This window comes from Gossypium arboreum, chromosome 1, assembly GCF_025698485.1.
Source record: "Gossypium arboreum isolate Shixiya-1 chromosome 1, ASM2569848v2, whole genome shotgun sequence".
NCBI classification, from domain to species: Eukaryota; Viridiplantae; Streptophyta; class Magnoliopsida; order Malvales; family Malvaceae; genus Gossypium; species Gossypium arboreum.
This window is the reverse complement of record NC_069070.1, coordinates 8,960,187-9,028,363: the sequence shown is the minus strand read 5'-3', so window position 1 is coordinate 9,028,363 and position 68,177 is coordinate 8,960,187. Positions and strand designations below refer to the sequence as shown.

Sequence of the window (68,177 nt, the reverse complement as noted above, 5' to 3'; positions counted from 1 at the left end):
AAGCGAATGAAGCAGGACATAGCCGTGCGACACTGCCGTGTACACCAACATGCCCAAAGAACACGAGCGTGGGTCGAATTCTAGACGCACCCAAATTTGAAAAACCACGAAACACACAGGCTTAAATAAGGGCACACGAGCGTGCCCCTCGGCCGTGTGCCCCAATATCTATATAAACCCTTACTATTCATCATCCCTTTACCCAATACCCTAACCCTAGTCGCCGTCGTTACCTAAGCTCCGACCATCACCCCAAAATCCACCATTTCTCCTTTTTTTTTTCCTCCATAAGCATCAAAATATTCTCTCTTATCCTCCATTCCCTACACATTCTTTCCTTCTTCTCTCTTTCTCCACACTACAAACCCCCACCGCCGCACCAGTACCATCGCTGTCGTAATCTGCCGCACACCAACGCTACACTCCTCATCCGTCAAGCACCACCATTGTTCATTAGTCGCACACCATGACAAACACTTATAAGAAAAAGACTTCCGTCCCCGCCTCGAAGGAGCGAAAAGGAGTAGCATCCTCCTTGGTTCCTACTAACAAGATACGACACCCATTACTCAAATTTCCACCGGGACCCTGAGAGGAACTATTCTAGATACTACGGGCCCAACCCCTAGGTGTGGGCCGTTGCATTGATTAGACCGTCCTAGAGCAGATCCAACTCACTGACACAGTCTGGTCTCTCCTGACTACTGACCCATAGGGGCTCTTCTTTGAGATCGTCGAGCTGACATATCTCGAGCTCACATTAGAACTCTGTTCGACCTTCCACTTTCAAACCGTTATGACAGAGTTCGATGATCTCGGAACGGTCCAGTTCCGTCTTGGCGGTTTAGTTTGCCAGTTAAGCGTGCCTAAGTTCGGTGTTGCATTAGGAATATATACGGAGGAGTTCATGAACGACGATGACTTCGATAGTCTCTATCGCCACATCCACTATCCTCCTTCAAATTACTGGAAGACCCTAGTCCCTGCTTCGACCACTTATGACCCTAGCGCTCCAAGGCATTGGCTTTTGTCCCATCACTGAGATACTTCCAAGCTATCCTAGCCCACACCCTGACAGGATGGCGAGATAGTACCGGAGTCGTCAACATTAACGGTGCTTATTTTTTATGGAGCATGGTGCATGGGCACGTATTCGACCTCGCTTATTTCATCGCCCTCGCTATTCGCTATCAAACAGAGCGGCATAGGAAGGGAGTCCTTTCCATCGACCCTTATGTGACTCGCCTGGTGCGGTACTTCGGTCTCCTCAACACGGTGGCACAATCATCCTTCCTTACCCTCATCGGTCAGGTGTCCTTACAGGGCATCTTAAGTATGCTCCATATGAGGATGATCGAGCGACGACGTGGATTTGATCCTCCTCAGTACTGCCTCGTCCAGTCAGTTGAGCAGGAGGACCCAGAGGACATTACTGATGATGTCCACCTCACGAGGATCCACCATCTCAGCCACCACCTATTCATCGTCCAGTTTATACAGTTGCTTCACTCTTTGTCATCTTTGAGCCTCTCACTTGATTCGAGTAGAAATGTTTTTAGCGCTTTGATCACATTGATACAACCTTACATCAGATTTGTCAGCATATTCACATTTTATTGCCACCCATACCTCGCGAACCATCTGGCGATGAGTATTTTTGAAGACTTTTATTTATTATTTATTATTTATTTACTTTTATCTTTATTTATCTTTTTTTTAAATTACTTTTTATTTTATTTCTCTTTAATACTATTTTTACTTCATCTTTAGGTTTTACAATTTATATTAAGCAATTTATGTTTTCGGCCATTTCTTTACGAGTAATCATGCTACTTTATATTTCCTAAAGAGTTATTGATTCTATCGCAATTATGAAGAGTTCTAAAGTTCACTATTACTTAGGAATTTGCAATTCTACTAGAAAAGGTCCTCCATGACTGCCATGTCCTGCTCGACCACGACCTTAGCTACCACCGGTTATAATATTCTTTTGGCACAGCACTTGTGGACTAACAACCTCTATCACCACCGGAGTATCCTCTTCCAATCTCACCCTTGCTTTAGCCGATTACTTTCCATGACTCCAATTCAAGGATTCCATTTAACATTCAGGAAGTTTCACTTCTCTCCCTATCTTATGATCTTATATCTATATTTTTCAGTAAATCTATCTTTGTACATTGAGGACAATGTACATCTTAAGTGTGGAGGGTTATTTATATCATTATTAGAAAAATCCCTGAATTTTGTCTTATTCTTACGTGACTCACTCACATCACTATTAGAATGAATTTTGATTAATTTATGGTTTTTATTGATATGTCTTGAATTAAAACATAGGCATTTATGTATTGATTGTTTAAACTTTAAGTAATTAGAGAATCAAGCATGATAGGTTTATTTTTGAGAATTAAAAATTTTTAGGTTATTTCCCCAAGTTTAGTTATTACCTTGAAGTTGAAATTCACAAGATTAACATCAAAAAGCCATAATTTTTGTGAGATCTTGAGCCTTCAGAGCATATATTATTTCTTTCATGCTCACTTTTATTGTTGCTATGAGTGCGTCAATATTGATTTGTTATTCTAGAACTTGCTTCGATTATGCATGTCAAGACCACACCATTGATTTGATATGTCGAGATGATAAAGGCACTTAGGTTTAACCCATTCACTCCATAAAAGTCTACCTCCATAATTAACCCTTAGTGAACCCCTTTGAGCCTAATAAGCCATTTATTGATTTACCCTCAATATTAACCCATAACCCATTTTTGTTGAAATCCCCTCAATTAATTTGATCCCTATTTTTGTCGAGATTTGATTTGAATAAATTGCTTAGCTATGTTTTATTTTTGATAGTGAGCAAAGTTCTATGTTACTTGATTTATGCTTATTCTTAAAAAAAATAAAATGAAGCTGCTGCAATTGAGATTTGTTGTCTAGCATATTATGAAATTATGTAATGCTTGGATTAAAACGATGTTATCCATGAAGAAAAGCTCAATTTTAAGATCATCTAATTAGGAATGTAATTTGTCAGTTTTAGTATTTTTCTAGTTAGGTAATTTTTCAATTTAATCTTGATTCTAACCTTCTCTTTCAGCTTGTGACACCACCCCCTAGCCAAAGCCACGTTACAACCCTCTAAAGACCTTTTGATTGATGTATCATCTCAATATATAGTGGTGGAGATTTGATTTTCACACAAACCTATGGTAATAACTTTTCATATTGACTGTTGAGTGATAAATTTGCTGTCCTTAAACACCTCGAGTGATTTGAGTGAATCCTTAGTGAGGATGTTAAACTCTGTAATATTTTGAATCAAAGGTGATTACTTAGATGAGGGGAGACACCTACATTTTCGTGATAAAATGCTCAACTTGAAACTTGAAACTTTGATATTCTTCTAGTTGAATTCTCAATGTATGATTACTTATGGATTATTTTGAGATATTATTGATAGGAATTATAAGTTGAGAAAAATAAATTCTTAATTGTGAATTGAGGATTTTGCTTGAGGACAAGCAAACGCTTAAGTGTGGGGGTATTTGATAAGTCGTAATTTATACATATTTTTATCCCATGCTTAGCACATTTTTGGATGAATTATCATTAGATTTGTGGAATTTGATGCTCCTAATCCTAAAATTTCATGTTTTATATTTAGGTGAGCATAGGAGAGTAAAAAGAGCGAGAAACGGGCTAAAAACAGAGAAAATAGGTCAACATGGGAAATCAATACGGCCTGGACTTCCTCACACGGGTAGACCATACGCTCGTGTCTATTTAGCAGACTTTAACATGGCCTAAGCCACCTCACACGGGAGTGGTACACAACCGTGTCCCTGTCGAGCCTAAGTCTAGTTCTACTCGGAAAATGCCACTTTTAAGGGTTTTGAAGCATTCTAAAGCCTATATAAACACCTTAGAAGAGGCAGCTAGAGGCAACACACGGAGTGGGAGGTAAGAAATTACTTGAAGAAAGCCGATTGATCCATTTCAGAAGCTGGATTCTCCTTCAAGGCTAAAGATCTCCCTTCAATTTCCTTCAGGGGTTTTTGGGTTTCTTTATGTTTTGTTATTATTATTCTTCTGAGATGTTTTCTTTTACACATATGAACTAAATCCCCTAAATACCTAAAGGGGATGAAACCTAAGACGAATCTTGTTACTATTTTCTGAATTATATGATAAATACTTGATTTGTTCTTAATTATGTGTTCTTAATTATTGCTTTAATATTCCAGGATATTGATTCAAGTATTGATGTGCTTATTCAGAGGAGCAAAAGTCCCTGTTTAAGAGTAGATCTAGCATAATTAAGTGGAGTTGATTGTACCTCTAGACATAGGGCGACATAAATCTGCCGAATTAGGGTGAAACCTAATAAGGGAATCCATAGATCGAGTTAATGCAACACTAGGGCTTTTAATTAGAAAGAGATTTCAATTAATCAACCTAGGGTTAGACGTTGTTAGTCTCGAGAGAGATAATAATATAAATTAGAGAAATCTACGGATCGAGTCAAGTGAATAAATCGTCTAGTTCAAAGTCAAATAACAAGTGAAGTCTAGGTGGATTCTTCATTGGGTATTGTCTAAATCAATCAGTTTTCCCAACAGTATTTCCCAAATTTACTTCCTGTGCATTCTTAGTTTAGTTAATTAGTTTAGATAAAGCAAATCCCCTTATTTTTAGGTTAGATAATAAAAAGAGAGTAACTACTAGTACTCTTAGTCCTCGTGGATACGATATTCCGGTCTCACCATAGCTATACTATTGTTTGATAGGTGCACTTGCCTTAAGTCGAATTATTAGTTAGTTTCAACCATCATTGTAATGACTTTTTCAAATACCTTCTTGTCACTAAATTCGTCTCCAAGCAGTCTTATATTGTTGACTGTGGCCATAATCCTGTCAACATAATGCTTGATGGTTTCTAATATTTCATTTTTAGATTCTCAAAGTCCCTTCTCAAATTTATCAACTGCTGCTGCTTGGTCTTTTCTGACCGCTGAAACTCCTCATTGAGTTTGTCCCAGGCCTATTTTGGAGTGTCACAAGCCATTATCCTTGTGAAGATGACATCTGAAACACCATTCTGGGGGCATATCATGGCCTTGTACTTCATGGCATAGTCTTTATTATGTTGCTTAATCTGAGCTATGGTTGGATTTAATCTCAAGGAAGGTGACTCTGTGTCATTCAGAACAACATTCTATAAGTCATGTGCCGTAGGCATGTCTTTATTTTCACAGCCCAAATGTTGTAGTTTTCACTAGAAAAAACAGGTGGAGGAGGTGGTGAAAAGCTCATTTTTGCAGCAACCAAACAAACCAACAAAAACAGCTTCTGCTTCTTTTCTTTCAAACACGAGTCACTCAAAAATAAAGCACAACTAAGGCATTCAAAGACAACAAGCTCTTGATACCATTTGTTGAGTTTTTAATCACAAAACAAGAACAAAAGAACTAAAATATGTGTTGAAAGATGAAAACAGAAGCAAAACAGATGTTGAAGGAGAAACAAAAGTTGACTTCTTTCATTCATCACTTTTTTGTTAAAGAAAAATGTACATATATTATACTATTACATTGAAAGAGCAATAAATTTGCTTAAAAAGAACATGCTAAAAAAACGGCTTAATGATAACCTAGGATTTGTCTAAATATGCTAAGTACTGATTAACTTTATCCTTCAAAAAGTAGCTGTCAACTCAAATACAGGTCGCTTGTTACAAAAAAGGTACTTCATCCCGATAACATCAGGTACATTTGTATGCTGCTGTATTTCATCCGGGTAACATACATACTGCTGTTTGTTGCCATCTTTTAACAAATTGGTTGATATTTTTTTGTGTGTGTTTTTATCCTATACAAGTTCAAAATAATAATACCATGCAATGGATTTATTAAAAGATGCATTATAAATTATTTATTCTCCACTTTGTTTTCAGATTCTTAGAAATTTTAAAAAAAATTTAATGCACCAAAATTTTCAATGTCAAATTTCATGAAATTTTGGTAAAATAACACGAGGTATATCGAAAATTAATTTTTATAAAGAAAATTTAATATAAAAAAATTATTTTCAGAGTAAATATTATTCTTGGACGTTAGAAATTATCAAGTGCTATTTTGGCTATGGATTGGCTTGGAGTGAATGAGAAATTTCAAAATTTAAAACTTGAGAACTTAATTGAACAATGGACGAATCAATAGGATTTTATATGGATATTACACCAAAACATTTAAACACGCAAAAACCTCAGAAGTTTTCGTTCGTGAGTCGGTTATTGGTTCTTCAAAAAAAATTCTAGGCTAAGAGTTTATTTGATTTTCGGGTGTTGATCCAAGGGTTCAATAAGGTAAACTGATCTCCAATTTTTCTCTTTGAATTTCTTTTCAAGATTCAAGCATCATTCGATTGGAAAGCTTGAACCCCTTAATATGGCCGTTGGTTGTCGATTTCATATTCTTTTAAACACTTTCTGATCAGCTCTTCAATTCCATTCTTTAGTATTGTTTGTTTGTCTCTAATGTAGCTTTGATGTTCGTTATTGTAGCACCCCAAACCCGGCCCAGACGTTATGGCTGGATCCGACATGCCACATCGAAGCGTTAAAAACATTTTATATTGTTGATCCAGAAAAACCTACTTAGTGTTTTAAAAGATAATTTCATTATAGGTTAAAGTGAATGGAAGCTGTGCACCAGGTAGGAAACCGAAAAAGAGGTGATGAGTCCATCGGACTGCTTAAGTACCAAGCTCCGTTCGGATCCAATTCTAGACATGCATACCGCCATTGCCACGACTTAACGTCATGGATATTTCTAGAAACCAATTTGATTAAGTCATTTTTAGGAAAAGTGATTAATTTTGGAAAATACTTTCATTCGGAAGCTTTGCTTGTTGTCGTGTTATTTTGAAATCAACTGTTGTTTTTGAAAACGCGCCTAAAGCTATCCAATTTCAACAGTTAAAATAAGTAATACCTATCTTAGTAATACATATTAAAACCATTAAAAATAATTAAGCGGTCTTATTACATTTAAAACCCAAAACTTCAAACGTAAATAAAAGGATGTCCAGTTCACGTAAGAAAATCAAACTTTCGAAGCGGGTGGCCACTCGAATTCCTCACGACTCCAAGCCCACTATGGTTGGGGATTTCTGCGTGGATGAAAATAAAAGGGGTGAGTTTGGGAAACTCGGTGTGTAAGGAAAACCCATTCAAAGCCCAAGTCACTCAAGCCTATTGGGCCTAAGCCCATTCAGTAATGATGGTCTTGGGCGAGCCCTTTTCAGATTACAATAAACCGGGCCTTAGCCCCTAATTGAGATAAAAGATGGCCCATAGGCCCATTTCAAAATACATGCAATAGCAATAAACATATGCAAGCCCATTTGGGAGACTACTCAACCCACCAACCACTACACTCCACCCGTACCAGCCATACACTCCATGTGGGAATAGCTCAACCCACCCATTAACACTCCACATTCTTGACCTTGCTTGCTCGATTAACAATAAATTGAGGCAAAGCCCAAAGACGTGGACAAGCCACTTTCAGTACTTCCTCCGTCAATATCCCAATCCCATGCATCAGATAATAACAACATGGTATGCAGTAAATAACAACAGTCAAACATGCATTTAAGTCAATTTAACCCTAGGGGTATTTCGGTAATTTATCTCCTAGGGGTAAAACTGTAAAGTTTCCACTTTTAAAGGTATTTTAGTAATTTATCTATTTTAGGGTTTTTCATGCAAATTCCTACTTTTCACGTACTAACAGAATCACGTACCGAGGGTTCTTACCGAATTGGGCCCGTTGGCCCATCATTCCAATTTTGGCCCATTAAGTCCAAAAATATCGAGGGCACAGAAATCATGCACTTTGCAGTCCAAATTTTGCAGCTTACCAAAAACATTAATCGATTTACCTCACGAGCATTCGGACACTCGCCAATCTACAAAGTGCCGGTTTTTGGCATTTCGGATTTTTGACTTTTGCCGATCTAGACTAAGAAAGAGGGTGTTAGTTACACACCTGTTTGCGACGATATGCTGACGAGATCCACACACGAACCGCCTACAATTGGAGTATTAACACGTTAATCTAACTATTCAAATACGAACTACGTATTAACCCCTTACAATATTCGGCCAACCACACCTACAGATCATAGTAAGCTTATAAGAAATCAATAAGCAACTCATTAACAAATTTTTGTCAATGTTTACCACATAATCATAATTTCACTGCAAGCTGTCTTCCTGAGCAACAGTCACTAAATCATTTATAACTGGAGCTACGAAACTCCAAATCAAGTGCCGTTAATTTTCCCTGAAAATAGACTCATATATCTTATATCCATAAAATTTTCAGAATTTTTGGTTTGGCCAATCAATACCAGATTTTTCTCAAAATTTTGCATGTTTCACTGTTTGACTAATCTGACCACTTTTCATTACGAATCAAATTTCTCATTGTACAGAATTCAAAATATGTTCTCGTTTATTCCATTTGAAACTAGACTCATTAAGATTTAATTACATAATTTATTCAGCTTCTAATTCTTCTCCCACAATTTATGGTGATTTTCTAAAGTCACGTTACTGCTGCTGTCTCAAGTAGATTTATTACCAAATCACTCTTTCACACATACCTTGCATGCATGTTATTTAAACATGTATATCACCAATCAATCATCACATATCTATGATTTTACTTAAGTATAATCTCCATTTCATCATTTTAAAGCACAACATGTTAGCTGATTTTTCCCTTTAACATCTAAGGCACATGCATGCTCATTTGTTTGGCTCAACTTCACCTATCTTCCATTTTTCATCAAAAGAACATGAAACAACAACCATTTCCTTCATTTTAATTCATGACTAAATGCTCACAACACAACTAAAAACCAAAATATGCTTCAAGAGTTAAGGTAGAATCAAGATGAACTCATGAACCTCAAAATAAGAAGCAAGGTACCAAGAACTTACCTTCAATTTTCCTCCTCCTAATGACCGAATACTCAAGAGCTTTCTCCTCTCCTTTCTCTTCTCTAACTTTCAGCTATGATGAACAAAGATGGACAAAACTTTGTTCTTTTCACCCCTTTTTCTTTTAATAAAACTTCATATTTCATCCATTTAATTCTTTAATACAAAAGACATGAAATTCTTATCATGAAACATTTACCTAACCCATTATCATGAAACATTTACCTAACCCATTATCATGGAACATTTACCTAACCTATTATCATGGAACATTTACCTAACCTATTATCAATTTGTATCAATTTGTACCATAAATTATGGATATCAAGTGTACATTTTGTCTACAACAACATGATGGCTGGCCACTTCATGTAAAATGGGAGGTTTGTCATGCAAATCCTCCTATTTTGCACTCCTATTTATTTGGCCACTTCAATTTAGCCTATAGCATTTTCAAACATTTTCACATAGGTCCTATTTCATAATTTCACTCCCTTTTTCTTATGGAACAAAAATTAACTAAAATTACCGAGTTCTATCTTAAGCTTGGGCTTTCTAGAGGCCCACTAACATAATTAAACCTATGCCAACATTCACAGGATTCCTGAAAATTGGGGCGTTACAGTTATATTGTCATACTCTTAGTTTTGATTTTTGATAACCATTGCATTGCTGTTGGGGTTTTGAAACAATTAATCAGGAGGAAGTATGAAGCTCAGTCAAAAACTTGAGCAACAACGTAACAAATTCAGATAAAGAATGACAAAAGCTTGATATTCAAGTCTGGAGGTTTTTTGAGCAAACGAACAGAATCTGGCTTGAACTATGAAAGCAAAAATTGAGAGAGTATTTTTTTTTGAATGATTTCTATTGAAATTTATTAATTCAAAAGATGGCATAATGCCAATACATATACCAGTCATAAGCTGGTCAACATTAACAAGTTCTACGTACTACCTTTAAGTCTCATTGCAACTTGTACAACTTGCACATTGCAACTTGCAAAACACAACTTGCACAATTAAGTAAGCTGATCTATCAATCTTATCAACACCCAATTACATTAAATATATTACCTACTTAGTTCTAATTAAACTAAGTTACAAAATATTACTTAAAGTAACAAAAAAAATCTGAAATTGAACAGTAACATCAACTTCAGTAGCTGCATGTACTTCATTCGAAAATACTATGGCAGCTTGATATTCATATTTCATCCACATAACTTGGACTGCATGGTCTGCTCCTTGGCTGTTCATGTGCTGCATGCATGCCAACTTCAACACTCCTCCTTGGTTTGCATACTACAAACTCTCATTCTGGCTCTTAAATCTTCAAATCTTAACAGACTAAGGGGCTTAGTCAAAATATCAACAAGTTGTTCTTCGGAACTGCAATGAATCAGTCTCACTTCTTATGCTTGTTCCATTTTTCTAACAAAATGAAGCTTAATGTTGAAGTGCTTTGTCCTTCCATGGAGTTCTGGATTCTTTGCAATTGCAACAGCAGATTGGTTGTCACACATAATTTCTGTTGCTTCCCTTTGGTGAAGATTCAAATCAGCCAAGATCTTTCTTAGACAAATGGCTTGGTTGTCAGCTCCTGCAGCTGCCACATACTTTACTTCAGCAGTTGATTGAGCAACAACAGTTTGCTTATTTGAACTCTAGCAAAAAATAGATGAACCAATGGTGAATTGATACCCTGTGGTACTCTTCATATCATTTATCGATACAGCCTAATCACTATCAGCATAGCTAATTAATTTCATGTTTTCAACTTTGCTAAACAACATTCCATAACTCTGTGTACCTTTGATGTATCTGAGCATTCTTTTGGTAGCTTGAAAGTGCTTTTCATTGCAGCAATACATGAATCTTGAAAGCAAACTCACAGAAAACATAATGTCTGGTCTAGTGGCAGTTAAATAGAGCAAACATCCAGCTAGACTTCTGTAGGTTGATTCACTAACCTTCTCAAAATCGCCTTGGCTCGATAGTTTCTTTCTAATGGCAACTGGTGTACTTGTTGCATTGCAATTTTGCATGGAGAATTTACTCAAATTTTGGAGACAAAAGCTCTCTGGCTTAGGAAGATTCCATGTTGTGTTTGAGATACTTCTATACCAAGATAGTAAGACATTTGACTCAAATCAGACATCTCAAACACTTTTTGCATTTTTCATTTGAAGTCTGTCAGCATTGCTTGGTTTCCTCCTATTACTAGAAGATCATCAACATATAGAGACACTATCAGTTGAGTTTCACTATCTTGCTTCACATACAAAGTAGGTTCACTAATGCTTCTTTCAAATCTAAGGCTAGCTAGATAGCCATCGATCCTGCTATACTAGGCTCTTAGAGCCTGTTTCAAGCCATACAAAGCTTTCTTCAGTTTGTACACCTTGTCCTCTTCACCAACAATTTTAAAGCCTTCAGGCTGCTCAACATATATCTCTTATTCAAGAAAACCATTGAGAAAGGCAGACTTCACATTGAGCTGATGGATTTTCCATTGCAATTGTGCTGTTAAGGCAACTAGCAGTCTTATGGTGTTAAGTCTGGCCACTGGTGTAAAGGTTTCGAAGTAGTCAATGCCATACTTTTGGCTGAACCCTTTTACAACCACCCTTTCTTTTAGTTTATTCAAGCTTCCATCAGTATTGTGCTTGGCTCGAAACACCCACTTCACTCCAATGACTTTTCTGTTGAGGGGTCTTTCAACTAGCTGCTAGGTCTGATTCTTCTTAATCATACCGATTTCATCAACCATTGCCCGTTTCTAGACTTGTTGAGCTTCAACCTCTTCAAAGTAGCTTGGTTCAACTGCAGCCACATGAGTTCTTTTATAAATCTCAGCCAATGGTCTAGTGCCCTTGACTGGTTCATAATCAATGTCCATTTTAGGACCATTTTGATCAGCTTCAGTCTGATCTATCATCAAAACTTCAGCAATGATTTCTGGTTCATTTTTATCCCAGTTCTAGCTTGACTTCTTATCGAATACAAGATCTATGCTTATATAGACCTTGTTTGTTGAAGGATCAAGTATCCTATAACCCTTCTTAACATTGCTATAGCCCACCAATATGGCAAGTTGAGCCTTCTTGGTCAACTTGTCCCTTCTCAAGTGAGCCAATGATGGTTTGAACCCGAACAAGGCCTCGAATGGAGTTTTTTAAGTTAAAGCCTTGGTTGGGAGTCTATTTTGGAGGTAAATAGCAGTGTTAACTGCTTCTGCCCAAAATGTCTTAGGTAAATTTCTTTCAAGCATTAGGCACCTAACTATATCCATCAAGCTTCTGTTTTTTCTTTCACTTACACCATTTTGTTGGGGTGTATAAGTGTTGGTGAGCTAGTTTTTTATGCTCGCTTCATCACAAAAGGTATAAAACCCGGATGAAGTATACTCAGTCCCATTATCAGGCCTCAATGTCTTCAACTTGTAACTTGTTTCAGTCTCTGCTGCAGCTTTAAACTTCAAAAATACTGAGGCCACTTATGATTTCTGTTTTCAAAAAATAAATCCAGCAATATCTCGAGTAATCATCAATGAATAAGATGAAATACCTTTTGCCATTCAGAGATTGAGTCTTCATTGGACCACACACATCAGTGTGTACAAGTTGCAGTCTTTCAGAAGCTCTCCAGGCTTTGTTTGTAGGAAATGGTAGTCTAGCTTTTTTTCCTAGCTAACATACTTCACAAACTTCTTCTTTTTCAACTGAGTTAGTGAAGTTTTTAGCCAAATCTTCTTTGGTTAGCTGAGTCATTGAGTTGTAGTTGATATGGCCAAGTCTTTTGTGCTACAGCTTAGATTTATCTTGAACAGCTGTGTAGGCACTGTTTGAGCCCTTGCTCCAATCCACAATAAAGCTTTTGTCAGCCATGGTTACTGACATGAGCTTGGATCCACTTGGGTCACTAATTAGACACTCATTGCCTTTGAACACTACAGAGTAGCCCTTTTCTAGCAACTGAGCTATAATGAGCAGGTTTCTATCTATTTCAAGCACCAAAAGTACACTAGAGACAAGTTTGGTACCTGTAGGAGTGTTAATTTGCACATCTCCTTTGCCTTTAGCTTTGATGAATTGTCCATTTCCAACCTTCACCCTTGTTTTGAAGCTTCTGTCAATTTTCTTGAAGATGGCAGTATTTGGAGTCATGTGGTTAGTACATCCATTGTCAATCAGCCATTTTTTGCGGCCTTTCCTTTTGCAGCTAAGTAAAAGACTGCAAAGACTTGCTCTTCTTGGTTAATGTCATCTTCTGCTACTTGAGCTTCAGCTCTAGGTTGCTGAGTTTGATTTGGCCTCTGTTTGTCTTTGTTTCTGTAAACTTTTTCAGCATGGCCACTCTTTTTGCAGATTTTGGATTGCACATCTGGTCTAAACCAACATACTTCACCCAGATGACTTAGCCTTCTGCAGTGTGGGTAGGGTGGATATCTTCTTGCACCATCTGCTCTAGGTTTGTCTTTCCTGGTTTTCTTTCCCTTGTAGGCAGAGGAGTTTGAAGCTGGTCTGCTTTTGGCTTAGAAGGCACCTTCTTGATGCTCCTCCAATCTACTTGCTTTCCTTTGCTCTTGAGCATAAAGAGCATTGATTAACTTAGTCAAGGAGATGCTTGACAGGTCTCTTAAGTCTTCAAGAGATGAGATCTTTGCCTCATACCTTTTAGGTAAGGTTGAGATCACCTTCTCTACAATTCTTGCTTCACTAAACTGTTCTCCAAGTAGCCTTATGCTATTTACTACATCCATGATTCTGTCTGAGTATTGCTTCACTGTTTCTTCCTCTTTCATCTTCAAGTTTTCAAAATCCCTTTTCAAATTCAGTAGCTGTTGCTGCCTTATTCTCTCAGTCCCTTGGAACTCCTCATTCAGCTTATCCCAGGCTTGCTTTGGTGGCTCGCAAGCCATGATTCTTGTGAAAATCACATCAGACACACTGTTTTGGATGCAAGACATGGCTTTTTGCCTTTTGGTTCTTTCATCTGCATGTTGTCTGATTTGAGCCATTGTTGGATTGGCTCTTAGAGGTGCTGGTTTAACATCTGAGTTGAAAACCTCCCACAAATCAAATGCCTGCAGGTAGGTCTTCATTTTTACTACCCAGATGTGGTAGTCTTCAATATTAAAGACTGGTGGTGGTGCTGGTGAGAATCCTGATGACGACATGGTTTTAAGAATTGAAAATGGCAGGTCCACTAAGAATAGGGCTCTAGATACCAATTGTTGAGGTTTTGGAACAATTATTCCGGAGGAAGTATGAAGCTCAGTCAAAAACTTGAGCAACAATATAATAAATCCGGATAAAGAATGACAAAAGCTTGATATTCAAGTTTGGAGGTTTTTTGAGCAAATGAACAAAATCTGGCTTGAATTATGAAACCAAAAATTGAGAGAGTATTTTTCTTGAATGATTTCTATTGAAATTCATTAATTCAAAAGATGACATAATGTCAATACATATACCAGTCATAAGTTGGTCAACATTAACAAGTTCTACCTACTACCTTTAAGTCTCATTGAAACTTGCACAACTTGCACATTGCAACTTGCAAAACACAACTTGCACAATTAGGTAAGCTGATCTATCAATCTTATCACCACTCAATTACATTAAATACATTACCTACTTAGTTCTAATTGAACTAAGTTACAAAATATTACTTAAAGTAGCAAAATAAAACCGAAATTGAACAGTAGCATCAACTTCAGTAGCTGCATGTACTTCATCCAGAAATACTACAGCAGCTTGATCTTCATATTTCATCCACATAACTTGGGCTGCATGGTCTGCTCCTTGGCTGTTCATGTGCTGCATGCATGTCAACTTCAACAACTACATATCCACTCCATCCATCATCGATTATTTTCCTTAATTGTTACTTCAGTTACCGCTCAAATGACCTCAAAATTTCCCACGCCATTCATCAATTATTTGCTTCATCAGCTAGCTGCTGTTTGCTTTCAAGAAAACACTAAAGTTTGTCACGCTTTCGCTGTTTTTGCTGCTGCTATTAGTGATTAATAACCAGCTGTTCCACAGTCCATTACTTTGCTATTGTTGCTGGTTTTAATGGAATTCCTTTTGTTACTTCATTTCCCTCCATTGCACCAATTGTTCCCATTTAAATTGCTGCTGTATGCTTACCGTTTAGCGCCAAAATAGCTGCTCGATTATGGTTGTTTTGCACCAGATAATCACCGTATTTTCTTCCCTTCAATGCACCGATTATTTCTTCTAACTGCAGCTCATATCAATCAGCTTAATTTTGTTTTCTTTTGCTGACTTTATTGACTCGTATAAGCTACTGTTGCTGCGAATTGTTGCCGATTTCTTCTTCAATTTGCTTGCTGATTTATCGTGTAATTGGTGCAAAATACCATTAAAGTTTAGCTGCTAATGTCTAAAAAAGGTAAACTATACAAACGGTCACCCAACTTTGCCCGTGTTCCTGTTTTGGTCACCCAAATTTAAAAATTTTTCATTTAGGTACTAATGTTTGAATTTGTTCTTTTTTGGTCACCTACAATTGAATTAATAATGGAAAGCCTTTTTTTTAATTGGTATAATAACACATTTGGTCCTCCATATTTACATGTTCTATCAATTTGATCTTACTTCTAAATAATTCAATAAATTTAACCATTCACATTTACAAATTCTATCAATTTGATCCTTAAACTTCCTAACCAAAGCTTTCAACTTTTAAAATAGAGTTGTTCCACGTCTATGAATTGTTTTATGGTTGAAATTATCCAATTTAGTACACAACCCTTTTTGTTTATATTTTTAAGAAGTTAGTGTTAGAAATTAATAAAACACCATTTGGATCTAGAATGTGACAATGTGATGGTAGTTGAATCGATTTTGGCTGGAGGGATTTCTGTTTATATAATGACAGAGCTGCGATTAATTGATTAGATCCTAAAATGCAAGTGGAGTGTGCGAATTCGACATATTCCTAGAGACCACAAGAAAGTTACTGACCACATGGCTAAACTAGTTGATCATAACCTTAATAGTTTACAAAGATTTGAAGAACCCCCAGACTCAGCTCTGCCGCTGCTACGTGGAGACTTGGATGCATTATCCCTTTTGCTACTTAAGAATTTCTCTGAATTGTAATCGCCATTAATTGACTGTCATTTGTCTTGAAAAAATAAAACACCGTTAAATAAAAATATTAAAAATATAATATATATAATAAAATTATATAAATAATTTAATATTTGTAAAAGATAATTTTCACTTCAACTAGCATAATTTTAGTTATTAATTAATTTGATAGATGATTTGGCACTAAATCAGGTTATTAGTGATACATATTGCTTATTGTGGACTTAAAAGTTAAAAACAAATAATCAAAATAAATAGAACACATAATAATATCTTAATCAGTTTATAAAATTAAAAAAATATTATCAATATAACAAAAGGAAATTCAATTAATTCTTTCACATTTTTTTATGGTTCATAATTTTTCTTATATAATTATTGATTCAACAATTGAATTTTTCAAAGTCATATTTTTTAACTTTGGATTTAATTTTCAATTTCAAGGAGCAACTTCGAGGACTATTTTTATGTATCTTCGAGGAAATATAATATGGTTAACAACAAGAGTAAATTTAAAGTGTTCATTTTAAAGGTTTTTCCATTTTTTTAGCCAAAATTTTATCAATCAAGGAGTTAATAAAATATTATATTTAGAAGAAAACGAATAAAAAAAGAAAAGAAAATTAAAGTTTCAAGATAAACTCATTGATATCAAGAATTGACTCGAGAAATGGCTCGTTAGTTGAGAGAATTTTTTTTTCTTTTTTGGATTTTATAAATTTATAGATGTGGAATGCCTTTGTTTTAAAAGTTAAAAGCTTTGGTTAGGAAGTTTGAGGATCAAATTGATAGAATTTGTAAATATGAATGGTTAAATTTATTGAATTATTTAGAATTAGGATAAAATTGATAGAATATATAAGTATTGAGGACTAAATATGTTATTATACCAGTTAGAAAAAAATTTCGCGTTATCAATTTAACAGTGGATGACCCAAATAGCAATGAATTCAATCATTAGTGCCTAAATTGAAAAATTCTAAAGTTGGTTTACTAAAACAAAACACAAGTATAGTTGGTTGACCATTTGTATAGTTTACTCTTTAAAAAAAATCAGCTGTTTTGCCGTCCTTTAATATGCTATTTGTTGCAAGAATTTAATTTGGATTTTTGCTTCTTTCTTTTCCTCTCCATTGATCTGATTGTTTCTATTTAATTTTGTGCAACTTGCATGACCGATTGTGCATCAATTTGCTGCAATTTTGTTTACTGACTGTCGTGGTTCTTATCGCTTCCCCTACAACCTGCCGTTTGCCTCATAGATTAGTTGTCAACCAAGTGAAAATTTTTGCTACTATTATTCGTTCTAAGTATTATACCCTCCTTGCCTTCAATTGCTTTTGTTTTTGCTGCCAATTAAATGTTGAAACCCTCAAACTCTCATTCGGTGGACACCAAATTGTGGAAAACTATTTGGAAGATGGAAGTCCCAAGCAAGTTAGAAAGTTTTCTACCGGACGTTATGCTCTAATGCTGTTCCATCGAGGCTCAATCTTTGGAAGAGGAATTGTTCTCCAACGTCTTTATGTTTGCTGTGCGGGATGGAGGAGGAGTCTACTGAACACATCTTTTTTGGATGTAGCTGGGTAAGGGGTATTTGGTTTGAATGTCGTTTTGGTTTGCGAATTTATAAAGAGTATATACATTCATTTGATGCATGGTTTACTGAAATTCTATCAAATGTTTTGGGGGGTTGAGGGTCTTACCATTAGGATCGTTTCTACATGCTGGTTTATCTGGAAAATGAGGTGTGAGGTCATTCTTGATAGTAAGTAGGCGACATGAATGCGGATGCTCCTTTATTCTATGAGTTCTAGCAAGTTGATGTATGTTTTCCGTGAAGGGAACAAATGTGTGGACGTTTTATCGCGTCTGAGAAACTCTTACTCTTTTTCAAATGAAACTTCGTTTACTAATTTATTTTGTATGTGTGTTTTAATCCATCTAATTGTTTAAATCGTTTACTTTTGGACTATGCCTATGGACTTTTGTGCATCATACTTTAATTTAGTAGTTTAATAAAATTGACATCTTTTAAAAAAAACGTAATCTATTAAGAATAATAGTGTGAAAAAGTTATTGGTAAATATTTGGTAATTTAATTCCATTTTGAAATTTAAATTTTCTTTTTGTTTAAAATTAATTAATAAAATAAATAATTAATCATATTAAATTTTTAATCAATATTTATGTTGAGACAAATTTTGAAGTGACTGTTATGTACTTTTGGAAGTGTCCACTTTCATTATAAGTGCGAAAGAGAGCAACTTGCTATATTTGAAAGTTGGCAATATATTGAAAAATATTTTTTGGTTATATTGATATTGTAGAATTAATCAAGTCTATAAATAAATATCAATTCACTTAGAGTAATATATCTTAAAGATTGGATAGAATCGAATATAAAATTTTATTAGAACAAAGATGTTTGACTAGAACAAACCTTGAAAACTTATATTCCAACAATCCATTTTACTTTGGTTATTATTATTATATTATTTTTGCAACAATAAAAATCATAAAAAAAAAAAAACTAGGAGTTAATCTTGCATCCCATAATCACTTACTATCAGGAAATAAGCTTCAGCTTGCTTCGCAAGAAAATCACTTATAGAGTTCCGCCATTAATCAATTTTGATAAGTGTTACTTTCTTGCAACGGTTAATACAATAGTGAATGATTTTTCTACATCGCCCAAGGCTTGTAGTTGATGTTGGAGCTCCACTTCATCATAGCACCCGAGTCCGACTCAATCTATAAATTAAACTACAATGGTAACCGGTGGCAATAAAAGTTACAAGTGCAGAAAGACAACAAACAACCATATATTATGGGAAAAAATTATATAAGCTACATACACTAATTCAACATCTTAAGCAATCACTTATTTATAATGGTGAATAAAGAGTTTAAGATATGTAACCATAAAAAGAGAAAAAAGATGTTTTATACAAATTTTTCAAAACTATTTTATTAACCATTAATTGTGAAACTTTTATATATATTTGATTATTGATTTAAATAAGAATATATATAAGCTTGGGCAAACATTTTATAAATTTGGGTTTCAACTTTTAATAATAAAAAGAAGGGAATGAGCAATCCTAAAGTTGGATAAAAATGTTTGCGGGAATAATTCAAGGAAATTATACTAGTGCAATTTAAAATTAGGGTAAACTATTAAAATAATTATTTTTATTTGTTTTAGGTTACATTTTAGTCATTTATGTTTGAAATGTTGTGTTTTAGTTACGTTATCGTGTTATAACATTTTAGTCACTGATATATTAATTGCCGTTAACGGTGTAACAGAAAGCTGATGTGGCGTGGTAAATCATCATTTCAAACGAAAGTTTTAAGTTAAATTTTACAATTGGTCCTTATTTTTTTCATTGAGCAATTTAATTTTTTCTTTTATGTTATTTTAACTTTTTTTTTTCCATTCTCTTCTGCTTTTCTTTCTGTTTTCCGTCATTCTTCATTTCTTTTAATGTAGTTTTTCTATATTTTCCATTTCTTAAAACTAGTCTACTAGCTTGCCTCACTCGAAAAAATTAAGTTGTTCAAAAAAATAAAAGTATAGGGACTAGTTTTAACAAATAGAAAACATAGAAAAACTACGTTAAAAGAAATGGAAAAGGGAGGAAACCCGAGGGAGAAGAAGAGGATAGAAAATAAAGAAAAAAAAGAAAAGTTAAAAAACATAAAAGAAAAAAATTAAATTACTCAAAAAGAAAAAATATGAGGACCAATTGTATAAATTAACCTTTTTTTTTGAAATGATGATTTAACGTGCCACGTCAGCTTACCGTTACACCGTTAATAACAATTAACGGCTCAATGACTAAAACTGTTACGACACGATAACGTAAGTATCTAAAACGTAACATTTCAAACATAAGTGATTAAAGTGTAACCTAAACTAAACAAAAGTTATTATTTTAGTCGTTTACCGTTAAAATTAACGAAATAATGATAATTTAATATGATAAATTAAAAATGTTATTGGAGTAAAGGTATTATATTATGAGAATAAATTTAACTAATTGTTCTGCACAGCAAAGAAATAATATGTTTTAAAGAAATTTCGAATCCAACCGAATTTTTATATAAAAATATTTACATTTGACACATAATTGAATAGATTTGTGATCCTCTAAATTTATTTTATATATTCATATCTAATACACATCTAAATTAATGTAATAATTAAAAAGTTGTAACTCCATGCCAAAGTCTAAATGGTAAACTAATTTTTCACAAAAGCCTTTTGGAAGTAGACACTTGCTAATTCTAGTTTATCCCTTAGCTTGATCTTTTGAGTGATTTAGTTTGGTTATTAATAGTATTAAGAAGTAGCTAAGCACATAAACCCTAATCATGCATAGAGTTGCGTAAAAGGAAGGTGGGTCAACAGTCGTCTTCCCTTGGCTTTGCGACTCACCCATGGCTTCTCTTTGGTTGGGGAGAGCTGTTGTCACCAACCAATTTTGCATGTCCCAGTGAGCTTTCCATGGAAATAATCATCACCATCAATGTCAATCTTAATTCAATTGGTTGATTGACAAGCCGTGGGAAGATGGTAAACTTTTTCATCAGATATAGTTTAGCTGTATATATTATATCGAATATCCTTTTGATTAATCAAAATTTATATTTGTTGAATTTGAATTCATGATAGAGTTAAAAATTATTCAAATTTATAATTATTCGAATTTAAAATTATCTAAACTCTAAAGTTGAGCTCGGATGACAAAGTTCGAAATAACACAACTTTAATTTTAAAAAGAATAAAAAAATTTAAAATGACACAAATCCAAAATTAGAAATTACTTAAATAGTTGAAACCTAAAATGGTTTGTGTCCAAAATAAGCAACCCAAATCCAAATTAATTTCATCATGAAAATTTAAAAATTATATGTATTAAATTTAGATCTCGATTCAAAATTAAATTAAACCCATCCAATTCACAAATATATATATATATATATAAATTAGATAAAACAGTTAGATTAAGAAAACACCAAATACCATTAATTAATATAGAAGAATTCAAGACATATGCAGTTTCTCAATTCCAGTTAGGAAACTAAAAAAAAGCTCCGCTAACAATTCATCAAATAATAATCCCAGGATATTTTGGATCGAGGACATCAATAGAAATGCACAGTGGTTGGGATGTTTATTTCACTGTTTACTTCAATGGAAATAAAGCATTTGAAACCACATAATTATCTTAGAATACATCTTTCAAAGGCACCATTAATCTTAAAAAGAATTTCCTTTTATTATCACCAACCAAATAGGATTCTCTCCTGTAGTTTCAATTGGTTTTCCTTGTAATCATGTAAGTATATGCTGGTTTTTTAACAAATGGTTCTCGTGGAATTGTTACTCATCATCGATAATCTGTATTAAGTTTGGGGATGGTGAAATTTTGTGTATAAAGATAAAGTTGACAGGCATAACAAGGACAAAACGTTTATTCACAGACTTTAATGACACTCCACAGTGAACACTTGGGGCCATAGCATAGAAATTCCCTCCTTTCTCAGACCTGTAACATCTTATTACCTAATCAACCAAACATGGACTTAAAGATAGTTCAATCTTGCCTCTATATAAACATGAGTATCTCCACAGGTATTTTTCATGAATCACCCCAAATTAAGAGCCAAAACTTCAAAGACTTCACCTATATTTTCTTTCCAGCTTAAAACATGGGTACTTCACCAGAAATTATCATGATACTCTTTGTTGCTGTTGGCTGTTTCATGGCCTATCCTGAGGCTGTGTCTTCAAAACACACAGGCATTACCAGGCACTATACCTTCAATGTATGTATATTGCATTGTTTACTTTGGGTAACTTGAGGTGAAAGTAATTGATATAATCCTCAAGAACTTATCCAATTTTCCCTTTGCAGATAAAGCTGAAAAACATCACTCGCTTGTGCCACACTAAGAGCATTGTCACAGTTAATGGGAAGTTCCCTGGACCTCGTGTTATTATCAGAGAAGGCGACCGCTTAGTCGTTAAAGTAGTTAACCATGTTCCAAACAATATCAGCATTCACTGGTATATATAAGTTGTTTACGTTTCTAAGGCTAAGCTCTTTGGGAATATGGTAAATTAATGCTGTTTACAGGCATGGAGTTCGACAGCTTCGGAGCGGATGGGCGGACGGGCCATCATACATCACGCAATGTCCCATTCAAACCGGCCACTCTTATGTGTACAACTTCACCATTACCGGCCAAAGAGGAACTCTCTTCTGGCATGCTCACATTTCATGGCTTAGAGCAACTGTGTACGGACCGCTTATCATCCTCCCAAGGCGAAACGAATCTTACCCTTTTGTGAAGCCCTACAAAGAAGTCCCGATCTTGTTCGGTAATGTTACGGAATCACCTATATCTTCTTCATGCAATGCAGCAAATATATGATGTTCTTTGATGGCAATTTAACTCAATCATTGTTAACTACAGGAGAGTGGTTTAATGCTGATCCTGAGGCAGTTATCAATCAATCTCTTCAGACAGGAGGTGGCCCTAATGTTTCAGATGCCTACACCTTCAATGGCCTCCCAGGTCCATTGTACAATTGTTCTGCCAAAGGTATATAAATATTTGCACATATATATGTATCTATGTATTTATAAATCCCTTTGGATATTAATGCATGTGATTTGCGATTAACAGATACATATAAGCTGAAGGTAAAGCCAGGGAAAACATATCTTCTGAGGTTGACCAATGCTGCACTCAATGATGAGCTTTTCTTCAGCATTGCGGACCACAGTTTAACTGTGGTGGAAGCTGATGCAGTGTATGTGAAGCCCTTTGAGACCAATGTGTTGATGATAACACCAGGACAAACCACCAATGTTCTTCTAACAGCCAAATCTACAGCACCCAATGCCACTTTCTTGATGTTAGCCAGACCATATGCCACTGGCATGGGCACGTTTGATAACACTACTGTAGCTGGTATTCTTGAATATGAAACACCTTCCAGTAGCTTAAAAAACAGGCCACTTCTTAAACCAGGCTTGCCTGCTATCAATGCTACAAATTTTGTTGCCAATTTTACAAGCAAATTCAGAAGTTTAGCCACCGCCAAGTTCCCTGCCAATGTCCCACAAAAAGTAGACAAGAAGTTTTTCTTCACAGTTGGTCTTGGAACCAAGCCTTGCCCCAAAAACCAGACCTGCCAAGGACCAACAAATACCACAAAATTTGCAGCTTCAATGAACAACATCTCCTTTTCACTCCCAAGAACTGCACTCCTCCAATCCCACTTTTTCTCCCATTATTCTAAAAGGGTTTACGCCATTGATTTCCCAGCTTTCCCTCAGATTCCATTCAACTACACAGGCACTCCACCTAACAACACACTTGTAAACAATGGCACTAAACTTGTGGCGATACCATTCAATACAAGTGTGGAAGTAGTGTTGCAGGACACAAGCATCCTTGGTGCTGAGAGCCATCCTCTCCATCTCCATGGCTATAACTTCTATGTTGTTGGTCAGGGTTTTGGAAACTTTGACCCTGAAAACGACCCTCCAAAGTTCAACCTGGTTGATCCAGTTGAAAGAAACACAGTCGGGGTACCGTCTGGTGGTTGGGTTGCAATCCGTTTTCAAGCAGACAATCCTGGTAACAATTGAGATCGTACAAGTTTTATCTTCAAAACATAAGATGAGAATGCATTTAGTGATATTATATGTTAATGATGCAGGAGTTTGGCTGATGCACTGTCACTTTGATGTTCATCAGAGCTGGGGGTTAGGAATGGCATGGATAGTGTTGGATGGAGAACTCCCAAACCAGAAGCTGCCTCCTCCACCCTCTGATCTTCCCAAGTGTTGAGTTTTTTATTATCCCTTTTTGGGACTTGAAGCATCAAGCTTTACATGCGTCCATAATTAACCATAATTTTTGGTTCCCTTTTAAATCCTTGTTGGGAGAGTTTTGTTGTTAACTTATGTAATGGTTTTGCTGCGTGTTATTTTGCCTAAGCCAACCTTGGCATTGAACAAATGAGTGCTTTAAATTTTTTTATTTAAATCTGCCTAACAAAAATGGTGGAGCTGGTCTTGTACTTGTACCAACCCAGAGTTTCATTATAATTGTTGGGAATATAATAATTCCAAATTTCATCAAATCCCTCTCTTTTAAGATAAACAATCCCACTTTTTATCTATTGATATTTATTGTTTTCATTTCCATTATATTTATAAACAAAAACTGTTGATTTGATTAAAAAAAAAATCAAATGATGGGTTGCGGATGCTTTAGTAATAGATACACTGTGTAAACCTGTTAGTGATGTTATCCAATATTTATTGTGTTTCAATTATATTAGATCATTCAAAAGGTTTTTTTTTTAGAAATCCAATAAAATTATGTTATTTCATATTTAAAAAATATAATTAATATCATGCTAAATCAATTCTCTCTAAGAATATTTTCACCCTAATTAATATTGATTAATTAAATAAATTTAAATTCTTAAAAATAAAATTAACAAATAATAATAGTTTTTAGTACTTATGGTCTAAAGGGTTCAAAATTTTTCCGAAAGTGATTAGATATAAGCGCTTTTTAAATATTATATATCATGTTTTAAATCGTGTTTTGTTATTTTCTTTTCTTTTCAAGTAATATCTGAATTCAATTGTCATATATTTTACTTAAGATATGTTAGCATTCTTCTAATTTTTACTACAAATTGGGTTGAAGTGTATGAAAACTCTTATTTAAGTATTTTTTTAAATGTTAGACTCTTATATGACCATTTAAATATATTTGACTCTTATGTAAGCAACTAATAAAATTTTCAATTAATTTAAACATTTAACCTTAATTAATCAATTCAGGTAATATAATTAAAATTATTAACACAGAAGCAACTTAAGTAAATAAACTTATTCCACCTCTGACTTTCATCATTCAATTTACATTACCTTAAGAGGAAATGGAAGAGGCTTTTCCATGGCCAAGTTGAAGTACACCGGAAGTTACAACCCATAGGGAGTGATATTTTAACTCTACAACAAAGATTCCACATCTACATGGCCGCTTCTTGGCATGCATTACATCAGAAACTCTATTGCATGGCTCGCAATTCGGCACGTACAGGAAATTCCCCGAGGATGGTTCTAAGATCAAATGTATTAACTACTAGATACCATTATGCTTTTGCTCTTTTACCAAAAAAAAAAAAAAAAAAATTCTTGATGTATTTAGGGTTTAAAAGAGTTTTTTTTTTTTTTTTTAATTCCTTAATGATTATGTGGGCTTTGAAAATATAACATGGAAACATTGAACTACACAAAGCATGGGCAGAAGAAAACCTGATATATTTCTCTCTTTTTTTTAAAAAAAAATTCATTTATTTTTCTTGATCATTAAATTTCTTTTATTTTAACAAAATACGAAATATAATTGTCAAAAAAAATTCTTGTCAAACATCACATAATATTGAGAGAGAGTCTTGCCCTCATTTCCTAGTGTGAGTCTTTAAGGGGTTGTTTTTTATGGTTCTCGAGATGCCATTGTTAGGATTTTGTGCTTTTAGTGTTGTGATTTTGTCATTCTACATGTAATTTTTAAATTGATTGAATAAATAAAATTTCATAATTAGTTTATTATATCTTTTATGATTGTCCTTAATGATTTTTGCATGAAAAACAAAATGAAATAAGCAAATATTAGATCATTAATTACAAGGTTTAACTAATATTAAGTTGCATTCTATGAAAAGATTATGATGGAAGAAAATAACTTATATTAATAGGTAATATAAATTGTTTGTAGACAATGGGAACCAAAATGAGCAATTGATTCATGAAGGCTCTGATGTTGTTTATATGTTCAATTAGGGCGAGACCTTATCTTGGGTATCGCGGCAATTAACTCCAAGAAATAAAGACATAAGTGTAATTGTTTGGATTGGCAATACATCAAACTGAACCAAATAGAATTTATCCTAGACTCCTTTATGAATTTGTTCACTTGTGACATTCATGGTGTGACTCACCCAAATCCTAAGCAAGTGTCTAACCATGTGTACCTAACTCATGTACTTTGATATATTGAAAGTTTGTGCTCCTTTTGTATTAGATCCAAAAGTTGGTATATGGGGTGCATGACTTATGTATAACATGGCTTCACTTACAATAATGGAAATCATAGCACAATTAAGGAGTCAATGGTATCCCCTCACTAGCATTACATGAATTATGAAAAATGAACGTGGATATGGGTCATTTGTTTGGGATCATCAACTCAGTCAGATCTTCTTGTTGGCCTGCTTTGATTAGGCTTCCTTTAACGGGTTTGATCGGCATTTCGTGCCTCTAGCCCTATTGAATTAGACCTTTTATCAGTTGGTTAGGTAGCATAGTAAGGTTAGAGGCGCAACTAGAAGAGTTGGCTCTATATTTGTATATATTTTTTATTTGATTGCAGTCTCCGAAGTCCTTCTTGATCGATGGTCCACATTAGCATTAGTGTCAATTAGTAGTCTTTTTTTTTTTGGAAGGCGAGGTATTCATGTGTGATCGTGAATTCCACGGTAGCAGTAGTTATAGCTCTACTTTAGGAGCACAAGGCTTTATTTATCTAAAGGAGGTGTGGACCCCTCCAGGTATGATGCAGTTGAAAAACGTAAGCCCTTGTATAGGTTCGACTTATGTTTTGTTGATTATCATTACTGTTTGTTAGCAATGGTCTTTTTCATCATAGAAGATGCAATGGTAACCATGAGATAAAATAGGATCGAGTTGGGTGAATGAGATTTAACCTAAAAGGATCAATGATATCTTATGAGGGTAACACAAAAATGACAAGGTAATTTTAGTGGATTAACTCCATGACCAAATAATTTGGGATTAATAGAGGAGTAATCAAAACTTACTTACAAATTAGTTGAGCACTAATTATATATGACTGATCAGTCCCTATGTTAGATAAACATAACTCTGTATGGTTTGCATAATAAGAATCACTTTGATGAATGAATGTGAAATGAATTGCATGAATTACTATCTGTAGTAAATGCATTTTCTCAAAGCAACATGGGATAACTTAGAAATTAATTTAATTTCTTTGAATTATTTAATTAAATTTAACTAAATAATTAAGTCCAATTTCAAAAATTAAATTAATTAGTTATCGTAGTTTTACTAAATAGGACACTTAAATTAATTTACTCATAGATTCTAATATATTAAAATCATCATTAATTTGATGTAATTAGAATTGGGTTGAGAAAATAATTTAACAGATTAATTAATTTTAATTAATTAATTAATCTTTTGGGAATAAAATATTGATTATTGGGTTGGACAATTATATAGGCTTATTTTAATTTACAACTATATTATACGTATAATTTTACCCTATACATAAAAGGCTTGGAAAGTCCAATTATTACACAAGTCGGCAACACATTGTGAGGGTGCCCACCCCTATAAAGTTCTAGCATAACTCTAGTTTTCTATTAAAATATTATTTTCTCAATTTTCCTATTCTAACAGAGCTTTTGTGATTTTTCTCTATATATAAGGACTATAGGGTGCCAAAAATTATATGGAAAATATACGAGCATACTATGTAACACCCCTTAACCCGTCTACACTACCGGATTAGTATTATGGGCATTACAGTACAATTCAGAACTTTTACATTTTCAAACAATAACAATTATCACTATTAATCCCCTCTTGAAAGCTAAAAGTTGGAAACATAACAAGACTATTCCAATTATAAACATCTAAGAATTAAACCATTTTATGATATCTACCTTTGATGATATTAGCAGAATGACCTACTTCAATCAGATTAAGGTTACGGAACATCAATCACATGTAAACTAATATATATATATATATATATATATATATATAATTTGATTTTATAACTCCAAGAGGATCTATTTGTAAACTTCAATAAGATAAAAGAATTTAATCTCAAAACAATAAGTGTTAAAGCTAAAAATGAAAGTTTTGTAGTTGGTATCAATTCTTAATCGATACCATTTAGAAAAATCAATACCAAAATTCAGTTTTGTTTTATTTGAAAAGAAATGGTATCGATAATTAGTTAGTGGTATCGATATTTTATGAAAAGTATCAAAACCACCATTTTGGAATTTTGTTTTATTTAGATATTATTCATTTGGTCAAGTATCGATACCAAATGCCAAAGTGGTAAGCTATAAAAGTAACATATTTTAATCCCATTCTTGATGCATTTTTGGATGATTAATCAGTGAATTTGATGCTCCTAATCCTTTAAATTCATGTTTCTATACTTAGGTGAGCATAGGGGAGTGAAAGGAGCAAAAAACGAGCCAAAATCCGACAACAAGAGTTGTTTTCATGATCCACACAGCTTGGGCATTTCCACATGGGCTGGGCACATGCCCGTGTGAGCCATACGGTCTAGGCACATGCTCATGTGCTAGCCCGTGTCGATTTCGTATTCTGCTTCCCAAAGACGCGGAAAAACCAAATTTCAAGGCTTTCTGAGCATTTTAGAGTCTATAAATACATATTAGAATAAGACCTAAATGGGCAATCAGAGAAGATCGAAGAAAACACTCAATGTAACACTCCTAACCCTTATCCATCACTGGAATAGGGTTACGAGGCATTACCGGACTTATACACTAACATTTATACAAAACCAAGTCAAAAATTTTGTATTCCACATTAATTCTTTTCAAATTTCACCATAAAGTCCCTAATATGGGCCTACAGGGCCCAATACATGCTTTGGAAATGGTTCGAGACTAAACTGGCAACATTGGAAATTTTACCTTGAAGATAGGGGCACATGCCCGTGTGGCCTGGGACATGGCCGTATGGCCAGCTCATGGGGATCACATGGCCGTGTGGCCAGCCCGTGTGGAATTCTGACTTGCATTTTCTTAAGTATCAAAAGGGCATATGGCCTGGGCACACGCTCATGTGACTAGGCCGTGTGGTAAACTGATTTTTTTACCATTTTTAAGCCATTTTCACATAATTTTGACACACGACTGTGCTTGAAACCCGTGTTCTTCATACGACCAAGACACACGGCCGTTTCTTTGGCCCGTGTACTATCTCAAATTCATATTTAAGGATACAGGGGATACACGGTCATATCACACCCCTGTGGGATTACCGTGTGTCACATACGGCCTAGACACACGCCCGTGTGTCTACTCGTGTGGACTAAAGTAGGTCGTTTTAGGCTACTTTTCTCACCCTTTCATCCATTGCCTGCATTTAAACACAATTATACTAATTCCAACCAACCAATCAATCATTTTATGCCCAAAACATGCATTATGTATTAACATACTACTACTTAACCATTAAACTAGTTTCATACACATATGCCATCCCTTTTGTATACTTTAACCATTTATACCTTTATCCAACTAAATACTTATACATGCCATATAAATCAAAAGATAATAATCCAAAAAAAACTACCGGAGAACGTCTGGATAGTGTGATTCTTGGTGATGATCCGATCCTCCAACTCCATGTTAATCTACAAGACATGTCAAACACATTCAAGTAAGCTTGTGAAAGCTTAGTAAGTTCATAGGCTTAGAATGTAAACTTACCAAATATGGAAAAAGCATTTGTATATTTTACAATTTACTAATTTCTCCTGTCATTTACAAACCAAGTTAATTTCATTTAATATTATTCACACTTAAGTTTCATTCTTAGAGGCCCATTTATTGCTTACCATCTCTTTTCAAATTAAGAAACTATGCGGAATTGAGCATTTCGTCTTCACTTTGCCATAGTAAAACTATGGACTTGCATATGATCACGTTTCATTTTTCGAAGCCATGGCCCAGCCATGGTCTTACACGAGTCATATATCATACCGATGCCATATCCCGGATATGATCTTACACGGGAGCACTTATCATTATTCTCCGATACCATAGCCCAGCTATGGTCTTATACGGATCACTTGTATCACATTAATCCGAAGCCATAGCCCAGCTATGGTCTTATACGGAAATCACTTATCTTTTGTTTTCAGATGCCATAGCCCAGTTATAGTCTTATATGGATATCGCTTATCACTTGTTGCCATGGTCCAACCATGGTCTTTTTCCATCAATTCATCGTCTGTCACTTGGAAGAAGTACTCAATCCGATTGTTCATTCAATTTGATCATTTCTTCAATTTCATATTTTTACATTGTTCATGGTTTTATCATAATCATATAGTATAACTCATTATAAAATTCATAAGAATAACAATGATCACTAAAATTTAACCACATGAACTTACCTAGGTTGATTCGCAATAGTTGTAGAAGTTCGAGAAAATTATTCGACTATTTTCTCCTTTCCACGATTCACTTCAATTTCTTGATCTATAATTGCAAAATCATTCATTAATTAGCTTTCATTTAAATTTTATTTTTATCTCACAATTTATACCCTTAAATTCACGAAATTACACTTTTACCCCAAATTTCACAATTTTCACAATTTCGTCCCTGACCAATTAACTCATCAATAGAACCTTTTCTTCTTAATTAAAACTTTCCTTAAACATTTTAAGTTACTTCAAAACCATTGAAATTTATAATTTTCACATAAAACTCTAATTTCAAGCTCTTTTATAATTAGGTCCCCAAATATTCACTTTCTATATAATTCTTTTAATAAAATCAACATATAAACAAATTAAAGCTTTTATTCTATGCTAAATCATCACAAACTTCCAACACGTATTTATGGAAAATTTCAAAATCAATCATGAAATCAAAAACTAATGAATTAGATAATAGGACCTAGTTGTAAAAGTCTCAAAAACATAAAAATTTCAAGAATTAATCAAGATCTGAACTTACTTGCAGTAAAAATATGAAAAACCAGCTCTAAGGTTTCTTAAATGGCTATTTTTAGCTGAAGAGGATGAAGAAAATTGAAGAAATCTCTAGATTTCAAATTACATCCCATTTTTTAACTATTCAATTTTACTTCTTTTCCAATTTTACCCCTTGTTCACACCTAATTTCAACATTTCCTGCACACACATGCCATCCAGCCCAATAATAGGTGTTTAATTGCCTATTTAGTCCTCTTTTAATTATTACTAGAGCTATTTAATCACATTTCACAATTTTACACTTAATTCAATTTAGTCTTTTTTACCCAATTGACTACCGAAACCTTAAAATTTCTTGATGAAACATTAATACTAACTTTCTAACACTCTATAAATATTTATAAAAATATTTATGACTCGGTTTAATATTTTGAGGTCTCGATACCTCGTTTTTTACTTCTAAATTATTTAGTATTTATTATAAAATACTACTCACTATTTTCATTATTTTCTTAACTTCACATCTAACTTATTTTCATTAAATTATAAATATTTATACTCATATGTCGGATTTAGTAATCTCGAATTACTATTCCGACACCACTGGAATTTGGGCCGTTACAACTCTCCCCCTTTTAAGAAATTTCGTCTTTGAAATTTCGTACATGAAAACAAATGCAGATATTGTGATCTCATTGATTCCCCCATTTCCCAGGTTGCCTCTTCCAATCCATGTCGATGCCATAACACTTTTACTAACGGTACTTGTTTATTCCGTAGCTTTTTAACTTCTCGAGCTAGAATTTTCACTGGTTCCTCCGAATAAGTCATATCTGTTTGTAGCTCTATCTCAGTATGAGGAATCACATGTGAAGGGTCTGATCTATACCGTCTCAACATAGATACATGAAATACATTATGAATTTTCTTAAGTTCCGGAAGCAAGGCCAATCTATAAGGTTCTGGATCAATTCTCTCAATGACCTCATACGGCCCGATAAACCGTGGACTAAGTTTTCCCTTTCTACCAAACCATAGAACTTTCTTCCACGGGGAAACTATCAAGAACACACAATCACCCACATTGAACTCTATATCTCTTCTTTCAAATTTGCATACGACTTCTGACGATCAAAAGTTGCTTTCAAACTTTCTCGAATAATTCGAACTTTCTCCTCAGTTTCCCGTATTAAATCCACTCCTAGTAATTTCGATTCACTTAATTCTGACCAATATAACGAGGTTTTACATTTTCTTCCATACAGAGCTTCAAACGGTGCGATTTTGATACTAGCTTGATAGCTATTATTATAAGCAAATTCAGCTAAAGGTAAATACCTTTCCCAGCTACCACAGAACTCGAGTATACAACACCTTAACATATCTTCCAAAATTTGAATCACTTGCTCTGATTGCCCATCGGTCTGAGGATGAAAAGCTGTACTAAAATTTAACTTAGTACCTAAAGCATCTTGTAGTTTACTCTAAAATCTCGAAGTAAACCTCGGATCTCGATCAGAAATAATTGATGTCCGCACTCCATGTAATCTCACAATTTCTGACACATATAATTCCGCTAATTTTTCAAGCGAAAAATCTATTCTGACTGGAATAAAATGCGCTGACTTAGTCAATCTGTCCACTATCACCCAAATCGAATCTTTTTTCTTCGGAGTCACAGGCAATCCAGATACAAAATCCATCGTCACATGTTCCCACTTCTATTCCAGAATCATTACAGGTTGTAAGAAACCCGTAGGGGCTTGATGTTCGATTTTTACCTGTTGGCAGATCTGACATTTTGCTACAAATTTGTAAATTTCTCGTTTTATACTAGGCCACCAATACATTTTCTTCAAATCACAATACATCTTCGTGCTACCCAGATGAATCGAGTACATACTACTATGAGTCTCTAATAAGATATCATTTTTCAATTCTAGGTTATTCGGGACACAAATTCTATTGCGATAGTATAACATACCACTATCATCAATAAAGTACTCTAAGTTCAAATTGTCTTGAACCATCTGTCGTTTCAACACCAACTTCAGATCTTCATCTTGCAACTCCCGAATTTGTTGAAAGAATACTGGTTTTGCCTTTAATTCGGCTAACACAGAACCATCTTCAATAACAGTCAAATGAGCATTTAACACTCGAAGAGAAAATAATGACGATTTCTGACTAAGTGCATCTGCTACTATATTTGCCTTCACTGGATGATAATCAATGAAAAGGTTGAATCTTTCAGTAGCTCTAACCATCGCCTCTGTCTCAAATTCAGTTCTTTCTGCGACATTAAATACTTCAAACTTTTATGATCTGTGTACACATAACATTTCTCCCCATATAGGTAGTAGTGTCTCCAAATTTTTAAAGTAAATACTATGGCAGCTAGCTCAAGATCATGTGTAGGGTAGTTTCTCTCATGTGGTTTCAACTGCCGGGAAGCATATGCTACAACTTTTCCTGATTGCATCAGTACAGATCCTAAACCATTCAGAGATGCATCATTATATACTACATATGGCACACCTGATTCGGGCTGAGTTAACACTAGAGCCTCTGTCAACATTTTCTTTAACTGATCAAAACTTTGCTGACATTTATCTGACCATACAAATTCAGTATTTTTCTGTAACAACCAGGTTAATGGTAAAGCAATCATTGAAAAATCTCTGATAAATCGACGATAATATCCTGCTAATCCCAAGAAACTTCGTACTTCAGTGACATTCTTTGGAACTTTCCAATTCACCACCGCCGCTATTTTACTAGGAATTCCATTAGTTGACACAACATGACCCAAAAATGATCATGAAGCCAGAACTCACATTTACTAAACTTTGCATATAACTGTTTCTCCCGCAAAGTTTGTAACACTGTTCTCAAATGCTGAGCATGCTCAGATTCTGTCTTTGAATAAATCAATATATCATCAATAAACACAACAACAAATTTATCCAAATAAGGTTGGAAAATCCAATTCATTAAGTCCATAAATGCAGCAGGGGCATTGGTTAATCCAAATGGCATTACAAAAATTCATAATGTCCATACCGGGTTCAGAAAGCAGTCTTCGGCACATTGCACTTTTTTACTTTCAATTGATAATACCCAGATCGGAGATCTATCATTGAAAATATTGCTGCACCTTTCAACTAATCAAATAAATCATCAATACGAGGCATGAGATACTTATTCTTTACCGTTACTTTATTCAACTACCTGTAATCAATATACAGCCTCAAAGAACCATCTTTCTTCTTCACAAATAAAACAGGTGCTCCCTAAGGCGACATACTTGGCCTGATGAATCATTTATCTAAAAACTATTGTAATTGTGTCTTCAGCTCTTTTAATTCAACTGGAGCCATTCTACACAGTGTCATTGTTGTTCCCGAGATTACATCTATCATAAATTCTACTTCTCTATCGGGTGGTAAACCTGGCAACTCCTCAGGAAACACATCGGGGAATTCATTAACTATCGACATTTGTTCTAACTTTGAATTGGAACCCCGAGTATCAAGAATATAGGCCAAGAATGCCTTGTTTCCTTTACGTAACAATCTCTGAGCAGAGAAGGTTGAAATAATACTAACAGTATTACCCAAATTTTCAGACCCAATTGAAATCATATCCCCTATTTGGCCTTTCAAACTGATCTATTTTTCACGACAGTTCACTATTGCATTATGCTTCATTAAGCAATCCATTCCCAAAATAATATCAAATTCCCGAAAGGGTAGCAACATCAAATCAGCAGGAAACTCACAACCCTTTATTCTCAGTGGACAATTACGACATATTAAATTAACTATCACACACTGGCTTAAAAAATTAGTAACTTGAACATCGAAATCAGTAGGCTAAACAGATAAATTCTTTTCAGATACTAACATGGTGCAAATCTATGAATGTGTAGACCCAGGGTCTACTAATGCATACGCAGTATCATCATAGAGATAGAAAGTACCAACAATTACGTCTGGAGCTGTCGCCTATTCTCTCGCTCGAATAGCGTAGGTACGTGCAGGTGTTCTAACATTTGATTGACTTGCTATTTCTCTCATACTCGAATGGGTAACCCTTGTAGCACTACCCTACCCCGAATGTTTACTTCGTTGAGAAGTAACTTTCTGTTTCCCTTTCTACTCTACTTCATCTCTTTGTAGTTGGGGACAATCTCGAATAAAATGATTAGTAGATCCACAACTATAACAAGCTCCTGTCTTGCTCCGGCACTCACCAATGTGATTTCTTCCACAATACTGACACTTAGGTCGAGGGGCATTTTGAACACTGCTCATACTAGCTGCAGGTCTGTCAAATGTCCTGGAATCTGATTGTCTTGATCTGCTCTTTCTCGATTTTTCCGGCACTGAAGTGGTCCTACTAAATTCTTCTCTAGATTTCTTCACCGACAAAGCCGAAAATGTCTTGGGTGCACCTCTTTTAAATGATTCTTCACTCTTTTTATCTCGTTGCATCTTTCGATTATACATTTATTCAAGTTTTTGAGCACAATTTGATAGAACAACAAGTTCTCGAATCTCAGTGCCCCTTGTCATCATTCTAATCTCATCATTTTAGTCATTCTTAGAATCTTTTACCAACATATTTCTTCCTAAATTCATTTTTGAAAAATTCCCAAATGATTTTCTTAGCCGGTACCACAGCTTCTATTGTTTCCCTTTAGTTATAAGCTTCTTCTTTCAATAATGACACAAGACATACTAAGTAATCATCTGGTGAGCAAGCCATTTGCTTAAAAACCCTCATTATACTTTGCAACCAATACTCAGCTTTGACTGGGTCATTATCTGTTCTTCCCATAAATTCTTCAGTCCTATGTTTTCTGAGCTTTTCAAACGGAGAACGTTTACTGGATTCAGTTGTCGGAGGAGGTGGAGGAGCAACCGCGGGTACTACTGATGTTAAAATAGGGGGAGGAGGTTGCTGAGTCTGATTTCTTTCTCGCACATTCTCATTATACCACTGATTCATAAATCCATAAATCATATTTTTGAGTTTTTGTTCTCTCATCAATGAAATTGGAACTTCACTACTTGTTCTTGTTTAGTGGATTGTACTCTACTGTTGACTTCTTCTTGCTCAATTTGTTCTGGTCTATCTGACATCTTTTCAAATCGAAGATAATCTTTAATAAAAAAAACAAGGATTAGATCGGATCATACACATCACACTATCACGATTTATATGGCATGTATTTTTAGACACTTTACACATCATACATATTCCGAGAATCGGCTAAATCGAAGCTCTGATACCACTAAATGTAACACCGCTAACCCGTATCCGTCACCAGAATAGGGTTACGAGGCATTACCGGACTTATACACTAACATTTATACAAAACTGAGTCATAAATTTTGCATTCCACATTAATTCTTTTCAAATTTCACCATAAAGTCCCTAATATGGGCCTACGGGGCCCAATACATGCTTTGGAAATGGTTCGGGACTAAACCGACAACATTAGAAATTTTACCTTGAAGATAGGGGCATATGCCCGTGTGGCCTGGGACATGGCCGTATGGCCAGCCCGTGGGGATCCCATGGCCGTGTGACCAACCCGTGTGGAATTCTGACTTATATTTTCTTAAGTATCAAAGAGGCACACGGTCTGGGCACACGGCCTGGGCACTCGCCCATGTGACTAGACCGTGTGGTAAACTGATTTATTTACCATTTTTAATATATTTTCACACAATGTTGACACACGATCGTGCTTAAAACCCGTGTTCTTCACACGACCAAGACACACAGCCGTGTCTTTGGCCGTATACTGTCCTGACTTCATATTTAAGGATACAGGGGACACACGGTCATATCACACCCCCGTGGGCTTACCGTGTGTCACATACGGCCCGTCTGGAGGAAAATACGCTGTTTTAGGCCACTTTTCTCACCCTTTCATCCATTGCCTGCATTTAAACACAATTATACTAATTCCAACCAACCAATCAATCATTTTATGCCCAAAACATACATTATGTATTAACACACTACCATTTAACCATTAAACTAGTTTCATACACATATGCCATCCCTTTTGTATACTTTAACCATTTATAACTTTATCCAACTAAATACTTATACATGCCATATAAATCAAAAGATAATAATCCAAAAAAAACTACTGGAGAACATCTAGATAGTGTGATTCTTGTGATGATTCGATCCTCCGACTCCATGTTAATCTACAAGACATGTCAAACACATTCAAGTAAGCTTGTGAAAGCTTAGTAAGTTCTTAGGCTTAGAATGTAAACTTACCAAATATGGAAAAAGCATTTGTATATTTTACAATTTACTAATTTCTCCTGTCATTTACAAACCAAGTTAATTTCATTTAATATTATTCACACTTAAGCTTCATTCTTAGAGGCCCATTTATTGCTTACCATCTCTTTTCAAATTAAGAAACTATGCGGAATTGAGCATTTCGTCTTCACTTTGCCATAGTAAAACTATGGACTTGCATATGATCACGTTTCATTTTTAGAAGCCATGGCCAAGCCATGGTCTTACACGAGTCATATATCATACCGATGCTATATCTCGGATATGGCCTTACACGGGAGCACTTATCATTATTCTCCGATACCATAGCCCACCTATGGTCTTATACGGATCACTTGTATCACACTAATCCGAAGCCATAGCCCAGCTATGGTCTTATACGGAAATCACTTATATTTTGTTTTCAGATGCCATAGCCCAGTTATGGTCTTATACGGATATCGCTTATCACTTGTTGCCATGGTCCAACCATGGTTTTTTTCCGTCAATTCATCGTTTGTCACTTAGAAGAAGTACTCAATCCGATGTTTCATTCAATTTGATCATTTCTTCAATTTCATATTTTTACATTGTTCATGGTTTTATCATAATCATATAGTATAAATCATTATAAAATTCATAAGAATAACAATGATCACTAAAATTTAGCCACATGAACTTACCTAGGCTGAATCGCAATAGTTGTAGAAGTTTGAGAAAATTATTCGACTATTTTCTCCTTTCCACGATTCACTTCAATTTCTTGATCTATAATTGCAAAATCATTCATTAATTAGCATTCATTTAAATTTTATTTTAATCTCACAATTTATACCCTTAAATTCACGAAATTACACTTTTACCCCAAATTTCACAATTTTCACAATTTTCTCCCTGACCAATTAACTCATCAGTAGGACCATTTCTTCTCAATTAACACTTTCCTTAGGCATTTTTAGTTACCTAAAAACCATTAAAATTTAGAATTTCCACATAAAACCCTAATTTCAAGCTCTTTTATAATTAGGTCCCCAAATATTCACTTTCTATATAATTCTTTCAATAAAATCAACATATACACAAATTAAAGTTTTAATTCCATGCTAAATCATCATAAAATTCCAGCACTTATTTATGGAAACTTTCAAAATCAACCATGAAATCAAAAACTAATGAATTAGATAATAGGACCTAGTTGTAAAAGTTTTAAAAACATAAAAATTTCTAGAATTAATCAAGATTTGAACTTACTTGCAGTAAAAATATGAAAAACCAGCTCTAAGGTTTCTTCAATGGCTATTTTTAGCTGAAGAGGATGAAGAAAATTGAAGAAATCTCTAGATTTCCAATTACATCCCATTTTTTAACTATTCAATTTTACTTCTTTTCTAATTTTACCCCTTGTTCACACCTAATTTCAATATTTCTTGCACACACATGTCGTCCAGCCCAATAATATGTGTTTAATTGACTATGTAGTCCTCCTTTAATTATTATTAGAGCTATTTAATCATATTTCATAATTTTGCACTTAATTCAATTTAGTCCTTTTTACCCAATTGACTACCGAAACCTTAAAATTTCTTGACAAAACTTTAATACTAACTTACTAACACTCCATAAATATTTATAAAAATATTTATAGCTCGGTTCAATATTCCGAGGTCTTGATACCTCGTTTTTCACTTCTAAATTATTTAGTATTTATTATAAAATACTACTCACTATTTCAATCATTTTTCTAACTTCACATCTAACTTATTTTCATTAAATTATCAATATTTTATACTCATTTGTCAGATTTAGTAATCTCGAATTACTATTCCGACACCACTAGAATTTGGGTCGTTACAGATGAAACCTATGATGAATCTTATTATTTAATTTTTGTTTTTACGCAATAAGTACTTGATTCTTGTTCTCAATTATGTATGCTTATTCCTTGTTTTAAATATTTCTGGGATATTAATTCATGTTTAATGTGCTTAATTCAGTAGAGCAAAAGGCCCTGTTTAAGAGTAGATCTAGCATAATTGAGTGGAGTTGCATGCAATCTTAGAAATAGGACGACATAAATCTACCGAATTAGAGTTAAATCTAATAGGGGAATTCATAGATCGAGTTAATGCGACGATAGGGGTTTTAATTAGAAAGAGATTTCAATTAATTAACCTAGAGTCAGTTGTTCTTACTCTCGAAAGAGATATTAACATAATTTAGGGATTTCTACGGGTCAAGAACAAGTGATTAAATTGTTTAATTCAGGTTCATAATAATAGGTGAAGTCTAGGTGGATTCTTTCCTGGGTATTGTCTATCTCATTGGTTATCTTCGATTATTTTCCTATTTCATTCTCTGTTGCATTCTTAGTTAAATTAGTTTATTAATTTTAAATTAAAACACAACCACTCCAATTTGTTGGCTAAATAATAAGAAGACGGTAATTACTAGCGCTTTTAGTCGTCATGAATATGATATTCCCTAATATGATATTCCCTACTCACCATAGCTATACTATTGTTCGATAGGTGCGCTTGCCTTTTTTGTATTTTTAGTTAGTTTAGTGACCATCACAAAGCATCGATGCTTATCTCAAAATGGTAAAAATCTTATCTTAGCATATTCAATTCATGTCAAAAAGTCACTTTACCACAAAAGACAATAATTTATCCATTCAATCACCTAAACAACTAACCAATGTGTCCCTATTGATACCACATCTCAAAAACTAAACAAATCACATTCATCCATGATAATTCTACTAAACTATACAATCTATCTTCATATTATCCATCATACCCAAAACTAAACCATCATAAGCTACTTCAAATATTATCAAAAGACATCTATATTGTTAGTACAAACACTAGACTAGTATTAAGATTATATACAAACAAGGACTTAAATCATGTTCACACATTTGCATAATAACACCCTAATTACATGCCATATTTAACCAAAAGTCATGACTTCAAAATCTATCGTAAAGTGATGAAGGAAGATGTGTGTGTGCTCTGACGATCTAAACAACGTGATCCAAAAGTTCAAAGTCTACATAAGAAAATTATAACCAAAGTAAGTATAATCAATACCTAGTAATCTTTCACAAAAATCAATACTATACTTTCTATGCTCATTAAACAATTATGAGCATATATAATCAATTGAAGTTCAACCTTGTTTCAACATGATTCAGAATTTCAAAGTCAGTAACATTTAAACATACGGGTACTCAAAATTCATAGCTTGTTATACTTCATTGAAACAATTCTGTGTTAGATCACTTTTATTATTCCGATGGATTTTTGTAAAAGTATTCAATAAGTAAGTCTAGAAACATATAATGCTCATAAGAGCCAGTCAGGTATAGATTAGTTGCATCAGGTTACTATTTCGGGTTAAACCACTGACAGCACAGATAAACTAGCTTGGCCAGAGTTAGGTAAATGTATTAAATGACAACAGATAGCTAAATCAGGCTAAATCTGAGTCTCATGTTAACCCAAGTCTGCAACACATGCAACAGCTTGGTCTAGAACAAATATTCGGACAGAAATTTCACATATGAAGCTTTTACTCGATCCATCGAAATCTTTTCAAAAAATCATACCTACTTCTTATAAATCTAATTATTCACTATAGTGACAACTCAAAATATATATAAGTACAATTAATAATATTAATATCAAATTATAACTCAGACATCAGTAGAAACTTATCGAACTTTGATATTTACCCAAAACCAAAGAAAATTACTTGACGACCTTCTCTTTCCTACTATTAACAAATGTTCCACCCTTCTCTTAATCAAGCAATGAAAAAAAGCTAACCAAAAAAAAGCTCTTTCCATGGTAGTACTTTCCCCTTTCAATTTCAACAATTTAGAGAAGAAGTATGATAGTTCTTTTACTTAATTTACAATTAACTTAATTATACTTTCCCCCTTAAAAATTACTCAAAATTTCAAAAATTAACAACCATGATCATCCACTATATTTAATAATGGTCTTATTATCATATAAGGCTAACAATTCAAGTATTTAAGCTTTACACTACTTTTAACTAATAACCACTAACTTTTACAACTTTAATTATTTAGTTCTTTTTACTTAATTACCTAACTGAATATTAAAATTTCTTAATCAAACTTGAATACTACATCATAAAATCCCTATAAATATTAAATAATCAATAAAACATTGACTTACTATCCGAAATCATGGTCCCGAAACCACTGTTCTTGACACTACTGAAAAACGGGATGTTACAACTTTCCCACCTAAAAGAATTTTCGTCCTCGAAAATCCTACCAGAGAAAAGATTTGGGTATTGGGGTTTCATTGATTCTTCGATTTCTGACGTAGCTTCTTCACTTCCATGTCAATACCATAATACCTTAAATAACGAAACTCATTTATTCTGTAGTTCTTTCACCTCTCGAGCTAAAATCTTTATTGGCTCCTCGTTATACGTTAAATCACAACATATAACATACAATTCTCATACATGAATCCAATAATACATAAACATTAATCAAACATAATTATAATGTCCCTTAAGAGGCTCATCAAGGCCTTAGAACATGCTTAGAAGTGATTCGGGACTAAACCGATCACATATAAAAATTTTGGGAAACCTAGAAAATTTTCATGCATTTATAGGTCACACGTGTGACAGCCCAAAATTGACCCTAGTCGGGAAGTGGTTTCGGGACCGCCAAAACCGAGTCACCGAAATGTTTGAACGTAATATTTATTGTCTAGAATATGTATTTATGAATGTGTGAAAATTTCAAGCTTCGATTTAGTCGATTGCATGTGAATTCAGTTAGTAGGACTTGTGTGACACTTTTGAAAAGTGATAGACTAATCTATAAGGACCTAATAGTGCATGTAAACAAAAAGGGGGACTTGCATGTCAAATTTCCCCCCTAATAGCTAGTGGCCGGCCATGACAAGGGATTATGGGTAAAAACATGTCATAAAACATGTTGGGACAATGGTGTATGTAAGAAAAAAATAAAATAATGAGCATGGGAATTTAATAATGAAAGGGAACAAAAAAAAAAAAGAGAATGGTGAGTGTCCCCCCCCTTTTTGCCGTGAGTTGAAGAAAAGAGAAGAAAAAAATTTGTTGTTCATCTTTTTTTCATTTCTTTGAGCTGAAATTCTAAGGAAGAAGGAAGGGGTTCTTGCTTCATGCTTGGTTTGGAAGAGGATTAGGAGGAGGTTTGGCCATACTTGTGTCTAGATTAAGGTATGTTTGAAGTTGTGCCATGAGATTCATGCATGTTCTTAGTTGCTAGCTTGAGTTCTAATTAGTCCATGGTTCAAAACTTTGCTATATCATGGGGATGATATTCGCCAAGGTAGATTTTGTGTTAATGTCATTGCATGCTAAATATGAAGCTTGTTAATGATACATGTGATGGTGGATTGATGACTCTTGGATTTTCTTTTTAGCATTTTGAGTAAGACATTAAGTTTTGGAATTGATGGAATGGAGAGTATGCTTAAGTTGTGTTATGAACAACTATGTGTTAAATCGAGGTTTGCTAAGCTAGCTATTAAGGTGAAGTGCAATGTTAGTGATTGATTAATAGTGTATATACATGTATGCATATTCGCCATCAAATTAAGAGCATAGGTGATGATGAGTCTATGCTTTGTACATTCGCCATATATATATATATATATGCATGTGTGAATGGATTATTGATAGTAGGGCTATAGCATATGGTTATGAGCCGAAAAGCTAAGAGCATGAGGTAGCAAGATAAAAATTTTTACCATGCCGTTCCGTATGTCATAAAATCATTAAATTGTGAATATCAATATGTGTAGCAAAGCGGTTGAATGAGTTAATTTATTTGTTTAAGCTCAAGATCCTAAAGAGAGGCGTCCAACAAGGGGAAATCGAAGGTCATCGAGTAGCCGACTTGGAATTATTTTACACCACACAAGGTAGGTCACTAAGCATATATTTTGTATTGATTTAAATAGACATAATGTCTATGTAACTATGCCGAAAGGAATGATAAATTTATATACATGTATGTATGTGGTGATGAAAGTATTGAATGAAAAGAAAAGAGGTGAGATGTATTGAGTTATTGATTTTGGCACTAAGTGTGCGGGTATAAACATTTGTGATCATGAGAATGACACTAAGTGTGCGGGTTTAAAATTTGTACAGCACTAAGTGTGCGAGTTTGATCATATAGCACTAAGTGTGCGAGTTGATTATATAGCACTAAGTGTGCGGACTCACTATATGCTTTTGAATCACTATTGACACTGAGTGTGCGACATTATTGAGTCGATCACGGACAGCGGATCGGGTAAGTACCTTGAGGTCATGGCTAATAGGCGCTATGTTTATATTTGGAGTTGAGCTTGGTAAGTTTCGAACCTATGTGACAATTTAAATTGAAGTCACGTACATAAGAATTATCGTGGAATAGGTGAAAAGCCATGAAGATGTATGAATGTAACGAAAACAAAATGGTGTATAAAAATGCTTCAAATATCCTATTGATTAGTATATGGAATGTGAATGTGTAACTTGGTATGAGATTGAATCGAAAGGTCTAAGGAACTATGGTATAATTCGGTTTGAATGGAGTAATTAGCCTCGTTCCATTTTGTTTCCTCTTGCGATAATGTTATTAATGGTTGGTAGTGCATTGCTTATGACTTACTGAGTTATATACTCATTCGGTGTTTGCTTGTCACCTATTTTAGGTTTCTTGAACTCGACTTTTTGCGTATTCGGGACCGTCATCGAAGTCATCACACCGGCTAACAACTTTTGGTATTTTCTTCGTAGTTGGTCTAGGAGTACATTTCGGCATGTATAGGCTATTATGCTTTGTTGAAATTGGTATGTAAACTTTTAGCCATGCGAAAATGGCGTAAATGTTCGGTTGGAATTGGTTTTGTGATGTTTGGACACAAGTCATGGTTATAATTTGGGACATGCATGATGAATTATTAGTTAAATCAAGGAAAAGTCATGAAATAGGCATAGTTTGTTTTAGTAACAGATGCTGACAGCAGCAGTGGTGTGGATGTGAAAAATCACTAAAAATAGCAGGAATGGAATTAAATGGTGAATAAATTATGTAAATGAGCCTTGATGAATCTACTTTCATATGGAAGAAACGAAACGGTCAAATGAGTTGTATCCTAAGAGATATTTAGGTATTCGTGAAATAGGGCCAGAACGATTTCTGGATTCTCTGTTTCGACTTTGGAAATTTATTATAAATTAACCAGAGATAATTAGGAGTCATACCATATATGTATAGATTCCTCTTTGAGTCTAGTTTCTATAGAAACAAACGGAATCAGTATTGAAGCCCTGCACAGGGAGATATTCAAGTTGTAACGCATGAAGGTCAGTGTAGTCAACCCCTGTAACATGGGAGACTTTAACTAATAAACTGTACTAATTGGATCAACCAAAAATTCTAGAAAAAAATCTGTAGATAGAAATATGAGTCTAGTTTCAGGGAAAAATTACGAAACTGATTTTTGAGTTCTGAAACTCCAGATATGATTTTTAAGGAGACAGTGATGCAGTAACCAATTTGTCTGGAAAATTTTTTTTTGAACTGTGAAAACAATTAAGTTAAGTCTGTGTGCACCTTGTATTCGACTCCGGTAACGGACTCGGGTACGAGGTGTTACAACACGCATGTGTGAACAGGCCGTGTGCCTCACATGGTTACTAGACACACCCGTGTCATAGACCGTGTCAAAACAGGGTATACATACTGACTTGCACCACACGGCCGGAGACACGCTCATGTGCCTTGGCTGTGGGAAATCTGGAGGGGTTACTGACTTGGGTCACACGACCGACCACACGCCAGTGTGTCTAACCTGTGTACCCTTCGAAATGGCCACACACGCCCGTGTGCTAGGCCATGTGCCATTTAGGGGGTATATTGACTTATATCACACGACCAGTAGATACGCCTTTGTATTTAGGCCGTGCCAAACCTGTAGGGTATACTAACTTAATTCGTAGGGCTACCTCAGGGGAGACACGGCCGTGTAGCATGACCGTGTGTCACAAACGGCTGAGACACATGCCCGTGTCTCTACCCGCGTGGACAAAAATAGGCTATTTGCAAAGACAATTTGCCACCCTTTTCATATGCACACTTAGTAACCAAAATGATACCAATACAATACATTCATAAGCAACCAAAACATGCCAATTCATACACATATCATATCATTTATCCTCAACCATTTCAACTACTCAATTCCATATTCAAAACATACCAAATCATTATGCCAAAATCGTGAAATCTTACATAACTTCTAAATACACTTACTCGTCACATTATCATCTAATTCATGCTACAAAACACACCATATGATCATCTCAAAATCAAACCACAATATGCCAAATTCCAAGTATTTATACATCAACTAATAACCAACCAATTGAACAATTCATTTAGCTATATCAACAACTATGGCAAACATCTCAAATCAAGCCAACATATAAGACATTATATATATATATATCACATATATCACTTATCAAACACATACTTAAGCCAATTTAAATAGTCAAATTCATGCCAACATTTACAACAAAAACAAGCCAAGTCTCATGGCTATACTATATCTCAAAACATAACAAAATTACAATATATGATGCTTCAAAAGTACCAATGAGATGATCGATAGTGTGATAACATTTCTCGACGATCCCCTAGTCCGAGCTAGCTTAGATAATCTATAAAACATGGAAAGAACACACAAGTAAGCTTTTAAAGCTTAGTAAGCCATATACAAATAAAATTATCATATAAACATTTGCACATCAAATTCAAATATGCTAAGCATAGCTAATCACATACAAGATCGCAAACCTTTCTCATTGAACATATATTCAACACTTTAATCACATACATCATTTACTTTACCTTTCAATACTTATATAATCTCGTACATACCTAAGTCATTTAACTCATTCATACATTCTTTCTTGACTTGACTTTGCCTGTTGAACCGTTCGGAATTGTTAAGGATACTCGGTAATCACGTATAGCTCGTACAATGCCATATCCCAGATATGATCTTACATGTTATCACATATCGATGCCACCGTCCCAGACAGGGTCTTTGTAACACCTTTAATCAGTATCCGTCGCCGGAATAGGATCATAAGGCGTTACAGAATAAAATGCAATTCCGAACAATTAAATAAAACATTTTATATAATCGCATGAATATTTCTCAAAAATTGACTAAGATTTAAATCAAAAACTATTACAACTCTTAATTTGAACATTTCATATCATCGATATATTTGAGTATATCGTTCACATGTATTAATAGCATAGATATCACAAGAACAAATTCATATATGCGACACTAGTAAAATAACAATTTATACGAATCTTTAATATATATATATATATCACACATGATTACCAAATAATATTAACTTTCGGTTATAAATAAACTCATTTCATTTTCTAGTCCATTCGACTAATATAAATGATTTATACAAATTTGCGAACTTATATATATATGACCAGTAAATTTACATAAGTAATCACACTCATGAAAATTTAAACGTACATATTTCTATTTGATTGATATAGTAATATGCATTACTAAATTCATGCGTATCACATCATCATTACTGCAATCATATTTAAATGCAAGTACACATGCATGACTTTAATTAAATCCAACATATTATATGCCCATCTCATATATTAGAATTCCTACTAAATAAATCATATATATAGTCTATTTCTGAAATTTTCATGAACATACATGCCGAAATACAATTGTATAAAATACCTCATTCAAGTTGATCAACTATCCAATCATGAAAACAATTATCCACACACCATTCGTACATTTACATTTTACGAAATAAATAATATATTATTATGAGCTTTAACCCTTTTCAAAATCAAAAATAAAAATGCCAAGCCAAAAGTATTACCTTATTAAATAATAAAAAAAAAACATTTTTTTTACTAAGTTCATGAGCATGTTTCACCTATGAATTATCATAGTCAAAACAATCACAAACCTTTTAAAACCACTGCACCTTGTCCAAACATCCAACATTTACCTTATATAATGAGCATACACAGCATGCAACTTATAACCATAATTAACATAGACCATGCCCAGCATATTTAAATTCAAACATATTAATTAGCCAATTTCGCATGGCTTTATACACAATCAAAATTTACCATCTCAAAACACACTTTAGCCTATAAAGGTACCTAAAATAGTAGATAGTGTGATGAGCTTCGCAGATGATCCCCGAGCTTGTAACTTGACTTTCCAAAAAGAATCTATAAAACAAAAATAAACATTCACACGATAAGCTAATATTATTTAGTAAGCTATAAGCAAATAAACAAACTAATAATAACTATCTCAATAATAAATTTAACCGAACCACTCCGATATGAATATATTTATTCTTAACCCACCACATTCATTCATGATATTTCATTCTTATACAAAATCCACACCTTGACCGAATGCTTATGAAATCAACCCAAGTAATAAATACTTCATTTACAAAGCCAAAATATCATTAACCAATCAATTTCACTTATATTCATAACTTCTACTCAAGTATAATAATATATATCATTATATATACATTAACCAAATGACTGAATGTAATTAGTACCATTAATAACCACAACACATATCATTCGAAGACAATTACAGTTCATTTATGTATATCCTTACCAATTTTGATTACTATAATATAATTTCACCATCCATACTCATTCAATAAGTCATTATATCGAATATTAATTACTTACTGGCATTACCTTGACTTGGTAACAATTTAATTCATACTTGTCACATGGCTCATTTTACATATTCAAATATAGATTATCACTGCCCGATGAACCATTCAGAATTGGATAGGACACTTGGATAATAACATAAATCGTACAATGCTAACGTCCCAGACGTGGTCTTCCATGTAACCACATATCGATGCCATTGTCCTAGACAGGGTCTTACTCGTAAACATATATCGGAATCACATATCGATGCCATGGTCTTACTCGCACACATATACCGGAATCCTATGTCATGAAATATGTATCCTAGCTATTCCTAAGGTTCATACGGGGCTTCCGGACATCGTAATTCGGTCGAATTGCACTCGAAAGTGTAGTAGTAAAATTTAATCATTTTCGGCCATAGCATATTAAAATTCCACACTTCATAACAGCATATAAATATAATATTTAATTACCAAATAAACACGTCTATTTGCTTATAAACTTACCTCGGACGGTACAAAATGGAATCGGGAAGCTAGTCGACAACTTTCGTTTTTCCCCGATCCAAATCCGATTTCTTTAGTTCTTGATCTAAAAATATTCAAATTAAGATCATTCAAACATATTTTCATTCAATCTAGTCTAAAAACACATAAAGAGGTAAATTATCATTTTACCCCTAACATTTACAATTTTTATAATTTAGTCCCTATTGCACAAAACACAAAATACACAAAATTTGGCTACATTCTAATTAGGCCCAATGCTCCCTATATACATACAAGTCCATATTTTCCATCAATTTCATAATTTAGTCCCTAAACTTTTTATTTTTTCAATTAAGTCCTAATTACTCAAAATCATCAAAAATTCCAATATAAAATATATTAACCCAACACTTATCTTTCATATTTCACCATCAAACAATAAAAATCACAAGCTCTCATCAATGGCATAACTCAAAATATTCATCAAAATTAAAAATTTAAATATGGGTTTTATAATACTCGAAGTAACGATCTCAAAAATATAAAAATTATCAAAAACCGACTAAAAACGAACCTTGAATTTGAACTTGGGAGATGGCCGAATCTAGTTTCTTCTCTTTTTTTTTCTTCTTTTGTTTATATTCGGCTATGGTGATATTATAAGAGCACTTAGGCTTATTTTATTTTATAACATATATTATATAAATTAAAGGTTGGCTTCTTAAATTACCCTTTTTAAAATTAACAACTAAAGCTTATAAGCCAAGGACATATTCGTCCATGTCACATGCACATGGTTTCTAACTCATAACTTATATTATATACATATAATTATACATTTTATTATTATAACATATATATATTATACAATTAAATAAAAATATACATTCAACTTAGATAATGCCGTCCACTAACATATATATAGAAAAAAAAATTAGACTTTTTGCATCATGAGTGCTTCCATTTAAGAAGCCATTACCAAAACAGTCCTTACAATTAAAACTAGCTAATTTTCAATTTATGCGATTAGGTCCTTTCATTTAATCGGATACCCCAACGATAAAATTAAATCACGAAAATTTCACAGATGTAAATTCACACAAAATAAACACAGAAAATAAATTTAAAAACATTTTTCTGACTCGGATTCATGGTCCCGAAACCACCATTCCGATTAGGGTCTAAATCGAGCTGTTACAGTCTTACACGTAATCGATTAACGATGCCGATGTCCCAGACATGGTCTTACACGTAATCGCAATACAATGCCAATGTTCCAGACATGGTCTTACATGTAATCACATCTCGCTAACCTAATGTCATGACATACGTATCCTATACTATTCCTAGGGTTCGTACGAGATTTTCGGATGTCGTAACTCTGTCGATTATTGGTCGTATTTGCTCGTTCAACATTATTAACAATTCAATGATAAATAAACATATATAATTCAATTTAACAACATTTATTTGCATATGAACTTATCTCGTACGAAAACGAAGGATGAGAACAACTATTCAACGACTTTCGACTTTCCTCGATCCAAATCTGATTTCTTTCGTTCTTGATCTATGTACATTCAAAATTAACTCTTTTATTCATCAACACATTCAATCTAGTCCACAAACACATATTTGGGTATTTTTTCACTTTGGCCTCTAAAGTTTTATATTCTTACAATTTAGTCCTTATTTCAAAACAACACAAAATACACAAAATTTCATCAAACCCATGCTTGGCCGAATTCTCTATAGGACCATAGCATCCCATATTTTTCATTTATTGACACTTTTAACCTGACATTTTTCACATTTCACAATTTAATCATATTTAAGCATTTTCACTCAAAATCACTTTACAAAATATACTAATTTATCAACAAATACTCATTTTCTACCATCAAACATTCAAGAGCTCATGGATTCATCAATGGAATTTTACAAAATCATCAAAAATTTCAGAAATTGAGGTATGGGCTAGCTAAAACACAGAGTAACGATCACAAAAACATAGAAATCATCAAAAACCGAGCTAAAATCGTACCTTAATCCTTGAATTGTCTAGTCAAATGGAAAACCCTAGATTAGCTCCTTTTGATTTTCTATTTTCAGTTGGATAAAACAAAGATGAACATGTTTTCATCTTTTGTTTTATTAAACATAATATTATTAAAAATTTTACCAAATTAACCTTTAATAAAAACCTTATAAATTACATAATTCAAGGCTATTTATGTCTATTTCTAGTAAAAATGGTCTATTTACAACATAAGGACTTCACATTTAATAAATCATAGCAATTAAGCACTTTAAACAATAGAATGCCAGTTTTTCATTTTACGCGATTTAGTCCTTTTCTCAAATTAACGCCTTAAATGATAAAATTAACAACTGTCTTTTTTGTATACTTTCCCCGGTTCCGTTGTTACCGCGGGCTTTACGCAATCGATCAAATCATATAGATATCCCTTTAACACAACATAGGTCGTCGAAAGGATCTCGGAGACTACATAAAACTTTCACACGTACATATTCACATACTATAAACACCAAAAATAATATTAAAAATAATTTTTCGACCTCGTATTTGTTGTTTTGAAACCACTGTTCCAATTTAGCTAAAATCGGGCTGTTACATAACGGATCAAAACAATAGCGACGAAGCATCGAAGTATGAAAGAAGTGAATTTTCTCCAACTCTGGTGGCAAAGCCAAATGGTATGCTACCAATCTGATTTTCTCTAAAACTTCATACGGCTTAATAAACCTAGGACTAAGCTTTGCCTTTTTTCCAAATCGCAACACTATTTTCTAAAGAGAGGCGTTCAAAAATACTTTAATCCCGACTTAAAATTCAATATTTTTTCATTCAAATCAGCATATGATTTCTTTCGACCAAAAGTGAATTTTAAACAATCAGGAATAACCCTGAATTTTCTTCAGTTTCTTGAATCAAATTAGTACCAACTATTTTTCTTTCACTCAGCTCGGATGAATACAACGGAGTTCTACACTTTCTTCCATATAAAGCCTCATACGGAGCCATTTTGATACTTTATTGATAATTGTTATTGTAAGCAGACTCAGCTAACAATATAAATTTCTCCCAATTGATTTCAATCTCAATAACACAACATCTCAGCATATCTTCAAGAATTTGAATTATTTGTTTGGGACTAACCATCAGGATGTTTGTTTCAAATCATTATAAATTTTTGTACTGCACAAGTGAATAGAAAAAGTACTATTGTAAGCTCCACTCAAAATATCATGTTTTAATACTTTATCATCCGTAATACATAATCGACCTCTGAAATACAAATTACCATTATCACCAATGCTAAATTCTATAGTCTAGCCGTTTTCGACTAATTCAAGCTTTAGTTTCAATTCAGGGTCATTTTTCTACAACTCTGAAATTCTTTGAATAAGCATCGATTTAACACATAATTCAACTAGAATAGAGCCATCTCATACCAAATTCAACCGAGTATTCAATGCCCTTAAGGCAAATAAAGATTTCTCACTTAATGCATCTGCAACTACATTGGCTTCACTAGGATGATAACCTATAACCAAGTCTTAGTCTTTCAACAATTCAAGCTACCTTCGCTGATGAAGATTCAGTTCTTTTTGTGTCATCAAATATTTAAGACTCTTATGATCCGAATATATATGGCATTTTTCATCGTAGAGATAATGTCGCCAAATCCTTAATTGAAACACAATCGCAACTAACTCTAAGTCATGTGTCAGGTAATTTCTTTCATGAGTTTTTAGTTGACCTGAGACATAAGCTATTACTTTGCCTTCTTGTATAAGTACACAACCTAGTCCATTCAGCGAGGCATTGCTGTAAACTATAAACTCTTTTCCAGACTCAGGTTGAGTCAACACTGGAGCTTCAGTTAACATCTGTTTCAGTTGTTTGAAACTTTGCTGGCATTTTTCAGTCCATACAAACTGAACATCCTTTTGTAGTAGTTTCGTTATCGATGAAGCAATAATTGAAAAAATATTTAAAAGCGCCAGTAGTAACTTGCTAAACCTAGAAAACTACGTACCTCTATAATATTTCTCAGAGGTTTCCAATTTACGATTGTTGAAATTTTTTTTGGATTAACATGTATACCATCCGAAGAAATCACATGCCCCAAAAATCCAACCTCAAATAACCAAAATTCACACTTGTTGAATTTAGCATAAAGACACTTTTCACATAAAGTCTGTAATACAACTCTCAGATGCCGATCATGCTCAATTTTACTCTTTGAATAGATCAAGATGTGTATCACCCCTACCCATATCCGTCATCGGAACAGGGTACGAGACATTACCAGAGTTTACGAATCATTATTAATTAGGGGAAAAAGTAAAACAAAGTAAAAATGTAATATTTAATAAGTTTGTATAACATGGTAATTAACTTTTCGCTTCTCTATATTTAACATAATTATGCAAAACATAATTATTCGAATTGATCATGAGCCCTAATACCTATTCTTATCACATTGTTAGTCATATAATTCATATAAATATCAAGAAACATGTATGGGCTCAACTTTCATTAAATTTCTCATATGCATTTACTTTTACACATCATTTATTCACATAACTTATAACAATCATATCTATGTGTTTTAAATACGCTTTCATAACAATTTGTCTTGATTTCAGACTATTTCACATTGGAGCTTTACTCATCAATTCATTTGAAATACTATCTTTATACAAATAGTACACTTGAGTCGTACAATTCTATAATTATGAACGAACACATTTATAAAATATATTCCATGTTCATATATCATAGTCTCATGTCTCCATATATCAAATATATAACCATCATTTTATTGTGTTTCAGATAAATACATATAACCAAACATAAGCATGCCATTCACTATTTCTTTCTGTCTATCACAATTTCAAATGACAGATTCATGTGAATGAGCTCTATAATAACCATGAAAATACTTACCACATTCTTTCACACATATTCCATTTATAACATTTTTTTTTATATTTGGCTTGACATTTACTAAGCAATATCGGATATTCATTTATTAGACAATATCAAAAATTTAAATTATTCTTTAACATATATGACATTTAATTCAAACATGAATTTATAACATTTTTCATTTTAACAAAGTTTAACATTTACCAAATATAATCGAGCATGTGATCAATTTATGCATAAGTCACTCACATATTTTCCCTCCTCCTCCTCCTCTCCATTCCACATCCTTAATGTATATAATACACTTGTAAGTAACATTATCTATAATTTTTACTATTTACTTATATGAATATTCAAACTATCCATCTATGTCATAGTAACTAAATTATTTTTATCTTGAGCTAAAAACCTTCGAATTAAGACCCACTAATTTTCCCTGAAATTAGACTCATGTATCTTCTTACCATAAAATTTTCAGAATTTTTGGTTTAACCAATAAGTACGGTTTATTCTTTAAAGTCACCCCTATTCTGTTGTCTGACAGTTCCGACCCTTCTTCACTAAAAATTAATTATCTCCTCATACAAGATTTTAATAATGTTCTCATTTGTTTCTATTGAAAATAGACTCATTTAGGATTATAAAAATTTAAATTTATGCCCCTAATTATTTTTATTTAATTTTTGATGATTTTCCAAAGTCAAAACAGGGGAACCCGAAATCATTCTGACCTTATCTCACAAAATTTATTATATCTCATGATTTACAATTCCATTGCTTACATAGTTTCTTCTATAAGAAACTAGACTTTATAATCTTTAATTTCATATTTTATTCATCCTCTAATTAGATTTATACAATTTTGGTGATTTTTAAAAGTTAGACTACTGCTGCTATCCAAAACAGTTTTAATGCAAAATGTTGATTTTCATTTTACCCTAAATTTCACAGTTCATACAATTCAGTCCTTACTCAATTAACCCCTCAATTGATCTAATTTTTCTCAATTAATTCTTTAGTATATCATTTTAAACTACTTCACAACCCCTGAAAATCAGAACTTTACCAATAGACCTTAATTCCAATCTCTTTCATAATTAGGTCCTAAAATCAATTTCCATTAATTTTACTTGATAAAATCATCATACATCAAAATTAAAGCTTCAATTCTATATTTATTCATCATATGCTTCCAGCACTCATCCATAGAAACTTTAAAAATTAGCCATGGAATCAAAAACTAATGACATATTGTGAGTTGGACCCAATTGTAAAAGTCCAAAATCTTAGAAATTTCAAGGAGAAAGCAAGAATTAAACTTACATGAAGTTAGAGTATGAAAACCAGGTTGAACCCTCTTCCATGGCTATTTTTCAGCTGATGAAAATGAAGAGAAATGAAGAGAATTCTAGATATTCCAATTTAGTCCCATTTTTATTTAGCTAATTTTGACAATTTTCCAAATTTGCCCTTATTTCACCCATTTCCTGATTTTTCTCAGCTATTGCCGCCCAAAATATCTCTTATGGGCTTATTTGCACTTTAGATCCTTTCGCATTTGACAATTGAGCTATTTAATCATTCTAGCAACTTTTAGACCTTTTTCAATTTAGTCCTTTTTTATTTAATTAATCACCCAACATCAAAATTTTCTAACGAAATTTTAATACTACCTTATTGACACTTCGTAAATATTTATGGCTCGGTTTATAACACCGAGAACTTGATACTTTTTTTTTCTCAATTTCTTGACAAAAAAAATCTTTATAAAACACAATTTACTATTTTAAAAATCTTTTGAAAGCTACATTTGGCTCATAAGTATTAAATAATATAATCTACGAGTTCATTTTTTGGATTCCGTGGTCTCGAACCACTATTTCTGACATTGTTGAAATTTGGGCTATTACAAGATGTCATCAATAAACACTACCATAAACCAATTCGGATTTTGTTGAAACACTTTATTCATCAAATTCATAAACGAAGCAAGGCTATTCGTCAAACAGAATGGCATGACCAGAAACTCATAATGGTCATATCGAGTTCTAAGCGTTGTTTTTAGAAGGTCTGGCTCTTTGACTCGCAACTTATAGTAACCTGATTTTAAATCAATCTTCGAAAATACAGTCACTACTTTCACTGATCAAACAGATCATCAATTCGAGGTAACGAATATTTATTCTTTATTTTCACTTTGCTCAATTGTTGATAGTCAATACACAATCTCAAGGTACCATCTTTCTTTTTTACAAATAAAACAGGAACTTCCTAGGGTGACACATTCGGTCTAATAAATCCACTATCTAATAATTCTTGCAACTGAGACTTAAACTCTTTTAATTCTGTCGGTGCTATTCTGTACGGGGCTATAGATATCGGAGAGATTCCAGGTATAACATCAATTAAAAACTCAACTTCTTTTTCTAGTAATAATCCCGATAATTTTTCCAAAAAAACATCCACAAATTCTCGTAATGTTGGAACCTGACCTATTTTTTATTCAGATACTCGAATATCTAAAATAAAAGCCAGAAAAGCTACAACACCTTTTCAGATCAACTTCTGGGCAGTTAGTGTAACAGCCCAATTTCAATGAAATCGGAATAGTGGTTTCGAGACCAAATCCAAGTCCGAAAAATGAAATTATTTAAATTTCATAAAATGATAGGTATTATGATAGGAATATTGCATGAAAAATTTTATCAAAAAATTTTACCAATTATGTGTCTAATTGCAAAAAGAGACTAAATTGAATAAAATGTCAAAGTTGAATTCTAGTAGTTATAAGGATTAAATAGCTATAGAATTAAAAGTGAGAAGTCATTATATGGCAATTAGACCATTGATGGAAAACATGTAAATATTTTTAATGAGTCATCCATGGAAAAATTGAAAAATGTTAAGGACTAAAATGGAAATTGTAACGCCCCAATTTTCGGGAATCCTGTGAATGTTGGCATAGGTTTAATTATGTTAGTGGGCCTCTAGAAAGCCTAAGCTTAAGATAGAACCCGACAATTTTAGTTAATTTTTGTTCCATAAGAAAAAGGGGGTGAAATTATGAAATAGGACCTATGTGAAAATGTTTGAAAATGCTATAGGCTAAATTGAAGTGGCCAAATAAATAGGAGTGCAAAATAGGAGGATTTGCATGACAAACCTCCCATTTTACATGAAGTGGCCAACCATCATGTTGTTGTAGACAAAATGTACACTTGATATCCATAATTTATGGTACAAATTGATACAAATTGATAATAGGTTAGGTAAATGTTCCATGATAATGGGTTAGGTAAATGTTTCATGATAATGGGTTAGGTAAATGTTTCATGATAAGAATATCATGTCTTTTGTATTAAAGAATTAAATGGATGAAATATGAAGTTTTATTAAAAGAAAAAGGGGTGAAAAGAACAAAGTTTTGTCCATCTTTGTTCATCATAGCTGAAAGTTAGAGAAGAGAAAGGAGAGGAGAAAGCTCTTGAGTATTCGGTCATTAGGAGGAGGAAAATTGAAGGTAAGTTCTTGGTACCTTGCTTCTTATTTTGAGGTTCATGAGTTCTTCTTGATTCTACTTTAACTGTTGAAGTATATTTTGATTTTTAGTTGTGTTGTGAGCATTTAGTCATGAATTAAAATGAAGGAAATGGTTGTTGTTTCATGTTCTTTTGATGAAAAATGGAAGATAGGTGAAGTTGAGCCAAACAAATGAGCATACATGTGCCTTAGATGCTAAAGGGAAAAATCGGCTAACATGTTGTGCTTTAAAATGATGAAATGGAGAGTATACTTAAGTAAAATCATAGATATGTGATGATTGATTGGTGATATACATGTTTAAATAACATGCATGCAAGGTATGTGTGAAAGAGTGATTTGGTAATAAATCTGCTTGGGACAGCAGCAGTAACGTGACTTTGGAAAATCACCATAAATTGTGGAAGAAGAATTAGAAACTGAATAAATTATGTAATTAAAGCTTAATGAGTCTAGTTTCAAATGAAATAAACTAGAACATATTTTGAATTCTGTACAATGAGAAATTTGATTCGTAATGAAGAGTGGTCAGATTAGTCAAACAGTGAAACATGGGAAACTTTGAGAAAATTCTGGTATTGATTGGCTAAACCAAAATTCTGAAAATTTTATGGATAGAAGATATATGAGTCTATTTTCAGGGAAAATTAACGGCACTTGATTTGGAGTTTCGTACCTCTAGTTATAAATGATTTAGTGACTGTTGCTCAGAAAGACAGCTTGCAGTGAAATTATGATTATGTGGTAAACATTGACAAAATTTGTTAATGAGTTGCTTATTGATTTCTTATAAGCTTACTATGATCTGTAGGTGTGGTTGGCGAATATTGTAAGGGGTTAATCGTAGTTTGTATTTGAATAGTTAGATTAACGTGTTAGTAATCCAATTGTAGGCGGTTCGTGTGTGGATCTCGTCAAGATATCGTCATAAGCAGTGTGTAACTAACACCCTCTTTCTTAGTCTAGATCGGCAAAAGCGAAAAGCGAAATGCCGAAAATCGGTATTTTGTAGATTTCTTGATGTGCGAATGCTCGTGAGGTAAATCGATTAATGTTTTTGGTAAGCTGCAATGTTTGGACGCAAAGTGCATGATTTACGTGCCCTCGATATTTTTGGGCTTAATGGGCCAAAATTGGAATGATAGACCAACGGGTCCAATTCGGTAAGAACCCTCGATGCGTGATTACGTTGATGCGTGAAAGGTAGGAATATGCATGAAAAACCCTAAAATAGATAAATTCTTGAAATACCTTTAAAAGTGGAAAATTTGATTTTACCCTAGTAGATAAAATACCAAATACCCCTAGGGTTAAATTGACCTAAATGCATGTTTGATTGTTGTTATTTACTGCATGCCATGTTGTTATTATCGATGCATGGGATGGGATATTGACGGAGGAAGTCTGAAAGTGGCTTGTCCACGTCTTGGAGGCTTTGCCTCAATTCTTTGATAAGCGAGCAGCAAAGGTGCAACGTGGAGTGTTAAATGGGTGGGTTGAGCTATTCCCACATGGAGTGTATGGCTGGTACGGGTGGAGTGTAGTGGTTGGTGGGTTGAGTAGTCTCCCAAATGGGCTTGCATATGTTTCTTGATGTTGCATGTATTTTGAAATGGGCCTATGGGCCATCTTTGTTATCTGAATAAGGGCTAAGGCCCGTTTATTGTAATCTGAAAAGGGCTTTGGCCCAATATCCTTATTACTCAAATGGGCTTGCATATGTTATTGATGTTGCATGTATTTTGAAATGGGCCTATGGGCCATCTTGTTATCTGAATAAGGGCTAAGGCCCGGTTATTATAATCTGAAAGGGCTCGCCCAGTACCACTATTGCTGAATGGGCTTAGGCCCAATAGGCTTGAGTGACTTGGGCTTTGAATGGGTTTTCCTTACACTGAGTTTCCCCAAACTCACCCTTTTATTTTCATCCACGCAGAAATCCCCAACCATAGTGGGCTTGGAGTCGTGAAGGAATTCGGAGTGGCCACAGATTCGAAAGTTTGATTTTCTTCGGTGAACTGGACATCCTTTTAATTACGTTTGAGGTTTTGGGCTTTTAAATGTAATAAGGCCGCTTATTTATTTTGATGGTTTTAATATGTATTACTAAGATAGGTATTACTTATTTTAACTGTTGAAACTGGATAGCTTTAGGGCGCGTTTTCAAAAACAACAGTTGATTTCAAAATAACACGACAACAAGCAAAGCTTCCGCAATGAAAGTATTTTCCAAAATTAATCACTTTTCCTAAAAATGACTTAATCAAATCGGTTTCCTAGAAATATCCATGACGTTAAGGTGTGGCAATGGCAGTATGCATGTCTAGGATTGGATCCGAAGGGAGCTTGGTACTTAAGCAGTCCGATGGACTCACCACCTCTTTTCCGGTTTCCTACCTGGTGCACAGCTTCCATTCACTTTAACCCTTAATGAATTAATCTTTTGAACATTAAGTACGATTTTCTGGACTTAGAATGGATTTTTTTTAACGTTTTTGATGTGGCATGCCGGATCCGGCCATAACTTCTGGGCCGGGTTTGGAGTACTATAGAAATTGAATTAAATAATATGTGATAAATAATTAAATAGAATTAAAACTCATTTTATATCATCTTCTTCTTCATAAAATACATGGAAACCCTAGGAGAGAGAAAGAAAGCTTTTCAAGCTTGAATTGATAAGTTTTATGTCCAGTTTTTAGTAATTTTTATATTTTTGAGATCGGGAAAGCTTAATTTCTTTATTTGAGTGATTAAATTGAAAGAAAAACAAAGTTTAGAAAATTACTTATGGATAAATATGCTGTAAATTGAAAGTTTTTGATAGAAAATGAAAGATTATTGATAGATAAATCACTTATACAAGGAGATTTTTAGTGAAAACATGTGTAGGGATTAAATTGGAAAGTAGTGAAATTCTTGGAAAAATTCTGAAATTTATGAAATACATGTGCTGTAAAGTTATATTGGAATTTTGAATAAGGTTGGAATAAGGAGTAAATTGCATGAATTTCAATTTCCGAGCCTAGGAACGAAATTGTAATTAATTAAAAGTTTAGGGGAAAAATGGTACTTTTGCCTAAAATGTGAAATAGGCTTGATTGAATGTAAAAATCATAGAATTGATGATTAAAATTATTTATATAGATCCGGAAGTGTTGAACAAAGAAAAAGATCGAGGGAAAGAAAAAGTTTCGGATTAGTAGATACGATCAATTGTCAAGGTAAGTTCGTATAACTAAATTAAGCATGTAAATGTGTTGAATTGATTGGTAAACTATGTGCATCATGTCTTGTATTCAGTAAGTACATGTAATAAACAATTATTGATTTGTGACTTATATAAATGATGAAATGGTGCATGAATCCGTATGAATATTGATCTCCGATTGGACGGTGATACCATGAATATGAGATCTTGCATATGTTGCAATAAAGATTGTCCCTAAAGGATAATCTTTTGATCTCATTATGAAAAGGAAATGTATCCCGAAAGGGTAATACTTGAAAAGGACTTATGTACCCAAATGTTACAACTTGAAAAGGCTATGTACACTTTGTGTGTACACTTGGAAAGGTTAGGTATACTTTGTGTATACCATATGAAAAGGAAAGGTATACTTTATGTATACCACTTGGAAAGGAATGTACACTTCAAGCGTACAATTGGAAAAGAAAAGGTCCATCGGAAATTCAATAATTCAACAATAACAATATACATAGTGATATAAAGAGAAATGACATGATGAGCTCATCTATGCATTTCAATATTTTAGAAACTAACCAATTGGTTGAATGATTGTGCATAGGCCTTATTTGCTAATTGACTAAGTTAATGGACATATTACTTAATGTGCGAATTACTTAATGAACATGAGCAGTAAGTGTATTTTGGTTATATGAACTTACTAAGCATTAATGCTTACTAGGTTTATTTTTTCTTGTTTTATAGTGCTCAAAGCTCGTGAAGGTTGGATTTGGGGTCGGAGTTATCATCACACTATCAATCCCTTGATTTTGGTAAAAATGTTAACTTATTTTGATATAATGGCATGTATAGACTAATGTAGACAAGTAATACTTAAAAATGTTGGTTTGTAATCTAGCCATTGGAATGGCTAGTAATGTATGTTTAAAAATGATATGGTAAGGTATTGTATCATGAGTTGTTCCATGAATATAAATTGCCAAATTTTATGTAAGAGTAAGTTTAGAAGCATGATTGAAAATAGGAACACATCAATTTGAATATTGAAAATTGGTTGAAATGGATGGTATATACTTGTAAGTTTTCATACAGGAAAATGGTTAAGTTTGGGTGAGAAATAGGGCTAGGAAATGGCCTTATTTCGTCCACACGGGTAAGACGCACGGGCGTGTGTCTAGGCAGTGTGTAACACATAGACAGCCCACGGGTGTGTGAAATGACCTTATGTCCCCTGTATTCTTAAATATGAAGTCAGGATAGTACACGGGTAAAAGACTCGACTGTATGTCTTGGTCGTGTGAAGGACATGGGTTTCAAGCATGGTCGCGTGTCAAAATTATGTGAAAATGGCTTAAAATAGTGAAAAATCGGTTTACCACAGCCTAGCCACATGGGCGTGTGCCCACTGTGTCCTTTTGATAATTAAGAAATTGCAAGTCGAATTCCACACGGGCTGGCCACACGGCCATGGGATCTGACGGGCTGGCCACACGATCATGTCCTGAGCTACATGGGCGTGTGCCCTTATCTTCAAGGTAAAATTTCCAAAGTTGCGGTTTAATCTCGAACCACTTCCAAAACATGTATTGGGCCTCAGACCCATATTAGGGACTTTATGGTGAAATATGAGAAGTTTTGATTTGGAATGCAAATTTTGACTCGGTTTTATATAAATGCTAGTGTATAAGTCCGTAATGCCTCGTAATCCTATTCGATGACGAATATGGGTTAGTGGTGTTATATTTATTGGTATTAGAGCTACAGTTTAGCCGATTCTTGAACTAACATAGCAAGTGTGAATTTAGCTATACATGCCATTAAATAATTAATGATAGTGTGATATCTCCTAACCATTTTAAATGTGTTTTTCATATAGTAAATGTCTTCTAACCGAGCAAGAGCAGAATCTAAGGAAGTTGAAAATACTTCTCAAGCTTCTACGACGAGCTGCAAATGGTAGTAGTAGTAGTAGAAGGTCCGAATCAGAGGGCCCAAGTGAATATGATAAAGAGGTTTTCTTTGAAATGTTGGATAAATGGTTTCCTGAATATTTGAGAAGAAATTCTGCTGTTTTTCAATCACAACCTCCCCACCAAATACTCAGACTGTGCTTGAGAGACCATCGAAAATTGGCTATTAAAGTTGGTAAGGCTCTAGTGGATAAACTCAAAAAATATGGAGCTGAGGAATTTAGAGCTACAATTGAAGATGATCCAGAAAAGCTGAATTCCGGCTGGAAAATACTACTCGAGTGTTAGATGGATTATCATGTACTCTAGCTGAATGCTTGAAATGTGATATATCTTTGTTAAAGGACACAGCTTATCATTGGTGGAAAATTGTAAGTTCAACGGTTCCAAAAGAAAATATTACTTGGGAATTCTTTCAATCAATTGAAAGAAATATACTAGTCAAAGATTCCTAGATCGAAAAGGAAAGAATTTTAGAATTAAAGCAAGGAACAGGATCGTTGTAGAATATGAAGTGGAGTTTGTTAGGTGAAGCCAATATGTTAGTGAATGAGTCCAAACAGAGGTAGAAATGTGTAAACGTTTCAAGGAAGGATTAAATGAAAATATAAAATTACTGATTGGTATTTTGGAAATAAGAGAGTTTGCAGCACTTGCTGATCGTGCAAAGAAAGCTGAAAAGCTAAGTAAAGAAAAGAATAAGGCAAACAGAGAAGCCCGATCCTCTAGGAAAAGACCTATTAGTAGGTCTCAATAATTTTCTTCAAAGAAATCAAAGAGGTATCAACAAGGATCTACTTCTTCAGCTGGGTATTCATGTAAAGAACGTGGTTCTCAACGCTTTAATCTCAAGTCTTCGTCACTATCAGTAACTAGTGTTGGAAGTGTGGGAAACGTGAAGCGAAAATGTAAACACTATAACAAATTTCATTACGGGGAATGTCGAATGAAAACCGGTGCATGTTGCAAATGTGGTTCACATGATCTCCTTTTAAGAGATTGTCCGAAAATAGTTGAAAGAAATATTGAACAGACTTTAAAACCAAGTAGTACTGCTTTAACGGGCAGACCACTTAGACATCCCGGAAATGTCAGTAGTAGCTGAAGCACTACAAAAGATTCAAATGCTAAATTTGAGGCTCGAGCTCCTGCAAGAACGTATGTTATACATGCCCGAGAAGATGCTTCAGTATCAGATGTCATTACTGGTACTTTTTCTTTGTTAGATACTGATATTACTGCATTAATTGATCCTGGTTCCACACACTCGTATATATGCACAAATTTAGTAAATGTTAAAAATTTACCTGTTGAATTCACTGAATTTGTGGTGGAAGTTTCAAATCCTTTGGGTTAATGTGTAAAAGTGGATAAAGTTTGTAAAAACTATCCACTTATGGTAAAAGGGTAAATGTTTCTTGGCTAATTTAACGCTAACGCCTTTTGATAAATTAGATGTGATATTGGGAATAGATTGGTTAACCCAACATGATGCGATGGTTAATTGTAGCGTAAGTATATTGTGTTGAAATGTCAAGACGGTGAGTTACTTCATGTTGAATCGACAAGCTAGATGGATTATTTAATATGATTTCAGCAATAGCGAGACGAAATGTATGAGGAAGGGTATGATGCTTACCTTGCTTATGTGTTGGATACCCGAAGTGTTGAACAAAGAAAAGATCGAGGAAAGAAAAAGTTTCGGATTAGTAGATACGATCAATTGTCAAGGTAAGTTCGTATAACTAAATTAAGCATGTAAATGTGTTGAATTGATTGGTAAACTATGTGCATCATGTCTTGTATTCAGTAAGTACATGTAATAAACAATTATTGATTTGTGACTTATATAAATGATGAAATGGTGCATGAATCCGTATGAATATTGATCTCCGATTGGACAGGTGATACCATGAATATGAGATCTTGCATATGTTGCAATAAAGATTGTCCCTAAAGGATAATCTTTTGATCTCATTATGAAAAGGGAAATGTATCCCGAAAGGGTAATACTTGAAAAGGACTTATGTACCCAAATGTTACAACTTGAAAAGGCTATGTACACTTTGTGTGTACACTTGGAAAGGTTAGGTATACTTTGTGTATACCATATGAAAAGGAAAGGTATACTTTATGTATACCACTTGGAAAGGAATGTACACTTCAAGCGTACAATTGGAAAAGAAAAGGTCCATCGGAAATTCAATAATTCAACAGTAACAATATACATAGTGATATAAAGAGAAATGACATGATGAGCTCATCTATGCATTTCAGTATTTTTAGAAACTAACCAATTGGTTGAATGATTGTGCATAGGCCTTATTTGCTAATTGACTAAGTTAATGGACATATTACTTAATGTGCGAATTACTTAATGAACATGAACGGTAAGTGTATTTTGGTTATATGAACTTACTAAGCATTAATGCTTACTAGGTTTATTTTTTCTTGTTTTATAGTGCTCAAAGCTCGTGAAGGTTGGATTTGGGGTCGGAGTTATCATCACACTATCAATCCCTTGATTTTGGTAAAAATGTTAACTTATTTTGATATAATGGCATGTATAGACTAATGTAGACAAGTAATACTTAAAAATGTTGGTTTGTAATCTAGCCATTGGAATGGCTAGTAATGTATGTTTAAAAATGATATGGTAAGGTATTGTATCATGAGTTGTTCCATGAATATAAATTGCCAAATTTTATGTAAGAGTAAGTTTAGAAGCATGATTGAAAATAGGAACACATCAATTTGAATATTGAAAATTGGTTGAAATGGATGGTATATACTTGTAAGTTTTCATACAGAAAATGGTTAAGTTTGGGTGAGAAATAGGGCTAGAAATGGCCTTATTTCGTCCACACTGTAAGACGACTTGCAGGCAGTGTGTCTAGGCAGTGTGTAACACATAGACAGCCCACGGGTGTGTGAAATGACCTTATGTCCCCTGTATTCTTAAATATGAAGTCAGGATAGTACACGGGTAAAAGACTCGACTGTATGTCTTGGTCGTGTGAAGGACATGGGTTTCAAGCATGGTCGCGTGTCAAAATTATGTGAAAATGGCTTAAAAATAGTGAAAAATCAGTTTACCACACAGCCTAGCCACATGGGCGTGTGCCCAGCCGTGTGTCCTTTTGATAATTAAGAAATTGCAAGTCAGAATTCCACACGGGCTGGCCACACGGCCATGGGATCCCCACGGGCTGGCCACACGATCATGTCCCAGGCTACATGGGCGTGTGCCCTTATCTTCAAGGTAAAATTTCCAAAGTTGCCGGTTTAATCTCGAACCACTTCCAAAACATGTATTGGGCCCTGTAGACCCATATTAGGGACTTTATGGTGAAATATGAGAAGTTTTGATTTGGAATGCAAATTTTTGACTCGGTTTTATATAAATGCTAGTGTATAAGTCCGGTAATGCCTCGTAATCCTATTCTGATGACGAATATGGGTTAGTGGTGTTATATTTATTGGTATTAGAGCTACAGTTTAGCCGATTCTTGAACTAACATAGCAAGTGTGAATTTAGCTATACATGCCATTAAATAATTAATGATAGTGTGATATCTCCTAACCATTTTAAATGTGTTTTTCATATAGTAAATGTCTTCTAACCGAGCAAGAGCAGAATCTAAGGAAGTTGAAAATACTTCTCAAGCTTCTACGACGAGCTGCAAATGGTAGTAGTAGTAGTAGAAGGTCCGAATCAGAGGGCCGAAGTGAATATGATAAAGAGGTTTTCTTTGAAATGTTGGATAAATGGTTTCCTGAATATTTGAGAAGAAATTCTGCTGTTTTTCAATCACAACCTCCCCCACCAAATACTCAGACTGTGCTTGAGAGACCATCGAGTACTGAAACTGTTAAAGTTGGTAAGGCTCTAGTGGATAAACTCAAAAAATATGGAGCTGAGGAATTTAGAGCTACAATTGAAGATGATCCAGAAAAGCTGAATTCCGGCTGGAAAATACTACTCGAGTGTTAGATGGATTATCATGTACTCTAGCTGAATGCTTGAAATGTGATATATCTTTGTTAAAGGACACAGCTTATCATTGGTGGAAAATTGTAAGTTCAACGGTTCCAAAAGAAAATATTACTTGGGAATTCTTTCAATCTGAATTCAGAAAGAAATATACTAGTCAAAGATTCCTAGATCAGAAAAGGAAAGAATTTTTAGAATTAAAGCAAGGGAACAGGATCGTTGTAGAATATGAAGTGGAGTTTGTTCGGTGAAGCCAATATGTTAGTGAATGAGTCCAAACAGAGGTAGAAATGTGTAAACGTTTCAAGGAAGGATTAAATGAAAATATAAAATTACTGATTGGTATTTTGGAAATAAGAGAGTTTGCAGCACTTGCTGATCGTGCAAAGAAAGCTGAAAAGCTAAGTAAAGAAAAGAATAAGGCAAACAGAGAAGCCCGATCCTCTAGGAAAAGACCTATTAGTAGGTCTCAATAATTTTCTTCAAAGAAATCAAAGAGGTATCAACAAGGATCTACTTCTTCAGTTGGGTATTCATGTAAAGAACGTGGTTCTCAACGCTTTAATCTCAAGTCTTCGTCACTATCAAGAACTAGTGTTGGAAGTGTGGAAACGTGAAGCGAAAATGTAAACACTATAACAAATTTCATTACGGGAATGTCGAATGAAAACCGGTGCATGTTGCAAATGTGGTTCACATGATCTCCTTTTAAGAGATTGTCCGAAAATAGTTGAAAGAAATATTGAACAGACTTTAAAACCAAGTAGTATCGCTTTATTAGGCGGACCACTTAGACATCCGGAAATGTCGTAGTAGTGAAGCACTACAAAAGATTCAAATGCTAAATTTGAGGCTCGAGCTCCTGCAAGAACGTATGTTATACATGCCCAGAAGATGCTTGATGTCGGATGTCATTACTGGTACTTTTTCTTTGTTAGATACTGATATTACTGCATTAATTGATCCTGGTTCCACACACTCGTATATATGCACAAATTTAGTAAATGTTAAAAATTTACCTGTTGAATTCACTGAATTTGTGGTGGAAGTTTCAAATCCTTTGGGTTAATGTGTAAAAGTGGATAAAGTTTGTAAAAACTATCCACTTATGGTAAAAGGGTAAATGTTTCTTGGCTAATTTAACGCTACTGCCTTTTGATAAATTAGATGTGATATTGGGAATAGATTGGTTAACCCAACATGATGCAGTGGTTAATTGTAAGCAGAAGTATATTGTGTTGAAATGTCAAGACGGTGAGTTACTTCATGTTGAATCTGACAAGCTAGATGGATTATTTAATATGATTTCAGCAATAGCAGGACAGAAATGTATGAGGAAGGGGTATGATGCTTACCTTGCTTATGTGTTGGATACTAAGGTAACCGAGTCAAAGATTCAATCTGTGCCAGTTTTATCTGAGTTTCCAGACGTATTTTTGAAAGAATTACCTAGCTTACCACCTACCAGAGAAGTGGAATTCTCTATAGATCTAATTCCGGGAACAACACCAATATCGATAGCACCTTATCGAATGGCTCCTGCCGAGTTGAATTAATTGACAGGGGTTTTGCTCGACCTAATTTCTCACCATGAGGTGCTCTGGTGTTATTTGTAAAAAAGAAAGACGGATCTTTGAGGTTGTGTATTGATTACCGGCAACTCAACAAAGTCACTATAAAGAATAAATATCCACTGCCTCGAATTGATGACTTATTTGATTAGTTGAAGGGAGCTATTGTATTTTCAAAGATTGATATTCATTCGGGTTATTACCAGCTCCGGATGAAGGATTCAGATGTTCCAAAGGCAGTTTTCAGAACCAGATATGGTCATTACGAATTCTTGGTGATGCCATTTGGATTAACAAATGCACCAGCGGTGT

General features: G+C 34.0%; 2 protein-coding genes and 2 long non-coding RNA genes across 4 annotated transcripts; 1 reads left to right on the top strand and 3 right to left on the bottom strand.

Moving 5' to 3' along the window:
- Window positions 1-7,766: 7,766 nt before the first annotated feature.
- Window positions 7,767-9,149, bottom strand: LOC128292653 (uncharacterized). Its single transcript, XR_008282618.1, has 2 exons — window positions 9,019-9,149; window positions 7,767-8,101 (listed from the first exon to the last, which is right to left on the bottom strand). It is a non-coding gene; the product is annotated as an uncharacterized LOC128292653 (long non-coding RNA).
- A 4,060-nt stretch (window positions 9,150-13,209) lies between these two features.
- On the bottom strand, window positions 13,210-14,199 carry LOC108481794 (uncharacterized). Its single transcript, XM_017784875.1, has 2 exons — window positions 13,566-14,199; window positions 13,210-13,403 (listed from the first exon to the last, which is right to left on the bottom strand). The coding sequence occupies exons 1-2, from the start codon at window positions 14,197-14,199 to the stop codon at window positions 13,210-13,212; spliced, it is 828 nt and encodes a 275-aa protein (XP_017640364.1).
- Window positions 14,200-21,800: 7,601 nt separating this feature from the next.
- On the top strand, window positions 21,801-24,317 carry LOC108482046 (laccase-2-like). Its single transcript, XM_017785151.2, has 6 exons — window positions 21,801-21,985; window positions 22,075-22,226; window positions 22,297-22,541; window positions 22,637-22,765; window positions 22,850-23,809; window positions 23,892-24,317. The coding sequence occupies exons 1-6, from the start codon at window positions 21,869-21,871 to the stop codon at window positions 24,020-24,022; spliced, it is 1,734 nt and encodes a 577-aa protein (XP_017640640.1). The 5' UTR covers window positions 21,801-21,868; the 3' UTR covers window positions 24,023-24,317.
- Window positions 24,318-45,612: 21,295 nt separating this feature from the next.
- On the bottom strand, window positions 45,613-49,298 carry LOC128292627 (uncharacterized). Its single transcript, XR_008282603.1, has 4 exons — window positions 49,197-49,298; window positions 48,641-48,725; window positions 47,604-47,675; window positions 45,613-46,084 (listed from the first exon to the last, which is right to left on the bottom strand). It is a non-coding gene; the product is annotated as an uncharacterized LOC128292627 (long non-coding RNA).
- Between the last annotated feature and the right edge of the window lie 18,879 nt (window positions 49,299-68,177).

Excerpts from the sequence above, each read along its gene's own strand:
- LOC108481794 (XM_017784875.1), bottom strand. The coding sequence starts at position 14,199 with ATGTCGTCATCAGGATTCTCACCAGCACCACCACCAGTCTTTAATATT. Across the intron at positions 13,404-13,565 it reads ATTGGAGGAGCATCAAGAAG|ATGTGCAATCCAAAATCTGC; the intron begins GTGCCTTCTAAG and ends GGTTTAGACCAG.
- LOC108482046 (XM_017785151.2), top strand. The coding sequence starts at position 21,869 with ATGGGTACTTCACCAGAAATTATCATGATACTCTTTGTTGCTGTTGGC. Across the intron at positions 22,227-22,296 it reads AACAATATCAGCATTCACTG|GCATGGAGTTCGACAGCTTC; the intron begins GTATATATAAGT and ends TGCTGTTTACAG. Across the intron at positions 23,810-23,891 it reads TTTTCAAGCAGACAATCCTG|GAGTTTGGCTGATGCACTGT; the intron begins GTAACAATTGAG and ends TTAATGATGCAG.